At 47.4% G+C, this 72,089-nt stretch overlaps 1 protein-coding gene across 1 annotated transcript; it reads left to right on the forward strand.

Annotated features, from left to right (window-relative positions):
* The first annotated feature begins 23,327 nt into the window (after positions 1–23,327).
* On the forward strand, positions 23,328–24,263 carry LOC138452743 (olfactory receptor 2B6-like). Its single transcript, XM_069605092.1, has one exon. It carries the CDS (start codon positions 23,328–23,330, stop codon positions 24,261–24,263), a length of 936 nt encoding a protein of 311 aa, XP_069461193.1.
* The last annotated feature ends 47,826 nt before the right edge of the window (positions 24,264–72,089 follow it).

Below are 72,089 nucleotides of genomic sequence, written 5' to 3' on the forward strand. Positions count from 1 at the left end.
TGTTATAATCTATCTTGGTGGTGAGTCATTGAAATGGAATGTGTACGGTGTGAATGCACGCGCCTACAGAGCTACTTGGGTGACGTGTGTGAGTTCTAAGAAAGTCAGTTGGTGTAGCCCGCCGGGTGGGAAGCCGGTGTCTTTTCTCCTACTAGTAAACCTGTACTTGGAGATATTAAAGGCATATATTTAACTTACCTGCACGTCTGGACGTACGTTATTACACAGTTCCTGCATCAGACTCGATGAAACTAGCGTGGTTTCTCGCAGCTTCAAGAATGATCTCCAGAGCACTCGATTTCTTAATTAGTCGAGCCACATCTTGATCGGGCACAGTGGCGGTATTTCCATTTCCCGTGATTTGCTTTCCTCTCAGAATAAAGGTCTTGAAGGTACTTCTTTTCAGATCGGATCCATCGTAACGTTGACGCTTTACACGGATGAGCTTTTCCGTTGCTTTCTTTAATCCTTGACTTCCGTAAGACGTGAAGAAAACAGCTGCTACCAATTGGGACAACGCGCACGCAGCGCCGCCATTACTTTGGGAGACATCCGAACTAACGCTCACCAACTCCTGAGGTACAGTGATGACGTCATCACACTGAGCTCAGCTACGGTTTGAAAAAGGGCTCTTTAGACCAACCGTCACTCTCTGCCCATAGTACGATCAACTGTCATATACAGACAAAACTGTCCACGCCAGACGCTTCAGACAGCTCATGTTTATCTCTTTAGATAAGCGATTACTCTTAGGTTCAGTGCATATCTTCAAATTCCTGCTTGTAATGTCCGGTCTTTAACTACCGTGTCTATTAAACTGCTGCAGTCGTCGCTGCATTCGAGGTGACTCGGGCTCCCTGTCTCGAATCCAAACGGCTGGCAGTCACAATTATTCATACACAAATGCCCCGATCAATGAACGGTGCCTGGGGCGCCCGGCTACGTCCCCATTCGTACTGCCAATGTACGCTTTCATTCTGTAATTGACCTTTACAAGAGCGGGACCTCTGATTCTTCCAGCCTCTGCTCCTTCGGATTGGTAATGGACTCTGTTACCGTGGGCAGTTTCCCGCCCTCGATCGGGGCCCTGGGAGAGGGGCCTTACTGCCCATTATAGCACCCATCCATTCACAGAGACACTACAAAACATTATCATACACAGTATTTTTTCTAACATAAACAGAATTGTTCGATCCAGTGTGGTTCTTCACAAAAATCATCTGTAAGGAAGGTTGTTACAAAAAAAGGAGAAGCAGCAGGAAAAAGGGAAAGAGAGAGAGAGAAAGAGAAAGTAAAGAGTATGGGGAAGTGCAAGAGTTCACTTCCTGTGCGAATGTAATGCGTAGCAGCATTTTGGGCACTTTTTTAAAGATAACCGGGTTCTTATACTGAATTGTAAGATAGTTATTGGTAATCTCTAGGCTTGAACATGGACAAGTTAATGTTAAGTTTCTTACTCTGTTTGGGTTGCTTTGCGTAAAGCTGAGAAACGTACCCAGTAACAAAGTTCCTTCACTTTAACTGCGAGGGCACTGGCATAAAAAACCTGATATGGTCTGTTCTATCTGGGGTCTGACCACTGGCAAACACACTGTTTTACTCACCAGGGAACACCTGCAGAGGGGATGGCATTGCTGGCATGTATGTTGCCATGCCGGCCGTTTCCTCAATCAGGGGTGGCGCAATCTGGTGGTGGACGACTTATGGCCTTTGGATGGGCACACAGTCCTGTTTCCACCCATAAGGAGAAGGGACACACAACCACAATGAGGTAAGGGGATCAATTGCACCTTTCTCCCATGTCCGCATAATCAATGTGTAATTCGCAGAGTGACCCAGTAGGACAGGGCAAGATACCTCTGATAGTCCTTAATGTCAATCCTGTTTTGTAACTTTGGCATGTGGTGCAGTGTATAACCATGTTGGTCAAGCTTTCCTGGAGCTTGGGGACAAACCGGTCCTCCTGTATGTCTGCTGCAATGTGCTGTTTAGAAACGTGGGATGGGTGGTGCAACTGGTCAAATGCGAATAGTAATAGCTCATGTGGCATCACTGCTTTTCCAGAAGTTTCTTGCCTCCATAACCAATCTGTCGGCTGTTTACACCCTTTTTTGGTACAGAGCTCTTTCTCCTCTTGTGTTGAATGGCCCTGTAACTCAATAATTTGCGCGAGTGGCAGGGCAGTGTAAGGTAATGGTGACTGATGAGTGCTGGGTGTTAACACAGGGTATTCCGATATTTGGGGTACTGGGAGGTATGCTGCAATTTTTGCCACCGCATCACCAAGTGGGACCTTGTCTGCGTTGTTTCTATGGGCGGCGCATTTGATGATCTCCACTACCGACGGGTGTGTCAGTGCATGGATCTGTTTATCTAGCAGCGTGGCATGCTGTACGGGAGACCCGTTGTTACGCTCACCTGGCTCCCACATGGACGTCGGTCGGACCCGGACTGCTGCGGCCTCCACCCACGTGATGCGTAGTGCAGCGATGACTGACTGGATCTGCCCTCCTAATCTAGCACCCCCACTGTCCTCCCCACTAATCACCTCTGAAGCGCCCTCTCAGCAATCTCACCTTATATTCTTGAAGGATGAGCCCTCCATCCTGCGAAGCACGCAGGGGCGCGTTGATGACAAGTTACTTCACTGGCCTGAAGATATTGGAAGAGTTGTAGACGAATCCTGACTCCAAAAGATCCTGGCGAAGAGCCGTAAGTATATAGTTCGTAAGAGTTCAAAATGTCTGGAATTCACTCCTGTCCAATTCCTCTTTTATCTTGCAGCTTTGACCCAATAAGAAGATTGACAGCTGAAAGCGCTCCGGTAAAAGTCTGTGTTACCCAACACTGTCCGGTAAATAATGCCAAGGGTTAAACTTGCTGCTTTCTCCTTATCTTACAGGTGCGGCATAAGAAGATGTGGCGTGCTGATGAATTATGCCTCCGGCGGTAAAATCAGGTAACCATATGGCAGCTAAAGAGATTGTCTCTGTCTGTTCTCTCTGCTCACCTTGTTGTTTCTTGTCCCCCTTAGGTGCCGGGATTCGGTGATGTAAAGATGGAGACAGCGCCGGATTGAAGAGATGCTGCGTGGAACGGTGAGTTTGGCGCGGCACTGCTGCTGGTGATGCGACGCGTTTAAAACAAAGTCTTTCCTCTGGTTTGAAGATGCGATGAATCCGGAATCAGGTAAGAAATCAGGTAATACTCTTGTTCTAACCTTTGCTTCTTTCCTTCTTTCTAGGTGCTCCAGGTTCGAGGCGGGCGTGGCAGAAGGCTGGATAATGCTGCTGGCACGGTGAGCGTTACGCTGCTGGATGCAGCGTGTGCTGCTCTTCGGGCGTGGTTTAAAAAAGCTTCCAAAGTAGTCCCAGGTAGGTATTCCTCCCCGACCACACCCGAGTAACAAAATAGTCCCTAAGGTAAAGTAGTCCCTTCCAGGCCTCACATGGGCTTGGATCTTCTTGCAGCATGGTCTGCATCAGGTAAGTGTGCACCTATGAGCCTGGCGCCTATGGCGCCAGGACTGATGTCCCATATGAGCCTGGCGCCATAGGCGCCAGGACTGAACCCAGACAGCCCCTAGCAGGGGTTGCTGGGTTTTCTCAAGGCGACATGATGCCTGCTCCCGGGGCTGATGGACGTGATCTGGATGCCCAGGGGTATGCATCATGACACCCGTCAGCTCTCCTGAACCCTCTCCTCTTCCACCATGCAATTCCCCCCGTGTACTGTGGTGGTGATGTAAGCAGAGTCAGAATAGATGGTCACATGGTACCCCTGGGAAGATTGTAGCGCTTCAATCAGCGCTATGAGCTCTGAAGCTTGCGCTGAAAAATGCTTTTGTTACCTTTTCTGCACTAATGTTTCATACTCTGCATCCACTAAGCAGACCACTGCCGCACCAGTGTGTCGCAATCCCGTGTCCTGGTCAATTGTAGCTGACCCGTCAACAAAGAGGACCCCCTTCCCCACTCGAGTGGCATGTCATGTGCTTTTGAAATGTCATCTTCCTCTCCCTCTTAAGTTACACAGTCATGATTGGCCAAGTTCTCATCTGAGCACACCTCTGTCAGAAAAGTCGCTGGATTTACTGTTTTACATCGAACAATGTGAATGTTTGCGCTTGATAAAATTACTTCATAGGCAGATGTTCGCTGTGTGGTCAGAGTGGATTATGACCACTCTAGGATTGCAAAAACTGCATGCTCGACATAGCATCTCATGACAATAGTAGAACTCTTTCAAATGGCAAACGCAGCAGCAGGGAGTGACTGGTCGCATATAAACTGACCCTGCATCACAAAATGTTCCATACCACTGTACCAGGACAGTGGCTTGTGGCCCATAGTGCTTTTTCGTGTCAGAACTGCCGTCATTAGTTGTCCATTAGAGTGGAAAAATAAGTAGAACTGATGCGTGTAATCTGTGGTCGCTAGTACTGGCACTGTTGATATGACCTCCTTGAGACCATTAAAGTTTTTAAGCATGTCCTCTGTCCACACTATCCTGTTGTCCCCCTTCTGTGCTTCATTGAGGGCCTGGAGGAGGGGCGTGATGTATTCTGCATAATCAAGTATCCAAACCCTGCAATAGCTGCAGATACCCAGAAATGTCTGCATTTCTTTCATGTTGTGGGCAGCAGGGTTGTGCACACAGAGCCTGCGCGATCAGTGATGATTGTTTGCCATTCAGAGATCAGTGGTAATGTCTCACCTGGGGTAGCACGGCGCCTGGCTTGAGTGTTATTTGCACTGGGATCACTCCCTGTAGTAGTCCCATGTCATGGGCATTTGTTATCCAGAGCCTTTCAGGGTCTTGCTCTACATCTGTGACCGTGAAGGGGGCGGGGCTACAAGAGCGATCAAGGGGCATTGTACTTTTCGATACTGTACCATAATTTCACAAGGGATGGAAATTGCTAGCACAATCTCAACATCTTCTAGTCGGTCCTCAAACAAGTCTGAGTCAGTAACCTCTCTGAGTGCCACTGTAGGGTCAATACATAACACTGTGTGAAATTTGCACCCGTCTGAATCTGTTCCAATTACATCAACCCTCTCAGCTGACACCACCAAACCCTGTAATTCCAGAGGGAATATTGTTCCCCCTACCAATTCAGGAGTTACCAATAGCTGGAAAATGAAGTCAGATGGCACTCGCCAGCAGGTTTGACCAATTCGAGGCATGGCCTTAAGAAGCACTGTTATGTCATTCACGAACATGGCCGGGTCCATGGGAATAACGCAAACCACAGCCTCCCCTCCCAGTGCATGGATGATAATCATTGCTTATATGTCACACATACCTTGGGTGACACACACTACCCCATTATCTGTGAAGGAGATGGTCATGTCAGCAGGTCTTGCCCAAGCAAGTTCATGGGGGAGCTCTCAGAGTACAATAGGGGTGCATACATCAACTTCCCACCTATTTTGATATCCACTTCTTTTGTATAGGGCACCATCACGACAGTCCCAGAGAAGCCCTGCATGTCAAGAGTTTCACCTAATAGTGGGAAGCCTCCCTCTCTGATGCATGATTTAGTGGAACCTGTGTCAACTATGAAGATGAATTGCTTGTTACTTATCTCAGTGCCCACCAAGGGTTTCTTGTCAGGGTGGACTGTCATGGACAGGACTGGGCATGCAAGTATTCTCCGTGGGCTGTCCTAGTCAGGATATGTGTTTGTACCTGGCAATTTTAAAGGGTTGGTCCCCATCACGCTCACCCCAACAAAGAGTTCGGCACCGTCTTAGCTGTTGGCATGCTACTCCCACACATGGCATTCTGTTGGGGTTCTGTTGCATCAGTGGGTTGCATACTTGTGCGCCCGTGGGTTGCAGTGGAAGTTGGGTGTAAGCTTGGTGTATTTCATAGGGTATAGAGGTTGCCCGTCGGGTCTGCATCTGTTGCTGGTGCTGCGGCGGTGGGTGTCAATTGGTATAGGAAATGTACCCTGCTCCTTGCCTACTCATACATTCTCTCAAAAAATGTCCCTCCTACCCAAAGTTCCAACATTGTGAGGCACCCTTGCCTGTGCCCCGAGGCTGCATACCTACAAATCGTCCCCTTCCCCCCAGGAAAGTGCCCCTACCCCACTGTTGACATCCTTGATGCCACTCTGGGTAGGGGTACTGAGGTCCGCCTCCCTGCTTCCTCCTCACACTCTTTAATTCCCTTACAGTGGTGTATTATTATTGTTTGAATCTCTGCCCACCCCTTCACTTCAAATGCTCACTATTTTGTCAAGCGCCTTCTGCACTTCCTTCGGTAAGCCACTTTTAATGACAAAATAGAAAAGAGGAACCGATCTGTCCCAGTGGTTCCCCTTCTCTACCCGCCAGATCTCCTGAACCTTAATAATGCATTGCGTGGGGTCTACATCGTCCCCAATAGTAAAAGGCATGATAGACTGTAAATTTGGTGTAACTGGGTACGTTCGCCGCAGAGTGTCCCATACCTGCGCCCTGGTATTATTGAAAGGTGCACAATCATGTGCATCATCATCCAATTTCACTCCCGGATACCCTGCGTTCACCCACACATCTCCGGCCTGATGCCCCACAACTGCAACTAGTAAGATCTTCATGTCCCCCACTGTTAAGGGAATCCCTGCCATTTGCTTCTCAAATGTGTAAATCCATTTTCCGGCCCCAGAAGTAAGGGGCAGGAGCAACTTTATACATTTTTTTTTATCCATTTGCTCGCAAGGCACGTAATGTGTTCTCCCTAGCCCTCTGTGCAATAACAGCGTCTCAGTACCCATACTCTTTCCTTCCTTACATACTGCACTCCTTTTTTCCTTGCCACTGCCACTCAGCCATTTCTGTTTCTCATTCGCGGTCCTCACAAACTCTCCACCTGTTGTGGGACCTCTGGTGCTTGCTGCTGATCCTCTGCATGATCCTCCATCTCGTCAACTGTGTCCCACTCATCATCCCTCAGCTCCCTGTCTGTACCTCTGTCGGAACTCACTGTCCCATACCCTGCACTTTTCGCTCGCCCTTCACCACCTCCCTCCTTTTCAATATGCACATCTTTTATGGCCGTACTAGACAAAACAAGATTTCCCCTGCTCTCCATTCGTCCAACCCACCCCTATTTCTTCCCTCTTGACACTCTCAATTGAGTCAATTCTACCCATGTTTCTGAACCTTACAGTCTTAGGGCGAGATAGCACTTGGAGTCCATATGTAAGGTGGTGGGGCAGTCACTGGGTTGGGCACATACGTCGATTTTGTGTACCCCGTTGCTCGGCACGTGGTGAGTGAATAAAGCCCTGTGTGAGGTGGTCCAGTCCCATTCCCCTGTACGTCTGCTGCCAATGCATCTACTGTACTGTCTCCCCTGTTATGACATACCACCTATTGGTGGTTTACCGCCCGCCTGGCCCCATAGGCAATTTCCTTGAAGGTTTTCCCGATTTAATAGCTCAACTTCAATTGCAATATACCCATCTGATTGTTTTAGGCAATTTTAATATTAAATTTAACCAACCTAGGCCGCCTATATCCAACCAATTTTTTGATAGCCTGCACAATCTCGACCTTCACCAGTTTGTCAATATCCCTACACACAAATTAGGCACCATGCTTGATTTGATTTTTGCTAACAAAACACTTTTGACTCTACAGGCCATTGAACCCGTTTTCTGGTTTAATCACTTACTAGTGTCCTGTCTATTGGAAGCACCTGGGTGCCAACCAAAGATCTTTATTGCCAAAATTTGGAGGCGCTCATGGCGGTCCATTGATACTCAGAGCATGGCATCCTTAATCATGGCCAAATGCAGGGCGTTTCCTGCAGTCTCTCTTTCCTCTTTTTCCTAGGCCTTAATAGAAGTCGCTAATATGGTAGCTCCTCCGTGCCTGATCCAAGCGTGCAGTTTACTTTCAGAACCCTGGTTCTCTGATCACCTTAAATCCATACGACTCAAATTAAGACAGGCCGAAAGACAATGGCGCAAAGCCTATGACCCTACCCAAAGGAAGATATATAAAGCATGCTCTACTGAATACTCAGCTGCCATTAAAACAGCCAAAGCGGCATATATTGCCACAACAATCAAATCATCTCTTAGTCAATCTAAAGCTCTTTTTGCAGCAGTGAACTCGGTGGCCTCGACTGTAAAACGGACTTCTAAGGTCAACCCCACTCAGGAACTTTAAGGATCTATCTAAGTATTTTATCACAAAAATGAATACTATCTGTCAGAACATTGCTGGGTCACTTGCTACTTCCACGTCTACGGATAAACACGATCTCCCTGTTGAGAGCTCTGCTCATCTGTCAGGCTGGTCTGTTTTCCCTAAATTCTCAGAAGAATTTGTTATGAATGCTATCTCTAAAATTAAATCCTGTTCTCCTTCAGATGCTATCCCGCTTATGGTGATGAAACAGATTGCCCCAGCCCTTCTTATGGAAATTACGACAGCCATTAACAATTCTTGTCAATCTGGACTGGTCCCTCAAGAACTTAAGGCTGCTAGAGTGATCCCCATCTTAAAGAAACCCTCCCTTGACCCGGCTACCCTATCTAATTTCCGCCCTACTCCCTCCTCCCTTTTCTGTCTAAACTGTTCGAATCACTGGTGTGTCCCCTACTTTCTACTTTTCTTGAATCTTCTTGCCTGCTTGACTCTGGGTTCCGTCCAGGTAGGGGCACAGAGAGTGTTCTGGTCGCCATCCAGGACGACATGGCCAGGCTGGTGGACGCAGGTGGAGTGGGTGCTCTAATTCTGTTGCATCTATCTGCAACTTTCGACACTGTCGACCACCCATACTGCCGTCTCACCTTGGCCAGTTGGGAATATCTGGTCAGGTACTGGCCTGGTTTACCTCTTCCCTGGCGGATCGCACCCAGACTCTCTCTATGCCCCCTTTTTCCTCTGCCACCTTAACTGTGGAGTCCCGCAGGGCTCCTGCTTGTCACTGATTCTGTTTAACATCTATATTTGGGCCCTTGTGTGTCTCATTCGCTCGCTTGGTGTCAGGTGCTACTCGTACGCAGACGACACTCAGATCCTGATCCGTTTAGATCTTGATCATGCTGAGGTGTCATCGTGCCTGCGGCGGTGCCTGGCGGCCGTAGGAGAGTGGATGGACCATAATTGGCTCAAATTGAAGAACGACACGACGGAGGTTATGGTGGTAGGCTGCCCACCGAACTCCACACTCTGGGTGTCTTCCTTCTGGCCGCTTTCATTGGGTCCCCTTCCTACTCCGGTGGACAAGGTAAAAAACCTAGGGCTAGTCTTATATGCTTCTCTGTCTATGGAGAAGCAAGTGACTGTTGTGTGCCAAGCCGGTCACTTCCAATTGAAAACATTAAAAAAAGGTGCTCCTGATGATTCCTGCTCCCCTTTGCCCCCGGTGGTGGCAGGCATGGTGATCTTGCGGATAGACTACTGTAATTCCCTTTATCTGGCACATCCTAAGGGAATAATTTACCAGCTTCAAAGCTTTCAGAACCTAGCCGCTCGTGTGGCCACTGGCTCCTCTTATGGAGCCCATATAGCCCCAGTCCTAAGGTTCCCTGCATTGACTGCTGGTGACTCAACGAGTCAACTTCAAGGTACTGTGTATTGTCCATCGTGCCAAAGGGCAGAATATCTAAAGGTGAAATGCACGCCCTATACCCCTACTCGGTCACTGCGCTGCGCCTCCGCTGACATGCTGATAGTCCACAGATATAAACGTGTTCGGATTGGAGGGCGTGCCTTTTCGGTGGCAGCTGCAGGGCTGTGAAATAAACTCCCCCTGACCATCAAGAAAATCTCAAACCATCTAGCCTTTAGAAAGGCTGTTAAAACCTTTCTTTTTTAGACTACTGGCCTCTGACCTAGTTTTCCTCCCTTTAGCACCATGATGTCCTCGGGTGACCATGCGCTTTACAAATGTACCTAGCATAACATATGGGGCAGCCTTTTCAACATTCTGAGCACCGCCCCCATCAGGGTCTGCCACATCCTGTATCATCTTCCACAAGTCCAGTATCTCCGGTCTCTATTGCAATTGTTTGCCTTTATATGTAGCAGGTAAATTGTGGTCATGTGTTCTAATGTACCTCTATTGTGGGTGCCCTGCTATGGCCAGGAGCGGGGCATCCACTCTGGTGTCTATACCACCCACGGTTTGATATTTCTCGATTTTGCCCCTCTATAATAGCAATGCACTGTACATGTACTCTGAAGGCGTAACTCTTTTCATCTCAAAATTAGCACGCTCAAACCCCCCAACCTTTATAATTACATGCGGCCCACACTTTTGTCACCAAAGTCGCTACCGGTCCACTGTCCCCTCCTCCCCGTCGACCCTATCAACTTCCCCCCGTCCCCTATTTCCATACCCACACACACGCTGCCACACTACACGCTCTAGGAACACATTATCAACACTGGCCCACCTCTGGCCTCTGCCTCTTTTACAAAGAATCGTAATACACTAAAACAACAAACTAAAATAACCAGCTGAGGTAACAAACACTACTTCCACGGAGCCCACTAATTATATGGAACTCCTAATTATTCCTTTATCTCATTGTCACAAAGTAAATGGTGCCATCATCTTCCTTCACTCCGAAAGGTTCCCTACACTCCGAAAGGTTCCCTGTTCTGTCAAACAAAGGTAGGTCTGCATCTACTAAACATCCGTCCCGGTATAGTGTCTGCTGCAGAGAAGTTTTGTTTCCTGAACTTATATCATTGTTTCTTTTTATTGTTCAAGTATCTGCAACATTGATATTTGAACAAGTTATGTTTCTATGTTGGACCAGAAAAAATTTAAAAGATCAAAATACGTCAAGTACTTTTTGTAACATTGTGACATTGGTATAAGGACGCTGGACATAAATATTGTGAACACAATAAATAGTAATAGCTTGTAATATCGCTTAAATGTGAAAATGCCACAGGCCACTACAAGATGTCTGCCCTTCTAGATGGACGTGAGAGGTTAAAGATGGTGTTTAGAACATGTGACTAGTACGAAATAATCACATGTAATATAGACTATAAAAAGACTTCCCTAGAACAATGTTATACGTTCGGGAAACAAAACTTCTCTGCGGCAGACACTCTACCGGGACAGATGTTTAGTAGATGCAGACCTCGCTTTCTTTGACAGAAAGAAAAGCCTCCAGTAATTAAATGCATCTGAGATCCTAGGATTACGGGTCGGAGTAGGCTAACTGTATAGTAGTTGGGCCTGCTTTATCACCAGATGGAATTATTGATGCTGGAGTGTGCACTATCTAGCATATCTGTTCCAAGTTCAGTTTGTTGACTAAATAGAAAGAGGATAGTAACCCTTGGCATTTTTCCTTTCATAAAATCATGGGGCACTCAGAGCACAGCCTCTACTTTCCTCCCAACAGTGATTGCGTGAGAGGAAACGGAACAGTCACGCTAACGGGTCAGACGAACAAGCTTTCTTACTGGAATTATGAAAAGTAAGTTTAATCTTGCTGCCTGTGAAAATCTGGCAGAATAGAGAAGTAATTCTACCGCTAAGAAACAATTGAATAAAGAAATACATAACTGAATGGCCATCAAAGCGAGGATAAGTAAAACAATGTCCTTATCCATATGTCGGGAGTTTTTGTCTTTTCCCGCAAACCTTTTCTAACTAACCTAGTTTTTGCAAACTATCTTGTCTGGCTTGAGTGTGACCCGTGCTTGGTGTGTTTGTCACCCCTTCTCCTCTCACAGCTTAAAGAACAAAACCACTGTTTAAAAGGAAGTGTAACCTGTGTGCAACAAAACTGGGCCTTTTTTTAGATTTCCCTTAAGAATATCACGGAATCATTTAAGGTAACAATATGAGGAAAATGTACTATTTGTCTAAATATGGAACAACATTTCTTTTGAAGATCCAGGCAATTTATGGCCTACCAAATGAAATGGTGGTGGCAAAAACAGATTAAGTTTATTAATAATATAGAGGCTACAATAACCTCTGAAAACCTTAAAATGAATATAAAGGTTCAGATGTCCGTGTGTTATAGAAAAGTTTAGACTGGTGTTGCCATTGAGTGCATGTTATGGTAATATGTGCTGAAAAATAAATCACGCCATGAACCACAAAGTTGTGACATTTTGTTTTTACTGTTATTTGTAGTGCAATCAAACCTATACCCTAGGGGTATAGAAGACAAATGCAATAACACATGAAATAATTTTGTCCTGAAGAAGACCAGTCGAACAATCTGGAAAAAACTCTAGAGATATTTGTCTCATTAAAAAAATGTGGCCAAAACATGTCGACGATCTTGTAAGACTGGTATAAAAATGTCTTGTGTAGCTTGATGAAACAGGAATTGATGATGAGTTTTTGAGAAGGAAAGATGTATTTAACGGTGTTAGATTAAAACAACAGACAATGGCATTTTGTGGAAACTGTGGAAATAGAGAAAATTCACAACTTTTTCTGACTTTTTCTGTTTTTTTCTACCCCATTAAAAGGTTTTTTATCTTTTGATTGCCTTTTCTTAAACTGCGACCTTTTCTATAATTGTGATATTTGCTGTTTTTGTCAGATTTTTTATTATTGTTAATCAAACCCACACTTGTTTGTGTTGGTAAAAAATATAAAACATTATTTTATGTGAAAATAAAATGTAAATGTTTTGAATATATAAAATGGTTTCACTTATGCTTCATGGCGGAGAATTGTGGAAGAAAGTTGTTTGGCGAACCAGTTACCATAACATGGGCCGACAGAGGGGTATTCAGTTATTTTGTTTGTATGTATCAGTGAGGAAGGCGGTAAAGCAGTTGAGCAAGCTGCTTTAGAATATGATCCTGTGGTATAGGAAGTTTAGTCAGATGGTTTGGTAAATGGTTTTTAAAGTTGCAGAGAGGAGTCCGTCCTTTGTCAGTAATGTTTGGGAACCCACCCTGGAGGTGACGTGTTGCAGTCTCTGTGCTGTGACCTGATTAAATGGGCTCAGTCGGTTGTTTGTTGCGATGTGATGTTATTTTGGCGAGGCATGGCAGCATAGTGATTTGACAGTAGTATTCGGGGAGTTTGGGGTTCGGGATGTTTGTTTCTGAGTTATGTTTCGGCATCACATGTGCTGCTTTTCCAAAATGAACTAACAACACAAACATTTTTTTTCATTTTTTAAGAAAAGTTTACCTACCCATCCAGTGTAGTCCATCATCTCTACCTGTGGGTTAATAGATGTGATAATGTCTCAGAAACAAAAACAGTATATCTAGCCTTGATAGGAGGTTGGTGAGATTTTAGCAAATGTGCCACGTGTGACCCGTTTGTTTAGAAGACACTTTTTTTAAGCACACATGTTGCTTTTGAAATCTCCTGCATAAGCTCACACTTGCTAAATACATGTGTTAGGATGTTCAGTTAAGGTTAAATATGGTCAGTTAATGTGTACTGCCGGTGTGTCCAGGTGTCAAATTCAGAATCAGTTTTGAAAAGTGAGCTGACCAATAAGGTCTCACACTGAAATGTACAAGTTAAAAAAATTCAATCTCTATTTATGGAGGCTACATACATATAGGGGGACCCTCCATCTACACCACCAGTGGGTTCTGAGATGTACTAATGCTACCAGGAACACAAAAACTATGATTAGCCTTGACATGAGAATTATTGACATTTTGGCAAAATGCAATACATGACCCATTTGCCAAGTCACCTTTTTCAAAAAGTTACATTGGTTGCAAATCTCCTACATGAATTCACAGATGCTACATATATTAAATAATCCCTGATGGATTACCAGGTCAGGTATTGGCCCAGGGCACAGTTACAGGCCCGAGCAAATCCCATTCTTGGGTGTGTAAGAATCACATGTGATGGTCTCTGAAAGAATACACCCCCAATATTATTTTCTAAACAAAGTTGGGTTCAAATGAACGGGGGTCTCCTACACCATAAACAAAACGATACCTGTTGTGTGAAGCAGGGGAGCTAATAAGAGGGATTAGGATGAAGAAGAGGAAGCAGGATGAGGAAGTTTAACTTGAACAAAGAAGGGCGACTCTGATGAGGTAAGAGGAAGGGGAGAAGGACAAGGAAGGGAAATAAGGAATAGGAGAAGGGATTAGGATGAGGAAGGGAGCATGGGATGTGAATGGGGAAGAGGGACTAGTATGAAGGACTAGAGCGAGAGATTAGAAAAAGTAAGAGGGAAGAGGAAGACCAACTAGGACAAGGGTGAAAGAGTAGAATGGGGAAGAGTTACTAGAATGAGTAGGAGAGAGAGGAGAACAAGGAAGAAGAAGAGGTGGAAGAAACACTAGGGGGAGGAGAGGCTAGGAATAGGGACTGGAACAAGGAAGAGAACAGAGACTAGGAAGAGGAACAAGGGAAAGGTCTAGGGTGCAGGCCTTGGGCGAGGAGGAGGGATGAGGAAGAGGGACTAGGACAAGGAACTTGCAGTGGAAAAGGGATGAGAAGAGGGATTCGTGTAGGGAAGAGGGAATAGGAATGAGGGACTAGGTTGATGATGAAAAGAGGGATTCGTTTGAGAAAGAGAGATTTGAATGAGGGACTAGTATGTGGGATTTAGAAGAGGGACTAGGCTGAGGAAAAGGCACTGAAACAAGTAAGAGGGAATAGCACAAGGGACTGAAAGGAGGGACTAGTAGGAGAGACTAGAATAAGTAAGAGAAAGAGGAAGAATAACTACGATTATGGGCAAGGAAGGGGGACTATATTGAAGATGTGGGATGTGAAACAAAGACTGAAGAGGGGGAGGAATAGGACAATGGCTGGAACATATCAGAGGGATGAGGAAGAGGAAGAGTGAGTAGAAAGTGGGAGTAGAAAGTGGAATTATGAAGATGTACTAATATGAAGGATCAGGACAAAGGGCTAGTATGAGAAGGAGGGACTATGATACAGATGAGGAAGTGGGATTAGGAATTGGGATTATTTCTAGGAAGAGAAACTAGGACAAGGAAATAGAACTAGGAGACAAGAAGGGGGATGAGGATGGGGAAGAGGGACAAGACAGAGGAAGATGCATTAGAATGATGAAGCGAGAGAGGGCGATGAATTAGGGGGTACTAGGTTGAGGGATACAGAATAGAATGTGCGCCTATAATGAGGAAGGTAGAGGAGAATGAGGAAGAGGGAGTAGGAAGAAGAAAGAGCTACAACGGAAAAGGAAGTGGAAAAGCAACTACGTCAAGGGACTAGGTGGAGGAATTAGAATGGGAAAAAGGAACACAAATGAGCAAGAGTGACTAGGATAAGGCAGCTGGAAGAGGGACTAAGGAGAGGAAGACAGAATGGCCCTCATTACGACCCTGGCGGAAATTGACTGACCGGACCGCAACAGCGTAAATAGCGTTTCCGCCATAGCACGAAGGAGCAAAGTGCGGCCAATCACGACCCATCGGGCACGAGCATTACGCCATGGCGGAATCCGAAAGGCTGCGATGGCGGAAATGACCCCAAAACGGCCCTTACCGCCGCCGTACGCTGCACCAGGTGCAATACCGCCACCCATCTTAGCGGTCACCGTAATGAGCGGTCACCGTAACGAGCGTGCACCGCAAATTACGGCCACCGTAAATATACGGAAACGGAAGTAAAAGCATGTGGCCGGAACGGGAAACAGCACGCCGCACAACTATAAAATCCGAATCCCAACACAACCATAAAAAATCCGACCCTGACACACATCCCAACCCGTTAGCAACCCCAGTTAAAAAAATAAATATGGGAAAGGTAGCCAAGAAAGCGTGTGACCGCAAGCGGCAGGTACACTTCTCCCGAGAGGAACTGACCGTGCTCACCGAGACCCTACAGGAAAATTCCGCCGTCGTCTTCTCCAGTCAAATGACCAGGACGGCCCTTGCCAACAAGAAGGCCATATGGGTCCTGGTGGCACAGCGCGTAAGTGCGGTGGGGACAACACCCCGCACGCCACAGCAATGTCGCAAGCGGTGGGACGACCTGCGGATCCGCGTACGCAGCATACTTTCTGCGAACAGGAACATCGCCACAGCTACCGGGGGGGGTTCAGAGTCGCCCATCAAGTTGACCCCCTGGGAGGAAATCTGCGCCTCCACCATAGGAATGGAGAGCATAGAGGGAGTCGGAGGGATGGAGAAAGGAGTGCCGACATCCGGAGAATCAGGTAGGTTGGCCAAGAGAAACAATGCGAAATCCACAAACCACGAACATGTGCAGTACCATGTGACCCCATAGTGCAATACATACTTAGCCCTGACAGCGCCCTCTAAAAGTCAGAATGAACAAACAAATCAATCAAGAAGCCATAAACAACCCCTACATGTGCAGCATGCACCCCCTAACTGCAGGCAGCCAAATGAATGCATCCCCAATCCACACGAAAATGAGACCACCTCCAAGGCCCAGTCCCAAATCAGCCTCATGTACCACCCCAATGCATTTGATACGTTGCCATTCCAAATCCGACAGACCCATAACTAACGCTCGCCCCTCTTTACTCCACCACAGGGTCCGATACCAACGACGAGCTGCAGGACACCCCTACCAGCACGCCTGCAAAGAGGGCCAGGACCAACGTCCCAAGAGCCTCCACCTCAGGTGCAAGGATCAAGACACGGCAGCAGCAGGAATCAAGTGGCAGCACTCTGGAGGGGACTGCAACAGGCACCCCAGCAGCCAGCAAGTCCACAACCCCAGCACCACAGGTCCCCCCAAAGAACGTATCTGATGGCACTGCCTCTGGTGGTAGCAGCACCATAGGTGACACAGCTGTCATGCCAGCATGCTCCGACACGGAAAACAGTGCTGGCGACGTAGGTACCATCCATGACCTTTCCCAATCCCCCTGCATGTTCCATCCCCTACACCATGACGAAACCACGCAGGGGCACCCTGAAGACGACGACTGGCCAACCCCCACAAGTCCTGTGCCAAGGCAACATGTGTTGAGCAGCCCCCCTGTCACACCACCGCAAATGTCCATGGCCCAGCAGAGGCAACAGTCCCTCGACCTGCTGATCGAGCAACAGCAGGAAGCGTCCACGCTACTCAAGGACCATGCAAATGAATGCGGGGGTTCCAGGGCAGCCATGGAAACATCCACCGAGACACTCAGGGCACAAATAGAGAAAAGTAGTGAGAGCCTCAGGGGAGAAATGGAGAGAAGCACCGAGAGCCTGAGAGCACAAATGGAGAAAAGCACCGAGAGCCTGAGGGGGGAACTGCATGCGACGTCCAAAGACGTCTGTGCTGAACTTGCTGCTGTGCGCCGTGTGCTCTCGGAGCTCTCACAAACCCTCAGAGACATGCATGGACGCGAGCAGGCAGAGACCTCATCCGTGGCAAGTTCCGTCCAGGGCAGCCCCCAACGCAGATCTGGCAGGAACCTGCGCTCCACGGGCAGGGGTGCCCCTGATACCCGTAGAGGGGGCTTGCAATAGCGTCTACCCACGGACAGCATGCATATTTGGACACTGGTGTTGGGGGGGGAGGTAGTAGGGTGGAGGGGGTGTGTTGGGCTTCACTGGGTGGCGGGTCCATAGGGTGTATAAATCAAATCACATCAACAATACAGCACCTCATTATCATCCAATGACATGTGTGGACATTGATATTTGCGTACGAGGCCTTCATAGGCGTACAGTCCACAATGTGCCTGTACTACACACACACAGTGCCACAGGTCCCCTTTCCGTGTAATAGGCACCATGCGTGGTTGCTAGAAGCATGCATCTATGATGCTCTGTCGGATTGCACGTGCATCCTGTGCCTCATGGACTCCTTGAGGTGCCTCCACATCCCCACCCTCATCATCATCATCAACTTCAGGTGCATGCAGTACAGCGTCAGGGGGCATGGGCACATTCCTACGTATGCACATGTTGTGCAGCATGACACATGCCATGACCATCTTAGAAACCTTCTCATGGCTGTATATGAGTGCCCCGCCAGACCTGCTGAGGCTGCGGAAACGAGCCTTCAGTAGGCCGAATGCCTGTTCAATGACCACACGGGTACGTGAGTGGGCATGGTTGTAGTCCTCCTCATGCTCGTTCTGTGGGTTCCGGATTGGTGTAAGGAGCCATCTCTTCAGTGGATACCCGGCATCACCTGTATGAGACGAATAAAGGGTGTCAGTGGAATGATAGTGCTAAGTAGCCCCCCCCCCCCCTGCAAGGTCATTGACGCATCAAATGGGCCACGATGTCATGCATGGAATGAGACTCACCGAGTAGCCAGGATCTGTGCCCTGCGTGTCGCTCCATGTAGCGTGGTATTCTTGTGTTCCTCAGGACCATAGAATCATGGGTAGATCCTGGAAATCTGGCACAACAATGCGTAAATATCTTGTTGGAGTCACACACCATTTGCACATTGATTGAATGAAATTGTTTCCGGTTGCGGTACTGGACCTCCATGGCATGTGGGACAACCAATTCAACATGGGTGCAGTCGATGGCACCAATGCAACCCGGGATGCCGCCAAGTGCATGGAATCCCACTTTAGCGTTGGTAATCTCCTGGTACGTGCGTGGTAGTGTGATGTGGTCGTCGGCGTGCTTCAGGAGGGCATCGTGCACTTGGAAGAGTGTCCGTGAGAACAGTGGCTGTGAAATGCCATGCAACTGTCCCACTGTGTGCTGGTAGGTGCCTGTGGCCAGGAAGTGGAGTGCAGACACCACCTTCAGTAGGGGTGGGATGGCGGTTGGGCTATCTATCATGCTCACGAGGTCAGCATGTGTCATGTCCACAATGGCGATTATGGTGTCCCGGTCCAAACGGTAGAGGGTGTGGATCTGCTCAGCAGTGAGGTTGAACGGATCGGCTCGGAGGCGTGGGATTGCGGGCCGCCTGCGTGGTGGTAGTGGCAGTGCTTGTGGGCCTTGCTGACCCTGCCTTGCCCTCCTCCTCCTCCTCCTCCTCCTCCGTCTCCCCTGTGCGCCCGGTTGTTGTACCTGTTGTTGTTCGTCGTCTTCTTGTAGTTGTAGCACTTGCAGTGCTATCTGGTACCCCAGGCCCAACATCGCTAGTCCTGCCGGTAGCATTTTGGAGTGGGAGTGGTTGTGGGAGGGGTTTGGGTCTGCAATATATGTGCTGTCGGCCTGTATGGCCTCCACCTGTGCTGATTGAATGAATCTGTGGCAGATGCAATCCCTTCTGGTCGAGCACGGCCCGCACGTAAGGCTGCATTTGGCCGCATGGCATCTTGGGATTGGAATCATGTATCAAATCCCGATGGCAGTGTGATGTACTTTGACTGATTTTCATGCAATGCTCCCATTGTTACACATGCTATGATTGCAGCCGCTTACATACCTGTGAAGAGTCAGTGGTATGTAGGGCTCGATCGATGGCCGACCCTCATGCAGCACAGTAACGTACTTCACCGACGGGCGTGGCGTCCCATTTGTGATTGCAGCCAGTTAGCATCATGACACACAGCCGCACTACATTGATGTAATTGTGAATGCAAGCGTTCACAGAAGCCTTTTCGACGTAATGTTGCAAGTGAGGAATTCGAAGGCCAGCATTTTGGGTTTTGAAGTAGCGGCGAGGATACGCCCACAGGTCTGGCTGGAAATGTAACGTTCTATTGTAGAATGTCCTTGGGACATGGCCCATAACGAGCAGGCAATGAATGATATGAATTGAAGGGGATGCGCAATAGCGTAGTGGACGATGAGGCAGGACGTTCCCAAATCCATCTTGCTTCACAACACTACAGATCCGGCCAGGGGCACAGTGGTTTTTGCGGACTGCATTACGCACAGACGCGATGGAAGTTTCACATATTATGTGAGTGAATATTCATGCGTTTTCATTGCGGGATGAGGGAATGATGTGTGGATGCATGGACTGATGAATCCGTTTAGGGTCTGCCATGTACATGGGTTTTTTGGTTCACTCCCCTTCCCCTGCGTTATGTGATGCAAGGCTGCCATAGTGGGACATACGTCTCTCTGCCCTTGTCGGATCCTCCCTGTCTCGACGCGCCTTCATACACTTGTGTCTAGGCACGTTACTAATCCCATGTCATGGGTTCTATCTTGACGGACGCATGCACAGTAACCGACGTTGCCAATGGTGTATTTAGCTCGCTTGGTTTCGTTGTGATTCGATACTGGATTAGGGGTGTGTATATTCCTTTGGAGTGTGCTAGCATGCATATGGGTGTGGATTTGGTGTGTTGAATGAAGATTGTAATGCATCATGAGACCCGTAATGCAATCGGTTGATTTGTGTTTCTTTTGGGTGACAGGTATCTCCTGCCCTATTGCAGATGCCATCTCTACGCCACTCCTCCAGATGGTTTTTACTCTCGACTCCTGCAGCTTCGGGTGAATCAGTGGAGCACCATTTCGATCATATGGGACGATCGCCAATGGGCCACATGCCCTTACGCTGTACTGGTGGCTAGGTGCAACATTTCGGCCTTTCAGCTCGACTAGTGCCTGCCTCATGGGACGGACCTGCGGTTCTTGCCGCTTCCATGTTGCCTTTTGGAACGTTGATGTAAGCCCTGTGTGCCATGATGGTACAGGGCGTCACACAAGTGGAAGCCGGTCAATTATTGCAGATGCAGCCCTCGGTGATGATGGTTGTTTTGGTGGGATTTTGCAAATTGATGTGGGGCCTTTGTCATTTGGATGTGCATTTAAATTGTATTCCGATATTTGTCGTGTTGCGTTGTTCTTTGCAGGTGATGTGGCGATTTTCGCTTTGTGGCGGTATGTATTGCGTGATGATCTGCTTTGTGTTCCGCCTTCTGAGTTGAGTTGTGTGGTACAGTACTGGCCGCGTTTGCCTACGTAGCACAGTATGGTCACGGATAGAGGCTGCCATTGTGTCTGTTTACATGATGTGCTGTTCAGGGGCGGGGGATTGGCTTTTGGCCGACTGGTGCCTGTCAGCCAGGTCGATTGGTGGAATGATGGGTTGTTCAGAATGTGGCTGGTCACAGGTGACTGTGTTTGCGTGCGTTTGTTGGAGGGGGACTGGGGTCATGTCCATTGGAATAGCTTCTGTATTGATGCCATCTGTGCCCTGCAGCTCCCATCGGCCCCTCTTGGGATGAGCCTGGCTGCTCAGTCACTCTGCCAACTTGTGTGGTACATGCTTCTGCTGATGGTTGGTTTGTTTACTGGCATGAGTACAGGGCTGGTGCAATCCCCCTCAGGATGCTGTTGTGGATGTTGCCTTGCGCTGGTGGCAAGCGATGGGGGACTACTGTTGTTTTGTGTCATGTGTTCTTGATTTTCATTTTGATGTGTTGTACCTTCACATGCCTGTGCTGCGTCAGTACGGCTATGGTGACATGCCGTACATGGATGCCCACTCACGGGGCGCTTTGAGCCCCTGCATGCTTTTCTACGTTGGCATGCATGGGTGAATAGTGGATTTCACTGGTTGCATAGTGTGAGTACATTGCGCCTGCCAGGAGTTGTGCAATGAGGCCAGGGAGTGGAGTACAGGCACTCAGTGGGCCATTTACGGTTGGTTCGCGTTGCCGTATTTCTCGCCATGGCGGAATGGTACTTTACGACGTGCTTGATGGCGTTCAGTACATGTCCGCTAGGGTCAGAATTCGCGTACCGTTGCGCCATGGCGGTGATTCCGGTTTTGCAAGGCGCGCGTGCGCGTACTTGGTGCAGTTAGCGTTGCCGTTCACTGCGGTGTCGCTAATGGCATCGTACTTTACGGTGACGGGTCATGATCGCAACGAGCGGTGTTCGATGGCGGTATTGCATTTCCGCCATCATTTTTCCATTTCCGCAAGGGTCGTAATGAGGCCCAATGAGATGGGCAAGATGGAGAAGGACAAGGAACAGGAGGTAGGATGAGGAAGAGGAACAAGAGATGAAAAAGAATGAAGAATGAATAAGGAAGAGGAAGTGGAAGTTATACTAGGTCAAGTAACATGGATGAGGAACTAGGAAGAGGAACAGTATTCAGAAGATAGATAGGGGATTAGAAAGAAGGATGAAGAAGAGGGACCAGGGCAAGGCTGAGGGGCTAAAACAATGAAGAGCAATGAGGAAGATGACTAGGTTGAGGCACAGGGAAGAATAATGAGGGATTAAGATGATGGTGAAGGGAAAGAGCATCTAAGACAAGTAAGAGGAAGAGTAACCAGAATAGGAAAAGGGGACAAAAATGATAAAGATGGATTATGACATGGCTCTAGGAAAAGGGACTAGGATGAGGAAGCAAGACTGTGATGAAGAGGAGACAATAAAGATTGACTAGGATGATAAAGCGGGAATAGGACAATGGACTAGGATGAGGATGAGGGATTAGGATAAGTAACAAGGAAGAACAAAGAAGTGGGACTTGGATGAGGGACTAGGAACAGGAGCAAGGGTGAGAAATAGGAAGAATGACTAGAATGAGGAGCAAGGATGAGTAAGAGGAGGAGGGGCGAGGAAGAGCAAAGTGACTTGGACAATGAAGATTAAGAAGGATTAGGATGAGGAAATTGGACTAGACAGAGGCACTAGTTTGAGGAAGTGGTACCAGTAAGAGGAAGAGTGACTAACAAGACGAACTTGGATGAGGAAGAGAAAGGGAAACTAAGAAGATGAAAACAGAGTAGGATGAAGGAGAGGGAATAGGTTGAACGGCTAGGAAGGGGAACTAGGAAGAAAGACTAGAATGTTGAGAGGGACTTCAATGAAGAAGAGGAAGAGGGACGAAGAAGAGAGACAGTGACTAGGACTAGTAAAAGTAGGAGGGAGTAGGGCGAAAAAATGAATGTGGGAAGAGTAAGAGAAACCAGCAGTGGGAAAAGGAAGAGGGCATACAATGAAGAAGTGGAAGAGGTATTGAATTGGGAATTGGGGTGAGGAATTGGGACTTGGATGAGGGACTAGGAAATTGGACGATGAAGATAAAGTGTGATGTTGAAGAAGGACTTGAAAGAGGGATGAGGAAGAGGAGAGAGTAAAAGGGACTAGGTCCATGTCTCAGACTCGATTAAGTTAAGGGCTCTGCTGTTTTCTTCTATTTACTCTTTGTCTGTGCTGAGACATACCTTTAGAAGGAACAATGGTGAGTGACAGGACAGAAAAATAATGATCTGTGATGCATCTAATGCATGCCAAGAGCATTGCCCGGTGGAATGCCAACTACATATTTTGCTTCTTAAGTTTTCACTTCTCTGTACTCTCTCTCTGGCACAAGGTGGAGCTTAAGCATCACCATATGTGCTAACACCAATAACAAGAAAGCACATTGATATTATGGACCACGATTTTCTTCTCATGCTGACTCTGACCCACTAAATACTTAGCGTCAAATGCCTCTCCCTCCAACCCTTTATCAAATCTTATTAATGTCTTGTTTTTTCTTGATACAGATAGGAGGGAGAAGCCACAATGGAGAAATGGAACGGAAGTGTGGTGACTGAGTTCATTCTGTTGGGACTTTCGGACAAGCCACAGGTGAAGGTAGCTCTCTTTGCGATATTCCTGGTGATATACCTGGTCACTATCAGTGAAAACCTCCTCCTGATCACTGTATGCGTCCACGAGCCTCGTCTTCATTCTCCTATGTACTTCTTCCTCGTCAACCTTTCTGTGCTGGATATTCTGTATGCATCTGTTTTCCTCCCAAACATGTTGGTGCACCTCTTGATGGACAGGTGGATCATCAGCTTCTCTGGATGCGCAGTTCAGATCTTCACTTACTTGCTCCTGGCGATAACAGAGAATTTCCTCCTGTCAATCATTGCATTTGATCGCTATGTCGCCATTTGCTTCCCGTTGCATTATTCAAACTTAATGAATGCATCAACGTGCATCAAAATGGTGTCCACCTCTTGGTTGGCTGCCCTGCTGCTGCCCCTCCCACTGGTAGTTATGGCACTGCAATTGCCCTTATGTGGTCACAATGTCATTAACCATTTCTTTTGTGAAGCTACGACTCTTGTCAAATTGGCATGTGTGGACACCTTCGCCATAGAATTGATGATTATCTTATCTGCAATATTTGCGCTTCTGTTGCCCGTGATCGCCATTCTCATCTCCTACGTCTACATCCTTTCAGCTATCCTGAGAATCCGCTCCGCTGAGGGCAGATCCAAAGCCTTCTCCACTTGTGCCTCCCACCTGATCAATGTCTCCGTAATTTATGGGACTGCGATCTTCATTTATATGAAACCGGTGACAAAACACTCAGAAAATCAGGAGAAAATGGTTGCTGTGTTTTACACGGTGGGGCCCCCATTGTGGAACCCCATTATCTACAGTCTGAGAAACAAGGAGATGACGATCGGTCTTCAGAACCTCATGAAGAGGAGATTAGTTCATTAGTCAATAATAACGCAATGCACAGAATCACCCCACACAACAACACAATGCTCAGAATGAGGTGTGGGCCAGTTGCAGTGTGTAGCCCAAATCATATGGGTTGTGAAGAATGTTACTGCTACCGAGCAAAAGAGTTCATGACATGAGCCAACTCCACTCAGCGACGGTGTGTGTTGGGCCGGGACAACCATGATGCAGTTGTGCATATTTGTAGTGGGATATAATAATGACGGGATATAATGAATAATCTATGTAAATATGTGATATGTTAAGCACTTTGCAAAAACGCACTATATAAATAGCGAATTATTATAATAATTATTATAATGAGCATTCCAACCCGGAAACCAAGTTGAAGACACACAGGCCTCATCATGAGTTGGGCGTTAAGCCCTAAAAGTGGCTGCCAATACCACTCAAGCCGGTGCAAATTCCGCCGACTGTAAAACAGCCAGCGCTATTACAGCCCGCACTATTTCCGCCACCGCTAATAGCACCAGGGACGCGGCCGGTAGCGTATTAGCACCAATGTTTTGGCGGTGTGCCTTGCTACAGCGCAGTTTCCGCCGGGTGGCTATTGGAGTTACCGCCAGAGTGGGGCGCATGTTCAAGCCAAGTTGTGATTGGCTATCACGCCGCACAACCTGGCAGGAAACGCTAATTCCGCTTGCACAGAGAGGCGGCCGAACTATTGATGAGGCCTAAGAGTCTCTAGTATTAAAAAGTCAGGATAGGCTGCCATGTTGGGCTTCAAGAGTTTGAGGTCCTGAACATTCAGTAGTTCCAGGATTTCTCTATGGAAAATAGGTTCACGCTCCAAATACAAATCCCTCCAAAGGCGAGCGTCTGTCAAAAAGAAAAGAAACAGGCCCTCATTACGACCCTGGCGGATTTTTTCCGCCATCGACGGACTTTCCGGCCATGGCGCAAAGTCCCTTTACGCCATGGCGGATGGCGGACTTACCGCCCCATTCCGAGGTCGGCGGGGCGGTAAGTCCCCATTGACCCATTTACCCTTCCCCATTCCCATTTCGGCCCCATAGGGCTCAATGGGAGTGGGGAAGGAGTTAATTACGCCACCGTAAAATACGGTGGCGTAATTAACACCAAGGTCCCAGAGCGCCATGGATTTTTCCGCCCGCAAAAAGCGGGCGGAAAAATGACCATGGCGCTCCGGGAACTCGTAGTTGGCGGTAAGGGGTCCGCGCAGCTAACGCTGGCGCAGACCCCTTAGCGCCAGGGTCGTAATGAGGCCCACAGTGTTAACATGGCGACCACGTAAACCGAGAGAGATCTCTTTCTAAAGGAAAGGAAATGACTCCTTCTTCATAATACGGAGCCGAAGGAGGAAGAGCTGACAGTGGCCAGATGGGAAGCTCATTTAGTAACAGTTTGAATTCATTACAAGTAATGTCATTTTTTTGTACTATAATTTCCCATGTAACTTGTCATACTATGAGTAACTAAAAATGTCATACATGCCAACTTTTTGCCTCAGCAGGGATGAGGAGTTTGTCACAAAGATCAGGAGAATTACATTTTCCCATTGGATTGAATTGGGGTTAGAAATATTTTAGGAGGGAAAAAGTAAATTATATATCCGATTTAAAAAAATTAAATCGGGAGGGTTTGCATGTATGCCAATTTTGGGCACACTCTCTATGCAATTGGAGTAGAAAGAAAGTCAGTGAAGGAGATATGATAAAGGGCGGGAGGGAGAGGCATTTCACAGGATGTATTTGGTGGGTCGGAGTCAACATGAGAAGGAGGCCCTGGTCCATAATTCGGGTGATACACATAGTCCCAATAACATTAGGTCAATGACTTTCCATTCGGGGCCATAGAAGAAAATTGTGCTGAGGGTTCAAGTAACTGCTGAGGCATGTGTCCCTCGCTAAAAGGCCACTACTCTGTGTTTTTCTAAGATTCCTAAAAGTTAGTTAACTATGATATTGCTATGTGCGATATTAACTTGCAGTTTTATTTGAAATGGGTATGTTTACATGTAAACTGCATGGACATTCCCTTACTGTGTGGTTATTAAAAGTGTTTGCTGTATCTTTAAACCACCATACATTTTCTGAGATGCTGCCTTCACTGCTCAGCCACACTATCACTTGGAGAGTTAGACTAACTCTGAGGCAAAAGCCTGTAAAGCAAGCAAGGTGATATACCTGGGACTAGAAAGAAGTCATAATATAAATCCCCTCAACATCTGGTGGCCGCCATGGGATACAGGCTTGGGATACAGGCTTTTAGGACTCAGTGAGCACCTGTGATAAGTGCCATTAGGAGGCCTACATGAAATGTGTAATGTCATGAATCCAGTGATATAATGTATTTATTTATTTATTGATTATTTGTTAGCAGCCTTTACAACAGAATGGTGTTTCCGGGTGCCACCAGGCAAAGGTGGGGAAGGCAGCGGAGCAAGGGGTGTAGAAAGAAAAAAGCAGTAAAGAAATGATCGTGGGAAAATGTTCTTCCCATGGCCAGGGAAGGGCAGCCACTACCTAATCAAGACCCTGTGGGTGGCTGCCCGAGAGAGCATCATATGGGAGTAGAGGACCTTCACGAGAGGGAGAGAGACTGGTTGCAAGAAATACAGCACCCACCTTTCTATTGTGGGTATAATTCAACACCCCCAGGTTCACAAACTGTTATAGTTTATTGTGGTATTGAACCCATCCAGTCATCTTACACTGACACCAGGGTTCCTTCTGACAAATTATACCAAAGTACTGAGACAAGAAAGAAGACTGTAGCGATAAAGATTACTACAACCAGGAAAACTACACTGCCAGGAGATGCAGGAGACCAGGTGAAAAGCGGCAAAGGGGCGGAATGCTTTTCTGAGCTGCCGGCAAGCCACAGCAACCGTGGGGCGATTCGAAGAACACAAGAGCAGCCAAAACGAACCAGTGAGCCCAAAAGGGAAGAGGGGGCCTCCGGGGCTCTTCAGGGGGAATGATGCACACCGTGGGTTGAGATTAAGGAGTCTGCTAAAGTGGGCAGAAAGCCCTGTGATAAAGAATGAAAGTAACGAACGAGAAGGGCAGGGGTTACTGACCCAATTGATGAAAAGGGAATGGACAAGGATGTTGCCAAGTAAAGTGTGCAAGTCTCGAACCAATTTATGTTGTGAAAGGCAGTGTGAAAAGTCCTGGCAGGAGAATAAACAAGGCAATGCGAGTTTGGAACCTGCATCCAACTGTATATCTGGAACATTGTAAAGCCGGGTCTGGAGACCCACACCTGGAAGGTGAAGTAACTTGTTGTAAATTCCTGGCAGGAAAGTAAATCAGTTATGCAGAAAATTCCATAATACAGCTACCCAGCTCACACACACCTAGGTCGTAAGTATCCACATATCCAGGTATAGAGATATGCCTTAGATCATTTAGACTGGAGTACAAGGACCAGTACAAAAATACATATTTTATTCAATATACATACATAGTACTACAACAACATACTAAGATATATATAAAAAACAAGCATTTATCAGACTAGTACAACATTTATATCCAGTTCACAAATCTACCTTCATAAGTCATCTCTTACTTTTACCAAGGTGGGGTGAGGTTAATATTGAAAATGAGGGATACATTTCTATATGTTAACCCTCTCTATTTAGATTTCAATCTTGTCAACAGTTAGTTAGTGGTAAACCAGGCCAGACTAAATATGAATCAAATATTGTGAAGTCCTGGCAGGAGAACAAACCAGACCTAAGTGAACACTAGGCTGGAGCCCTGCATTTTAAGAGTGTGAAATCTAGAGGTGTCACCACCTCCACCTCACTTACCTGTCGGAGGGGGCGCGGTTATGGATTCCGACGCGCCCCATCCTGGCGCTGTTATCCCCGATACCGGTTGGGGGGTTCGCGGTTGTCCGCGACACCCGGCGCTTCCGGGGATTCTGTGTCCCGGGGCCTGCGCATGCGCGGAAGACCGCGTCTTGGTCTTCGCGCATGCGCAGTCCTCGAGACGCTTGGGAAGCCACAAGCTTGCTCCCCAAGCCTCGTTTCGGACGCGGCAGCACTCGGGGATAACACGGCTTGCGTTCCAAGCCTCCCGAGTGCTGCCGGTCTTATTTAAGGCGCATGATCCTGAAGCTCACCGCGTCTCAATGCGGTTTGTTTCACGGATCGTGTCTTCGCTCCTGAAGCCTCGCTGCTTCAGCTCCAGTCCTTGCCAGCTCCAGCCTGCTCTCCTGTCCTTGCCTGCCCTTCAGTCCTCACCTGCTACAGCCTGCCCTTCAGTCCTTGCCTGTTCAGCCAGTCCTTCAGTCCTCACCTGCTCCAGCCTGCCCTCCATTCCTTGCCTGCTACAGCCTGCCTTTCAGTCCTTGCCTGCTCCAGCCTCCTCCAGCCTTGTTCTACTGTTGTGCCCGCTACAGTCTTGCTCTACTGCCTCGCCTTCCAAGACTTGCCTGCCTCCTCCAGTTATTTGCATCCTCTGGGAACACCACGGCATTCCGTCAGCAATTCTATCTTGCTACACTGCTCCAACACCGCAAGAACCAAGAAGGTGCACTTTAGTGGCGTTGGGAGCTGGTCCACCTCTAACCCTGTTGACCCTAGGGGAAGGGGTGTGCTGGTTTCTCGCATCTCATATTCTTCAATCACCTGTCGGACAGTCTGGCGACCTCACCAAGAACAACTACCGGAAGCCCAGGTACTCAGCGCCCAAGAGACGCAATCTTTAACAGAGGGAGGGGAAACATACCCCCTGAGTGGAATAGTTGTAAAATATCTGTGCACTGAAAACAACTGTGTACTCTAAAGGACTGTGCTCCGTGGAGTAAGTAAAGGGGTGAGGAAGAACCCTTGATTGTGTGATGCTAGGGGAAGGGGATCTCACCCCCTTCATTGTAAAGTTGCCTTTGACCAAGGAAAATAACTGTGGTAGAGAGAGCTAAAGAGAAGTTGAGAACTCAAGGGAAGGAAAGACCTTCCTCCATTGTTCTGAGAGCTGTGAAACCTTTGGGAACTTTGATCATTTGTGCACCGTTTGGAACTTTGTGTTGGAACATTAAAGAAGACTACAGATGGTCAGTTGAAAGACTTTTTCCCTTTTCCCTTTTTATTAGGTTTAGCTTGTAAGGGTCAGGATAGGATTTTGTACACAGGGCGGAGAACTCTTTATATTTTTGGGCATTCTGACATTGACATCCTTTATTTTTATTAAGGCAGGTAACCCCCTCATAGTGTTTGGCAAGATAGATCTTTCTACAACCCTTCTTTTACTTTAATAAAAATCTATAACAACCACTACAATGGGCCTCATTACGAGTTTGGAGGTAGCCATGATGTTTTTTTTGGCATGGCTACCCCAAAACTCAGGTCCGGGTCCCGAAAAAATGGAATTACCAGGCCATTCTGACCTTTGCGGGCCCGGTAATTCCCATTTTCGGGACCTGGACCTGGTACGTCCCCATTCCCATTTGAGACTCCATGGGGATCAATGGGAATGGGGAGGATGGTGCTGCTGCTACCATCCTGGTCTGCTTGCGGGTGCCCCTCTGGACGCCTGGTCTGACCATGCGTCCAGAGTGGCACCCGCAAGCAAACTCGTAATGTTGCTAGGGGGTAACAACGGCGCCGTTGTTGCCTTACTTCAACACTTGTAATGAGGCCCAATGTCTCTGTGTCCGAGTCGTACGTCTGATTCATTACAGTAAGAAAGTAACTGCAATGTAACTACATAGAATTGAGCTCTACACGGATACCAGCATAGCCACCTCAAAGGCTGACAAGTTGTCAAGCCAGTGGGAATTGAGTCAGTTGGCATAATAAGAGCTGACTTGGTTGCAGCCATCAAGCAGTTTCTAAATGAGTTGATGGCCACTGTAGAGGAGGGCATACCATAAAAGTCTCATTAACACTTAATGGGAAACCCCTTGGCAATCTTAAGCACCACTACAATAATCGGGCATTAAGACGTATAGGGCCTCATTACGAGTTTGGCAGTAGCCATAGTGATATTAGCACCCTGGCTGCCGCCAAACCGGGCTCCTTTACCGGGTTCCCAGAATGGGGAATTACCGGGCCATTCCAAGTACGGAGGGCCCGGTAATTCCTCCCTCTGGGAACCCGGGTCCAGACCTTCCCCATTCCCATCTGAGCCCCCTGTTGTTAGCTCCCTCTACCCCTTGCGGGACCCGGTAACGAAGCCTAGTTTTACCAGGCGTCCTTACCGGGTCCCGCGAGGGGACCTCGTAATCAGGTGGAATGCTGTTAACGGGTCCGCACCCATTAGAGGAGCCCTTTAACCCATTCCGCCGGGGTCGTAATGAGGCCCATAAACTATAATATAGAAGAGCATGTTTACATTCTAAATATGAAACAATGGGCCTCATTATAAGTTGCGCGGTGTGCTGAACATGTGGCAGAAATACTGTTACTGCTGCATTACCGCACCACCCAGCTACAAGTTGGGAGTTAAGATGGAAGAAAAACCACCAGAAACAATCTGGAGGTAATTCCACCAATTTACAGTCCAAAATTGGCCAATTCAGCAGTATTACTGCAAGTGGTAATACCGCCAAAATCCCCCATGGAGTCCAAAGGACTCCGATTATTGGGGACTAACCCTGCCAATCACCACTTGTAATCCGGTAGTAAATAAGGCCAATGTTTGTTTGCTAATGGCATCATGGGCCTGGCACTGGACTGATTGACCTCAATCCTCTCTGACCGACCTTTCCAAGTTCAACTGCGCCCTTTTCTCTCCTCTATCACACTCTCCACCTGCGGCGTCCCTCAAGGCTCTATCCTCTTGCCGTGGTTCTTCAACATCTACCATGCCCCTCATGCCAAGCTGATCTCCTCTGTCTCTCCTCACTTCCAGTGTTATGCAGACGACACAGAGCTCTCCTTCAAGCTTCCGTCTGCTGCCTCCTCTTCCTCCTCTCTTGTCCCTGATTGTCTGACTGCTATTCATGCATGGAGTGCCACCAACTATCTGTCTTAATGCCAGTAAAACTGACATCCTTCTCATTGGGACCCCGGCTCCCTCCTCCTTCCCTCCTTCCCTTCTACCCTCTAGCCGCCCTCTATGGGCCTTCTCCCACCACCCTCATCTTTGACTCCACATATCTCTCCTTCTCTTCTCACATCGTAGACCTTGCAAAGAAGGCCCACTATCAGATGCACCTCTTCAGAGGCACTCTCCCTTTCCTCACCTTTCCCCAGAAACACAATGTCTCCAGAGCTCTGGTCCTCTGTAGGCTGGACTACTGCAACAGGCGCTTCCTCAATCTTCCTTTATCCTCCCTTTGCCCCCTTCAACTAATCCAGAATAGGACTGCAAGACTTATCCTTGGTCTCAAGCCCAGTGACCGCATCTATCCAGCCCTAAAACCTCTCCACTGGCTGCCGGTTGCTGCTAGGATCAGGTTCAAGACCCTCAGCATCATCCAGAAGGCTTTCTGGGGCCTGGAACACCGCTTCATCCAACTCTCTCTCCCTAAATACCTCCCTGCTAGAGCCCTTTCGTCTTCTAGCTCCAACCCTCTGGAAAGGTCTCCCTGCCCCTCTCAGGCTTCAGCCAGATCTCCTTAAGTTCCAGAAGCCCCTCAAGAACCTCCTTTTTTCTTCTTCCTTCCCACTCCCCCTCCCCTGCTAACACCTCCGTCTGCCGCAGTGAATGGCTGCCTTGATCCATCTGAGTTCTACAGAGAACCAGACTCCCCCCCCACGCCCAGTCCACCCTCCTCCTCGCATTTAGCATGGGGACCCTCTCCACCAACACCCCATGCAATTCCTGCCACTTGCCCTCCTGTCCGCCCCTTAGCACTTGCCTAGCCCCTCTTGGCCCTTCCCCCCTTCTCCACCTCCCCCTTTCACTTGCACCTCCTCTCTCCTCTCCACCCTGCACTTCCCTTCCCACCATAGCATTTCGCATTTCACGCAGACAGCACTTACCCCGATCTCCCTTGCACTTCTTGTTATTGCACTTGCACAATCTGAATGTCACAAGGCCTAGTAGGACCATTATTGTTATCGTTCTCTCTTGTTCCCCCCTTTTTTGTCTTGTGGTGCCTTGACACACCATTTTTTGTATATGCATCTCAGTAAAATCCCAAAAATAAATAATAGTGAAATGAAGTGGTGAATGTCAGTTTGATATCTACTATATATCTACACTTCGCCATAAACAGCTTGTTAACATTTTGTACATGATGTAATGTTTAATTATTCATGATAAACTGGAGCTCTTGATGTTAGTTTGATTTAGGATATTTATTCAAACAAATGTTATGGTTTACATTATATTAGAGGATGCACACAAAATGTTCTATTTACTTTACTTAGGATGAGATTGCTAAAATGTGATTGGACTTCTGTGAACTTTTCAAAGATGGCTGCTACCAGTTGCAAAAAGCCCTGTACTTGATATGAACGGGATGTGGACACTGTGTAAAGTAGCGACTGTAATTCAAGAAGTATATATTTTTTACATATTGATCTCCAGTAGATAATTTATGAAAGATTTTAAATAGCCCGTTTTACCATGTTGGGACTTAGAGCATGCAGTTAGAACACGTTATGATAGGTTATGTTCTCCAAACCCATAATAATTTGGCCGCCGCGAGTTTCCCGACGGTGCGCATGACATCACATCATGTGAACGGGCGGTTCACTTTAAAATATGAGCATGGGGCAGGGAGTGGCTTTTTCACACTCTCTGCTCCATTGCTCGCGACTTGAAGCATGACACATAAGAATATTGACTGTGTGAGTAAATGTGTTCATGTGACACAGAACATTAGATTGGTTGGATTGTCTGTGTTATTGATTACAATGATACGGTTCTTAGTAAGAACATCTTTACATTGAGTTTGGTAAGGCTTTTTTGTGATCTTTTATATTTTAACATCTTGGCTATATTGAGAAGATAGTGATTAATAGTATATTTCTTATTGGTTGGTTTCAGAGCTAGAAGGTTAAAGCTCATTTGTTAGCGCAGAAAGTGAGAGATTAGCAGGTTAGTGTTTGTGAGGCTATTTAAAAAGTTGTGATGATATTGTGTTTATATCTAGTTGAGGGCTAATCTATACTATGTTTGTGACTTCAGGAAGAAAGCTCTTATTCCCCTGAAGATTCATTTGAGATCCGAAATGCGTTGGGCATGATTAGGATTGAAGATTTGTCATCGTTTTGAAATTCTCCTTTCACCTGAAGAACTTTTGTATATGAGTACTGTTCAAGAATTGAAATTATTATAAATGTTTTTTTAACTTGTATTGAATTTGACATGTGAGTACAGAAACAGAGTAATGATGGGTACAGTACGGTGTGACCAGTTCCAAAGACAAGGGCCCCCCTACAGCATTCCCGGTCCGTTATAATGTAAAGAAGAAAACCCGGCTCAGGACCACCAACCCGTTTCCCCAGCATACAGTATCCACCAACATTCCCCCAGGGGACTGGGTGGACTCACCGAGAACAAATGTGCTGTATCAAAGGAGGCCTGGCCACAATCGCAGGGTAACTCTCTGTGAAGTCAATAAATGGAGCCTAGACGAGACATATTTGGCATAACGACCTTCACACAATGCTGGAATTTTGTCTGCAACCAAAATGCTCCAAATCTTGACCCACCATATTTGAGCAACTGGGCCCTCAGCAGTCTTCCAGGTTTGGGCAATTACCAATTTCGCTGCCGGTAGTAAGTTCCAATCAGGATGGCCATTGGACCAGTGAGTGGAAATATTCCAGCCCCCCTATAGCCCAATATTACCACACATGAGTCCATGGGCAGGGACAACCCTGTAACGTCCTTTATTCTGTAAAGTACCTCCTTCCAGAAGAGGCTCACCTTAGGGCACCACCACACCATGTGAAAGAGGGAACCCACAGCATGGCACCCCCACCAGCAAGTAGCAGGATATGTTCTGTCAATGTGGAGCAACCTTTCTGGAGTGAGATACCACCTATAACAAAACGTATAGGAACATTCCCTATGACGTACCTGGAGGACTTAAGCATCCTACCCCATATTATCAGCCATTTCTCACCCTCAATGGGTCCCCTCAGGTCCCGTCCCATTTAGCCATATATGGTAGGCATGTGACTGTGTTCCCTGTATCCAAATGTTTATATAGCTTCGAGATCCTACCCCTTGTCACCCCCTCCTGTAGGGATAGCTTCAAAGCAGACATCGTCCTGGTAGCCCCCTTCTATGTGTGCGGATGAGGAGCCCAATGTCGCAGTTGTGCGTAGCGGAAGCGTTCAGATTCTTGTAAAGTAAAGGTGTGCTTACATTCTTCAAACGTCATTGCACTGTTATCTTTATAGAGCTGCTGTAGGTTTGCTAGCCACCCGAAGCCCCCTCGCTAATGGCCAGGCTGAAAACACGGGTTATCCCATACAAGTGTGAGGGGCCCCAGCCCCATGGACAGTCACCATCTGTGAAGAGCCCTCCCCATCTAGTAGGGCATGCATTTGTTCGTTACAAGCAGAGAGAAACCCCATTCCTGCCCCAGATACCTCCTGTCTACGTAAGTTAACTGAGTCAAGTCAACTGCTGATTGAGCCTGTTCAATTAATTTCCACTTTGGCAGCAAAGTGGGCTTCCCCCAAGTAAAAGTATGAGAAAGCTGCATGGCAAGATTATAGGGAATAACATCGGGGACCCCTATACCTCCCACTCTTGCTGGCTTCAGCAGGACCTTCCTGGATATTCTAGCATGCTTGTTCCCCCATATAAACTCGAAGACCTCGAAGACCTTCCCCTGACGTGCATAGAGATCCGGGTCAGGTATTCTCACTGGCAGTGACGAGGACAGGTAAAGCAAGTGCAGGAGCAGATCAATTTCGACCGCCACGATTGGGCCAACTCAAGATATCTTCTGGCATCCCCACCTGCTCAAGTCCCTAGCCAGTTCCTGAACCAAGGGAAGAAAATTAGCTCAATATACCTCTGAGATCCTACTTGTAATGCGCACCCCCAGGTAGGGGACAGATTCCTGGATCCACTGTATTGAGGCGAGAACTCCAATCGTATTCCTCTCCTGGGGCCTAAGGGACACATCCAACCTGTGCGTTTTACCATAGTTCTCCTGGAATCCAGATACCCTCCCAAAACCTTCCAGCTGATGCAATAATGCAGTCAACAAGGATCAAGAGTTGATGAAGGTGAGCAGGACATTGTCTGCGTAAAGGAACACTGTGTAGTCTGTCTCCCCTACCCTGATACCCTCCACTGCCTCATTAGCTCTGATTCGATTGGCAAAAATCAGCGGGGATAATGGACAGCCCTGCCTTGTGCCTCTAGTGATTGTCAATCTAGCCGACGGTGCCCTATTAACTCTAAGATGTGTAGATTGATGTTGATAAATCGCCATGACCCAAATAATGAACCTGGGCCCAAACCCAAACTGTTCTAAAACACTCCAAATGTAACTCCAGTCCACCCTTTCAAAGGCTTTATGAGAGTCGAGTGCAGTAATAACCATGTCTAAGCCCAATCATCTCCCGACCTCTAGAAGGCCCAGTACCCACCGCACGTTGGCCTGTGCGCAACAACCGATTATGAAATCTGATGGATCACTGTCTAGAAGCCCTGGGAAGACCTCCATCATCCGACGGCCCAGAATGTTTGAGAAGAGCTTTGAGTCCACATTAGTAAGAGTGAGAAGGATTTGAGTCACACAGCAATGGGTCCTAACAAGGTTTGGGGAGCAGGACGGTTGTAGATGCACCCATAGATGGGGTAACCCTTTTAGTGGTCATGAACAAGTTAAATAAGTCCACCGGGGGGAACAAAGATGCTGCCAAACCTTTTATAAAAGGGATACGTGAAACTATCAGGACTTGGATCCTTGTTCTTCAGTATCTTAATAGCCCATTCTACTTCCTCAGGTGAAAGAGGCACCTCAAGAGACTCCCGACATTCGTAAGAAAGACAGGGCAAGTGTGCATCTCTCAAGCATTGTGCTTGGGCCTCTGTCACTGGAAGCTCACCCTTAAATAATGATTTAAAATGTGCCTCGAAGATTCCCATTTTATCAGCTTTGCCCCGCTGCACCACCCAGTGGCCTTCGTGCAAGTCTAGCACAGAGTTCACGGTTTGGAGCTTGCGCAGCTTGGCTACTAGTAGGCGATTAGCACAATTCCCACTGGCATAATAAAACTGCCTGGTTTTCAATATTGCCTGAGCTATCCTATCCACCATATGTGCCTCCAACGGCTTTCGTGCCACCCAGCAGTTGCATAATGCCCTGCGGGACCCCCGCCTTTTTTGCTCCTGCTCAGCCTGGGCAACCTCCTTTTCCAATCCCGCCTGAACCAACTTTCTCGCTCTAGTGTAGGCTGCTTATCTACTAATGAGTTCCCTCCTAATCGCGGCCTTCATAGCATTCCACACCATGTCCTGTGAGGGGCCTGAATTCTCATTTTCCTTGATGTAATTGGCGATTACCTCCCCAATCTCACCAGCCAAGACAGGATCTTTGAGTACTGGGTCATATGAGCTCCAGGGGCGCCTGGGCCTCTTGGGCCTATACAATATTGCCAGGGCCACCGAAACAAGGGTATGATCAGACATCATTCGTATACCCACTTCTGCACCTCGAACACACGGATATAGCACACTGGGGATAAGAACAAGGTCCAGCCTAGAGAATCCTCCATGGACATGCGAGTACAAAGAAAAGTCCCTGTCCTCCCGGTGCACCAGTCTCCATGTTTCAACTAACCCTAGTTCACAGAGAAAAAGACTGAATGCTGTGGAATGCTTGAAGTCTAGCTGAGTAGATGGGAGAGACTTGTCAACCAGGGGATTGGATACCAATTTGAAATCCCCACCCAGTAGGACCTTTCCCTCAGTGAAAGGTAGTACCTGAAGTAAAACACTTTCCAGAAATATATCCTGGCCAACATTTGGAGCGTACAGGGACACCATAATAAACATTAGTTCCCATAATAATCCCTTGACACACATATAACGTCCGTGTGGATCCCGTGTTTGAAAGCGCGGAAGGAGGGTGGGAACAAGGGGGAAAAACAAACGGTTTCTCAGAGCCCTTGACATTCTGAGACGAAAATAGTCTGCACAGGCAGAGTATGTGCATATAATACATTTAACAGATGAGAGACGGCAAATAGGCTTGAGATGCGATTCAGCAGTTTTACCATGTGCATTTTGGTGTGAAGACAAGGGAGAACCGACAGACGATCTTTAAGCGCAGTGCATTCAGATTGTGCAAGTGCACAGACATGCCCTATTTTTCTTGTGTTTTTCACCCTGTATGAGCAGGTACACGATAGAGAGGGACCTTCCCCTTAATTTGCTCAGAACTGATTTCCTTTTCACTGGGGAGTTTAGTCCTTGTACATACCACATGCCCATCAGCATGAGGTCCTCCCCCCGGCATCAACCACTACTTCAGCCAGTATTGCCCCACCAACCAAGACTTCCATCCCTCAGCAGCTTTGCTGGATTTCAGGGGTTCATTTTTTCCACCTGGTAAGAGTGTGAGACTTTTTCCCACTCTTACATGTATTTTGCCATGTGTATTTCTACTGTTTGTGTGATCTTGGGCTCTGCATCACACCACTCCATGAGCCCTACTTTTTGGGCGTGTTACACAGCACAGTGTTCAGTGCAGTGACACAGGGTTGTCTTTGAGACTTCCCACTGACTCCATTTTTCTGGGGCTGACTACTGTCCCCCAGAAACATGTAAAGTTGCCATTAACTTTATATAGTCACTTTAAAACTGTAGACCCAGTATCCCCTATCTTACATGGAGTACTGGAAAGGGTTAATTCCTACCCCTTTTTGTCTATGCCTCTCTGAGCTTTATTTTGCTCTCTTAACACTAAGACTTGGCTGGTGGCAGTGGTATCTACCCTAACTTTTCTACTGCGATTATACTACATAAACATGGTACTGTTTTAGGCTATTATATTAGCCTCAAACTTAAACCCCACTTGATCAAATACTTTTTATTTCGACTCCGGTTGGGTTTTGTCGCCATTTCTTTTTGTTAAAGTCCTTCTTGTGTTTTACTTTGTTTGCTGGCTTTTGGCGGGCTTCTGTCCAGAAGCTCTCCTTTAGCGTCTGGGTGTCTAGGTGGGCTGAATGTGAGGGAGGTGTGTAGTCACCCACTGCACAAGGTCTCCTTGGAGACCCAGGCCGCACTTTGTCCTGATTGGCCCCCCTGCTGAGTGATTGACAGCCAGGTTGTGTGAATGGGGGGATTTTGGCATAAACGGCAGGACTCTTGGGCTGGAAGTCAGAGTCGCCACTGGAACTGCAAGGAACCGAACAGAAGCAGATAAGAAGACGGCTGCTGCAACTCCCGAGTCTCGGTGAAGCCCTGCTGCAGTCCTGAGCTATCTACCCTTCAACGTCAAGAGAAGATCCAGTCCGGAGTCTTTTTCCCTTGAGCCTGGTGGGATCAACCAGCTCACCTTCCACAGCCAGAGAATCCTCTTCTTGGTGGAAATCGCTGCACACTGCTGTAGTGGTGCAGATAGCCATCTCAAGAGACTCTCCTATTTTAAATTATTCACAGTTGCTTTGCTGCTGCTGGCTTCATCCCTGGGTAGTGCAGATCACTCCAGACGGCCTCCTTCTTGTCCCCACGACTGAAGCTTCAGGAACCGTGAGTCTGCAGAACTCCCAGGAACAACTGCCATAGCACCAGCTCTTCTTCATACGAATAAGGTACTATGTCCGACTTCGAGGAACTAGGGTGAACCCTTTTCTCCTCACCCAAGGCTTTCTTCCCTCTTATAACTTTTGCTTGCCTTTTGAAAATATCTAAGCACTCCTGGCAATCTCGAATCGTGAACTGTTCTAACATTGTGATCCTCGACAACAAGACCCCTGTCCCATTGACACTGGCGCAGGCCCATTGACTTTTATCTACGTTTTAGAAAGTGTCTCTTGATTCTATCTGCCTTGACAAAAGTATTGCTTATGATTTTTGACCCCAACTCTCTTGTGTTAATTCATGTGTTAAGTGTGTTTGACTACCGTAACATTTCTCCTCGCGGGTACGCGTCTCTTTTGTAAGTCCGAACTGTCATTACTGTCAAAAAATGATCAGGTAACAACCCCCGGTAACGTCTTTTTTTCACAACACCGGTCTGTCAAAACCAAAGGTACTTACCTTGAATTGTTCTGCACAAAGTGAATTGGTTGTGTGTAGTGTATTTTACGTGTGGTTTTAATTTAATAGAAGTGAAGTGTTTTGTGAACAGATGGTCTAAAAATAAATGTAATTTTACTTTTTAACCAAAAACCTTGAGTCAGTGTTTGCTTGAGTCACAGTAATTGTAGTCCTTTGTGTAATCTCTACTACTGCTCATTTGCTCTTGAGGTAAGTCTGGCTGCTCCGCTACTGCTACCACTCTAACTGTGTAGTACATGCTTGTAACAAAGGTGAAATTGTACTACCACCTGTAGTATTAATATTGTGTAGTGGTCCCTAAGGGCACTGCCCAGGATTCTGCCTAACAACCTGCCCTCAGAACAGTAACATAGCACAGATGTCTGACCCACATACAACATTTTAAAACTCAATCCCACACCCTCCCTTCCCTCTCCCCAATCCATGCTCAAACGTGAGCGTCTTCCAAAAATGTGGAAACTTCATCAGTAGCCCGACTTGGAGGGCAGAAAAAGAACAACCACAGTCCAGGGGACACACCTTCCCATCCCCCCTCCTGGATTCCAAAACCAGCCCCCCTCCTGGTTTCATTCAACTCGATCCCCAAAGGCAACACAGCAGATTCAGCACCCGGGACTCCCCTTAGATATCAGCTACCCTCACACAACCATGCTGCATTTAAGTGTTTCTAACTGGACCCTTCACCTGCCTCCCTCTGCCCACCTTGCACCATTTCTGCGAGGGTCCTGGCTCAATTCCTCGGCCAGGAACCCGCTCACTCTCTGGGTCTCCCCTGCCTGTCCCCTCTGGATTCAACAGACTCTCCACCTCCGTTAGTGAACACACCACCAAATGCCGCTCCTGATGAGTGAAATGGAGGGCAGTAGGAAAGCCCCACATGTATGGCACTTCCTTTGCACGTAACCACTCAGTCAGCGGATGCAGTGCTTTGCGTTTCACCAAGGCCGTTGACGCTAGGTGCTGATACAGGGAGTTGACATGTTGCGGAAGGTAATGGAAGACAAAGGTCTAGCTTCTGCCATTATGCGCTCCTTAAGCTTGAAGAAGTGGACCCGGGATAATACGTCTGCAGGTCTGTCCTGGGGCAGGGGGTTGCGAGACCTAGCACAGTAAATCCTGTCAAGTTCAATCTCATGGTCTGCAGGCAATTCGAGGATTGAGTAAGAAAGGTCAGCCATGAAGTTGGGTAGGTCCTCGTCCTACACCGTGGAAGAAATGGAAAAAATCTGGATGTTATTTCTGAGGGAGAGATTCTCACCATCTTCCTGTTTATCCTCCAGAGCATTGCAGCGAGCCTCCAGGGACTCCAGTCGACTGGAGCATTCTCCCACCTCGTACGACTGCTCCCAGAGAGTATCCTCCACCTCAGACACCCTGTGTCCCGCCTCTGAGACTCTTTTGCCCAGTGCCAGGATCTTGTGCGAGAGTTCCTCCATGCTTTGGTGGATCTCTTTGCTAATTTCGACCAGCAGATCCTGCAAGTCAGATTTTGTGGACATCTGTGTGAACATAGCTGGGTGAGGGTCGGCCCCATGTGCTTGGCCCGTTACAACCTCAGTGCGCTTGCTCTTGTCTGTAGTCTGCAGCATTGTGGAGATAATCCCCTGCTTTCCTATTTTCGGGGTTTTAGCCCTGATAAAGACAGAATGCAGCAGCTGATCCAGCCCGCTTTTTCCACAGGCTCACCCCGCTACAGGACCAGAGGTATGCTACCAGGGCAGCGTCAGACCAAGCGAGACCCTCACTTAACAGGCACTGAGCTGACCAGCATCACTCCCAGGGCTAAGCCCCAAGTAGAAAGGAGCCCACCGGGGTGACCACCTAGTGGCGGGGATGGCAGGGGCCAAGGTGGACTTGGTACGGCAGATTGGTGCTGACAATATCATCATAGATTCACTGTGTCACCTGCGGTGCGGTCACAGAAAGCTGTTTAAGTCTCATGTGCTGCAAAAACAGGGTAGCGTTCCCTGGGTGCTGTACTCTGCAGTGGGTGGCTTCCCATGTCACCTGGCGTCCCTGTGCACCCAGGTTCCTCTTCTCCATGCTCCCCCAGGCCGTCTCTTCATGCTGCCCACATTGCTTGCCTGCATGTGAGGATTCCCATCTGGGGAGATATTGGCTCGTGGAGGAGCCATCGCAGGCGAGCTGGCTACACCCACAGCTCAGGCACTCCCGGAGAGCGGCCAGCGTGGTCTGAATCAGCCAGAAGGGGCCGCGTGCTAAGTAGATGCTTCTGGGGGCTACTTCCCAAACCTGACTCATCGGGTCCTCTCCAGGTGCATGATCACCGGGGACTCCTCCAACACCGGCCACAGTCCCTGCCTCACACCTCCACCAGCCGTATGAGACCCTGCCGAGGGCTATGCCACTGCCGCCTTTGAGCTGGCAACACTCCCCCTGTTTCAGAACTCATGTGAGCTTGCTCTGACACCACTCGCCACTCGGGGCTGCCTGCCAAGTGCACTGTCTCCTCTCACAGCTGGTCCCAGCCCGGGGCCGCCATCTTATCGGTCGTCCTGCGGTGCACCATCAGAGAAGATGCTCAACGCCTAAGCGATCGCGTGGCACCAAAACAAACAGGAGTGTTACTGTAGGGCTCCGGATCAAACTCCCACCTCAGTCGTGTGAATCAGTAAACTCACCATACGAAAGAATTTGTATTTGTTTTTAAGAGTTTTCATGGACAGCATGTCCGATTAGATTGGCAACAGATTTCTCATTAGGTGTTAATGATAATTTTTTTTGTATGTAGTATTTAGGTCCTATGGTCAAGGACTAATCCACAGCACCTGAAATATAAAGACATTTTTTTTTAACTTGCTGAGAGTACAACTTTTTAATGTTTATTGAAGTCTTGCAGTCCATCCCGACCCATATCATTTGTTGTTAACTGATTTGCACTTCTTTGGGTTTGCACACATAGGAATCTTCTCTTTGAGCACAGGAATGCCTTTTTCTAAAATTGATCTAATGACCACAAAACAAACCAAAACATTAGGTTTCTTTGAGAAGGAAACAGTTAGAATTTTAGATTTAATTAAAGTAACCGAAACTGAGGTAACTAGCACCAGTAGACCTAATGAATCTATTCATAGCTTCAGAAATTAATTTGTAGGGAAATTAGTGAAACGTTACACACTGTGAAGCACCTGGGTTCTTCATAGCTGGATCCGAGGACGTGAAGAATCAATGTTTTACTTTGTCTGGAGATCCAGAGCTCAGTCAGGTCATATGTGTAATGCGGAGAACAACCCCCTAGCTCCCCTCCCTGTGCAGTAAACAGAAAAACGTGCCTAGTTGCTGGTTCCCTATGCCACACAACGTCTCCCCAGATTTTATGTGGCTGTTTTTCCGATGTCTAACCTTGTCTTCTGTTTTTCCTTGCAGGCGCTGCTGTCGACGATAGAGCGTGTCATGCTGTGGTGCCAAGATGAAGATTCCGGCGTTCCGGAAAGTGTAAAGATGAATACTTGGTTCGCCGAAGAGATGTACAGGTAAGAACAGCTTCCCCCAGTTGGTAAGTATGCTGGCAGGAAGCAGGATCTTCAAAGGTAAGTCTGAGCTCAGGCGACGGTGAGCGTTACGCTGCTTGCAAGTGTAGAATAATGCAAAGTGTCTGTCTTGAGGATTGGGGCAGCTTATTTAGCTGAGATCATGGGCACGCCCATTAGGGCTGGCTTACCAGCCACACCATACCACTCCTAGAGAGTGAGCATGTGCAAAGGCAATCCATTAGCAGCCACACCCAAGAATACACTTTGGGCTGCTTAATGGATGGAATGTTCAAAGTCAATTCATCCTGCTTAATAGATGGAATGTTCAAGGTTAATGCATCTTAAGTGCTATGTCCATAATAAAAGCTTTTTGGTGCTAAATGGATGTTCTTGTTCACTTTTTTTCATGAGCCTGGTGCCAAAGGCGCCAGGACAGTGTCCACCCAGGTCTCCTGTGCATGTGACCCCTGCAGGCCTGTGCCCCTGACTTCATGACCATGACAGGACCACGATGTGCCTTGCACCCCATTGCTATCCGGCACTACGCCAGGATGTATGCTAAATCTCTCTGTTTACTAGAATGTCTGGCTTGCTGTGGTCTCGCAAAAATTCCTAACAAGCACGCCTTGGTGGGACTAAGTCTGGTGCCATCCCAACCCTAGTTAGCGTCCTATCCACTTCTTCCCAGAATTGGCGTATTTCCGCACAGGCCCAGAACATATGGATCAGGCCACATTTTGGACAAGCTTGCACTGTTGCGTTACCAAATTTCGCAATTTTCTTCAGAGTTAAATATGCCCTATGAGTGACATATAGTTGGATCACATGTAATTACGCATTTCGGGACACTTTCTTGTGGTACCCGTTGATTCTACCCCAAGTTGCATCTGACAGCTGCTCCTGCATATCTGCCTCCCACTGTTTCTGAGTCTGTATTAAATTGCTTTCCGGTCTCGCCGTCAGTACCTCATATAGTCGTGATACTGCGTGTCCTTCTTCGGAAAAATCATAGTGTTTCTATCGTTTCATCTTCTACCAATCCTCCCTCTGACCCTGTCCATTTCAATGTTATACTGTGGAGAAGTGAGGCATAGGTTATGTGTTGTTCATCCCGCATCCCTGATTATTTAACCACTTCACCAAAGATCATCGGTCGACCCTCTTTCAGTAAATCCCCCAGTGTCACCACTCCTCTATTCTCCCAGTACTTCCTTATGTTAAGCCTGAACTGCGCATCTGCTCTTTTTAATGTTACCAGTGGGATCTGGGGTGAGTAGGGTACATCTTTGCACAGAAAGCGGAAGGCTCTTTGCCATATTGTCATGCCTAGTGACAGCAACAGGGGGGACTTAGGGTCCTGTGGACGTGTGGTCCACACCATTTCTTTCAAAAAGAATGGGGTGCATGCCGGTTGTAGTAACCCGTTGTCTTGGGTCTGTTCATCCATCAGCCAGCATGTGACAAACTGTAATTGGCACGGCACGATGTACCCCTCAAAGTCTGGCACTTTTATCCCTCCTTGCTCGTATGGTCTCTGCAATTTCTCCGACATCCTGCACCTCGAGTTGTGCCATAGGAAGCTCCGACAAGTAGTATTCAATGTCTCAAATAAGGCTTTAGGAATGTTAAATGGAACATTTGTAAAATAATGTAGCAGCCTCGGAAGCACTACCATTTTCAACAGTGCGGCCCTTCCCTTTAATGAAAGCAGCACCTTGGCCCAAAACTTCATGGAATTCTCTATTTGATTCACTGCCTTTAGTGTGTTCTGCGCATGTTCTACTTTAGGGTTATGGAAGATATCTACTCCGAGGTATCTGAATGTGTCAATTCCCCATTTAATCAATAACTCTGGTAATCTGCTACTGGTTTTCTTCTTGTACCCCGCGAGGGGGAACAAACATGATTTCTGTGTATTTAAGGTGATCGCAGAAAGGTCAGCATAGGGCTCAAACACCTCTAATATGTATTCTAAATTGGTCTCCAGTTGATGGAGGTAAACGAGCATACCATCCGCATACACGGAGATCAGATACATGCTGCCTAGTATTCTGATACCTGCCTCGTGATATTCTTTCTGTCGTTATACCACCAATGGCTCCAAGGCCAGTATAAATAACATCGGGGACCAGGGGCAGCCCTGCCTCGTGCCTTTACCTAGCTGCCATTGCTCTAATATAATGGAACCTGTTTTGACCCTCGCCACCGGGTTGCTGTATAGTAATTTTACCTATCTGATACATATGGGACTCATTCCAAAACCTTTTAACACTGCCAGTAGCCAAGGCCACCTGACAGAGTCAAGCTCCTTGACTGCATCAAGCGAGGTTACTGCCATAAGCCGAGTGCTGTCTTGCGGTTGATCTATAACATGGTGCAACGTCTTAGATTGCATGTTATATTTCTATTTGGGACGTAACCTGATTGCTCTGAATATGAGTTTGTGTATTACTGGTTTTAACCTGTTAGCCATCAGAGCTGTCAGTATCTTCCCATGAGTAGTGAGAGGGGTCTGTAAGAGCCACACTCAGTGTCTGGATTATTAGGCTTTAGGAAGGGGACTATAATGGACTCTCTTAATGACAGCAGCAGAATGCCCTTATCTAATGCTTCATTTAGCAGAGCCAACAGTGCGGGTGTGATCTCTGCCATGAATTCTTTGGAGAACTCACTTGGTAGACCGTCCACCCCTGGAGCCATCCTGACGGCAACCCCCTTATGGTATGTTCCAACTGCTCTATAGTTTTGGGGGCTTCGAGCTTGCCCGCCACTTCTGCATCTAACTTTGGTAGATCTATCAACTCTAGGGCCTCCTTTTTATCTCCGATTGTGCGTTTCCGATGTCTCTTCATATAGTGTCTTATAAAAATTATAAGAGCATTTGTTTATGTCCTTTCGTATCTCACTGATCTCCCCATTCTTTGCTGTGACTGCCTGAATCGCGTTACGCTCTGTTTCACTTTTGTACAACCAGGCTAGCAGGTGTCCCAGTTTGTTCCCTTTGGCGTGTTGCCTCTCCTCATATTTTCTATAACTCAGTTTGCCTAATCTGTCCCAGTGTACAAAACACTCCTGCTGGAAGGTGTTAGGGAGAATTCTCAAGAATGTGCTAATTCCCCTTACCTTTTGAGACCCCCAGCAACTTTGCTGGATTTCTAGGATTTGATTTTTTACCTGGGAAGAGTGTGAGCTTTTTTTTCCCATTCTTCCATGTATTTTGATGTGTGTTTTACTTTTGTATTCTTTGGTTATGGAGTTTTAAAACAACTGCATAGACATCATCTTTTTCTTGTGTGTCACACAGCACCTTCAGAGCAGTGGCACAGGGATGTCTTTCAGACTCCCCAGGTTTAAAAACCTTCTCTGGGACTGACTACTGTCTCCCAGAGCATGTAAAGTTAAATTGACTTTACTAGTCTCTTTAAATGTACAGACCCAGCACACACTATCTTCCTACAGAGTGCGGGAGGGGTTGCCTAGTTTCCCCTGAGTCAAAACACTAATTTAACAATCAAATGTTACCCTTTCCTACTTTAAATGGCTGGTGGCAGTGGTTTAGATCAAACTACCATGATTTTTCCTGACCGCGAACAACGGTAGCTAAGAATCGGGTCACCCATGTTTTTTAATATGGCGCCCAAGGCCTATCTTTAAAAACAGACTCCGGTCGTCTTTTTTCGCCATATGCTTTAGGAAAGGTCCTTCTTGTGTTTGTCTCTGCGTGTCAAACCAGGTTTGGTCCCTTTGTTCCTTGGCCTCTGGCGGACTTCAGTGCTGAAGCCCTCCTCTGGCGCCAGGGTGTCTGGGGTGGACACGATGTGAGGGAGATGCCCAAAGCTCCCTGTGCTTAGTCTCCTAGGAGACCTGAATGCACTCTGGTGTGATTGGCCGGCTGGCTGTCCGGCAAGGATAGCCACCCTGATGTGTGAGTGACAGCCAGGCTAGAATGAATGGGGGAAAACTGGTATAAAGCAGGTCTCTGGGACTTGGAAAGCAGAGTCGACCACTGTAACGAAAGAACCGAAGACCAGCTGAAGGAAGAGGACTGCTGCAACTCCTGCACGACCGGTGAAGCCCTGCTGCAGGTCCGAATTGCCTGAAACTCCATCGACAGAGAAGCCTTCAAGCTTAACTTCTTCCCTTGAGTTCGGTGGGAACAACCAACTCGTAAGCCGCCTGGACACCGTCCCCTCCTGGTTGAATTTTCTGCAGAGTGCTGTGGAAAACCAGATAGCTGGTGTGAAGGATACCAGTTTGTGGTCTTTAAGGCACTCGCACCTTAAACCGACGTTTTGCCAAGCTTGTGGCCTCATCCCTGGGCAGTGCAGGAACCTCCTGATGTCCTCCTTCTTGTCCTCACGACTGAAGCTCAGGAACAGAGAGATCTGCTCGAACTGCCAGGAACAACTGCCTCAGCTACAGCTCTTCTTCACTTTTAAGGTACTGTGCAAAAGCAGTCCGAAAATCTTTTTGGCCATTGTGAAATTGCGTGAAACTTTCCTCAACTTTGAAGGCTTGTCCTTCCCTAAACATTCGTCAAACTTTTCGCCTAGCCAAATTCTTCTAAACTCTGTGGCATAGACTTAACCATTAACTACCAGAACTGTGCTATCCTATACAAAGACTCTGAACCATTGACTTTGGCCCAGGCCTATGAACTGAATTGCTGGTAGTAGTTCACTATGAAACTATTTCTGCTATTGATTCTTATAACCTTGTCTTTTTACCCCTTTTAAAAGTATCTGAAGTGCCATTTTGCTCCCACTTCAGGGGAGCTGATCTTGTTCAGTAACGTATTGGTTGTGTATTTGTAGTATATTCGTTTGTGATATTGAGTTACTCTTGCTAGTGTACAGTTTTCAAACTGACTGTGTAAATAAATATATATTCTTTAAAAGAAATAAGACAGTCATATGTAAACTGGAACAAATCTCACATCCACATAATGTTACAAAAAGACGCTGAGGCAATAATAGAAACCTACAAAACGCACAATTTACAGGAGCTTTGGAATTTACCAAATAACAATGCCAAGAAACAACAAGACATGACAGCTAACGTTAATGAACAACAATGGAATACGAAAACAAGACCTAATAGAGATGATAACAAAATTGAACACCTCACGTGCCCCGGGACCTAATGGTCTTTCAAACGAAATAATCAGAAAAGAGCCTGAGCTATGGGCAAGTATAATGGACTCGATCCTCATAGCGATAAACACAACAAACCAAATTCCACAGTCCTGGAAACAAGCAACAATAATACCACTATACAAACAAAGTCCAAGGGAGGACCCTCGGAACGTCAGACCAATAGCACTATTGGATCCCTGGGCAAACTACTTGCATCACTTCTGGAAAAAAAAAAGAATTCTGGGCAACAGAGAATAACCGCTTTGCGACTAGGCAAACAGGTTTCACCGCAAATATAGGTACAAATGTGAACCTATTATTGCTTAACTTAATTAAACAGGAAGCAATACAAACTAAAAACAATGTACACACAGCCTTTGTTGACCTGCACATGGTGTTCGACTCAATACCTAGACAAAAATTATGGAGGAAATTAAGAACATGGAACTGCCCAGTTGAATTACTAGAAGCAATCAAACAACTTTAAACAAATACCACGATAACAGTACGAATGACAAAACATGGCAATGCTACTCCAAATATTGAAACTACTAACGGTTTGAAACAAGGGTGCCCACTGGCAGCTACACTCTACAATTTATACAATGCAGACATAGAAGAAGAAATGAATCATTGAATCTGCCAAAAATAAACTCAATTCCAGTTCCAATAATGATGTAAGTGGACAAAACTTTATATTGATGGATAAGACACCGGCTGGATTACAGGAAAGTTTACAACTACTAAGTGTGTACATGGAAAAAAATGAACTGAAGATAAAGAACAATAAAACCAAAGTGATGTCCTTGGCAAAACTGCCATTCCACACTGCAAAACCTCTGAAATTATCAATCAATGTAGACTTGACGAAGTCACAACTTATAAATACTTAGGAATAACCATAAACCAGTCGTCAACTGAGAAAGAATGGATTGTACATTTGGAGGCAAAGACACAATCCCTAGCAAGACAAGGGTGTGTAATATATCGAAAATATGGAAAGTTTTCAATGAAACCAATACTCGCATATTACAAACAAAAGGTTCTACCAACGATCACATATGGAAGCGAGTCAATGTTACATATACAAGAAATTACGTGGCTAAGATTAGAAGGCGCCTTCTGGGGAAAGATCCTGCAGTTACCAGCCTCATACCCGATGGTCAGAATACGCCACGAAATTGCAACTCAATCCATGGCTTCCGTAGTAAAATGGAAACAACTTGATATTCTACGTAAAATGCTTTCAAAAGACAGAATACCTGCAATAGACATTCTAAGAGAACAAGAACCAGCTATGAATAACTCCGTTTTAAAGTCGTCGAAAAAAAGTTTATTCCAACTAATGGAAATTGAAGACATCACAACAGAAACACTCATAAAAAGACCCCAACACGCAAAAAAACTAATAATGAGAAATGATTGGATAAGGACGTGTAGTGGTATTACAGATATTCAAGAAACATCACTAGCCCTACGGATATCAGAGCAATTAACAAAATGCTGATGTACCTTATATATTTTCCAGACTCATCAATAAGAGCAACATACAGAATCAGATTCAATATTATCCCGACCAGACAAAAAAACTGGACCCAAATGAAGCAACTTGCCGGTTTTGTAAAACAAATGAACATGAAACAATCTACCACTTGACAATGATATGTCTGGAACTAAATGAAAAAAGACAGAGATTTGGAGAATTGTTTAAGATCTCAGCAATTGAAATGGATACAGAAACGAGATGGGCAAAATCATGAATGGACACGGCAAGAAACTTATCTTCACAATTGTGCAATTCCTATGAAATTAACGCAATGATTTGAAATTTAATTTAATTAATTTAAAGCATGAATTTAAGATTAATCGATAAATGAAGTTTCTAAGAAACTATATCATTTTAATTAAAAAGAAATGTATATTCTTTTACCAAGAAACCTTGAGTAAGTTAATATTTGAATCACTGCATTTTTTGGTCCTTTGTGTAACTTGTTCTACTGCTCACTCAACTCTTGAGATAAGTCTGGCTGCTCAGCCACTGCTACCACATAACTGTGTAGTACAGGCTTGTACGAAAGGTGAAATTGTACTGACCCTTGTAGTCTTAATTGCATGTAGTGTTCCCAAAGGGTACTGCATGTGATTCTGCCTAACAGAAGGTACCAGCCTCTTTGGCACTCCCATTGGGTAAATCGCCCTGACCATTAATGGCTTTTAGTTTTAATTCTGCTTTACGTAGCTTATTCTCTATTGCCGCTTGAACCCAGTTTTCTTAAGCGATTGCGGTACCCCTGATCACTACTTTAAAGGCCTCCCATAAAGTACTTGCTGATTCCACACTTCCAGTGTTATGCGAAAAGTATTCCTGCACCTCTTCCCTCAAATGTTCCCGGAATGCTTCATCCTGCAGAGACTCACTCCTGAGTCTTCATATCGGTATACGTGCTCTCGGTGGAGAAACCCGCCATGTAACCAGCAATGGAGCGTGGTCTGACAGCACCTGTGCTTTATATTTTGCTTCCACAAATTCCCACAGAGTGTGGTCACTGGTGAAAATATAATCCAACCTGGTATACAGTTCTTGGTGCGTGGTGTAGTGTGAGTATCCTCGGGTCTGTGGGCGACAAGTCTGCCATATGTCTGTGAGTTTAAATGCTTGCAACAATGTGGACAGGGCTTTAGCAGAGGGGCGAGGTGCTTGAATTTGTCATCTGATCTGTGTAGACAGGGATTTAGCGTACAATTAAAGTCTCCGCTCCATATCAATGTGCCATCCCTGTGTGGACTTATTAGTGCGTATAACATGCAGAAATAAGCCGCTGTATCTTTGTTTGGGGTGTACGTGTTAATAATGCAGAATTTTCTATGTTCAACCTGCCCACTCACTATCAACTTCCTACCCTCCTTATCTCGGCAAGTCTCCAACCCCATCAGAGGTACCAACAGAGCCACCCATATTATTACTCCTCTAGCGTAAGCAGAGGTATGACACTTGGCTCATCATACTCTAGCGTAAGCCGAGTATGATGAGCCAAGTGTCATACCTCGCCATTTATTAGCAAGCGCGCTCTGTTTCTCGTTTGTAAGTTGAGTTTCTTGCAGGAGCGCAATGTCGATTTTCTGCTGCCTTAAGTAAGTCATAAACATATTATGTTTAATATAGCTATTGAGGCTCCTGACATTCCAGGATAGATGCATCAGAGATTCAGTGTTCAAATATAGCTTATACTGTGTGGATGTATAGGCTAACTCCCCACTATCTACCCCAACTACCTTACTCTCCCCTTCCCAACAACTGCCCAGCTTAAGTCCTTGCGCTCAGGCATCCCGTCTTCTCGCCTTCGTTCCAGGGACTTGTCCTGGTACGTGGTGTGCTGAGGGCTGATACCGTACTGTAGTATCTGAACAACACATACCCTTTTAGATTGTGAGGTTGCATGGGTGGGGTTTCCGGTTGGGAGCGCAGTTTAAGTGCATGCCTCCAAGGTTAGCTGCTTCCCTTTACCTTTTTGAGTTTTCAATGTCATAGTCCGTTGTCGCTTCCTTCCACAGCCCCTTTGCTGCTTGGTGCGTCGCTGGATGGTGCCTCACTGCTCGTCGGTCAGTTCTTTCAAGCGAGCGTTGCCTATATCACATCAATCACGTACTGGAGTGTACCGCTGTATCTGATGGGTGTTGGTCACTTTGTCTTCTCCTTGGGGGCTTCGACCTTGCTGAGTGGGTATGCACCATGTTGTTCCTCTATCCTGTAGCTTAGCAGTTCTTTCACTGGGGATATTGCCGATTCTCAGAGTTCCACACCAGTTTTACTGTGGTCTGTCCAGTCCTCTTTTGGTGGACTGACCGTCCGGTAATTCCATCGGTTCCTTGGTATCTGGTATGACTTGCGCAGGGCTATATGCTATATGTACGCTCACATTTATTGGGCTGCACATCTGCTATCAGTAGATCCAAGTTGTTACTTTCTAGGGTCTTTGAGACAGGGGAAGTGTAGGCATCAATTTTATGTTGCTCTCGTTTATAGACCGTGCCTTGGGGCGTGTCTCCAAACTCTGCATCCATCCCGTGCTGCAGGTGGTCGTCGGGCCCTTGGTTGCGCTTCTTTCTGTGATGAAAAGAGCCGGTTTGGGTTGTGTTATCGCTACTCGTCTAGCCCCCTACTGCCGGGCTCTCTTTGGTGACTAATCCATGCATTGTTGCACTCTTGGTCAGGCCTCAGCGCATACTGGGCCTATAAATCATTACTGTGCCTGATTTATGGGATGATAGACTCTCCCCTCCAGAATAGTGTTCCTGGGTTTATTGTTTCTGTTTTATTGCTTTTTTAAATTAGAAACCTCATGTATATACTCCATCCGTGACTGCCCAGCCGTGTCAGCTTTAAATCTTTGGTTGCTTAATTGGTGCAAAGTCACTGGTTACATTTGTGGTTCACAGCTTCCTTTTCATTATAGTTATGCAGTCTGCAGTCCGTTCGGTCCTATTTTGTGCTATTCAGGTCAGACTACACTTTGGTCTGGCTTCTCGTTACCACCTGGGCCCGCTTATTCCACAGTCCACAGTCCGCCTTTGAATTTCACGTTGTTTCCTTTGTAGTCCGTTAGCATCCATAATTTGCTATTCTAGCCTGTTTCCACTTTGGTCTGCCGCCGTGTAGTGAACTAGGCCTGCTCCCTCTCTGGTTTGCCCTTGCTCCGCAGCCGGGGCTAGCCTCAGCTGCAGTCCGCTCCCCCTAGTGGGGACAGGTAATGTTATGTGTGCCCTTTTGGCGTCGTTCAATGTTACAGGGGGACGGGTGTCTTCACAGAGCATTAACGCGCTCCTAATTTGTTTCTTCTCTGCCCCCGCCTCCTTATTGTGGGCCCATGTCAGCCTTTTGCAGCTGTATTCCTCCGGACAAGCAAGGGCAGTCACTCAGCCATTGGTTGCAGTCTGGGCCCTCCCCAGGGGGGCTGTTTGCCTCCTGTGCCCTGGTGGGTGTGTGAATCTGGTTATTTCTAATGCCGTCTTCCGTGATACGTTTAGGTCCACATCCACTTTCAAGCCATCCCTGCACTTCCTCGTGTACGTCGGCTCCTTTTTGAGCCGTGAAGAGGGGCAACTCTGCTATGCTCTCATCTGGGCATATTTCCTCACCCCAGGTGATACCGCATTTGCGGTGCTAGGGGCCGTTCTGATCTATGGAAGGCTGGATCAGCTGGCCACTCGTTCCGGCTCTACAGTACTGCACCCTCTGAATTATTGGCCTCCGATTTCGGCTCGCACCATCTGCACACCATCTCCTGTAGATCCTGACTAGGCAGTCACAGGGCTCCTTCATCCCTCACAGCTGCCGACTCTCGTCATAGCTCATTTCGCACACCCAGTCCTTTGTTCCTAGGATGCCGCCATCTTGTTCCCGTGTTTGCGGTCCGGTACGGGAACTTTGGTCGGTCAGATCTTTCTCGCAGTTGTCTCCGCAATGCTGAAATAGGCGCCAGGCTGTTCACAACCCTCTTATATCTTCTGTGTTGTTTCAGCTGGCACCTACACTCATCATAGCCACCATTATATCCAGGATCAAATCCTGATCGGCAGGAGCAGCAGGAAATGCGACCTACTGCATGGCTGCCTAGCCACCCCCCCTTCCTGGTTCGTAGCTTAGTGTCTAGTCCCTAGTTTCTATTTTCTTGTTCCCTTATCCCTAATTTTCGACTTCCTGGATTCCCTTTCTGTCGTCCTCTGTTTTTGCAGTAAGCTTTCCTTTTCCTGTGCAGCCCAGTTTGAATATGTTCTATATTCCTTTGACTTTGTCCTATTCGGCAGTGTAACCTTGATCCTTTGGATATCCCTCATTTATAGATTTACTATTGTGTACAATGTTTTACTTCCCTGGACAGGGAGCAGGGAGGTTTTGCACTAGTAATTTGTTTTTCCTGTTCCTTTTATTTCTCTTGGAGCCTGTTCCTGGTTTTCCCTTTCACCTCTCTCTTTGATCCTTATTGATTGTTTGGTGCGATGTGATGTTGTATCCGACTCCTGTGTAAATGCCTATGTTTTCCTCACTATTCTGTAAGCACTTTTCATACTTGCCCCTTGTCAGGAGTCTTGTGTATTAAGTTATAGCCTTTCTGTGTCCCTGTTTGATCAGCAGGGTTCGGGGGCTTTGCTGGCATTCCAGGTGGTGTTTCTCATACTAGTTACCATTGTCTTTAAGTCACCTTATAGAATACCATCACGGGTGTTAGCTCATGGATCCTGTTATTGCTTTTCCTGTATGTGGGCTTACTGCTGACAGTGTCTGTAACAGCAATTGTGGGTGAGAAGCTTGCAAACTTTCTTTGTACTCATAAGGCGCTTCTAAGCACTTACCCCACTCCCTGGTCGAACTTGGCTTGAATACAGCTGTTTCGAAATAATGCATTGTAGGATACTGAACCAGTATTCTAGAACCTTTTGCTTCGGAGGGATGTTTGGGTATCACATGTGCTGCTTTCCTGAAATGGGTCGTCTCACATTTACTGGCCAAATTATTAGTTTTCCCTGTTGTGAATAACCTAAGGGTGTTTCACAACCTAGTCCCCGGGGATCCTTTATTCAGGTGGCCAAGGAAGGGCCATCTCTTTTGGATGATGACACTGGGGGACGACAAGCGAGGGAGGATCACCTGGATGGGGGGGTTCCTTGGGGAGTGGGGACGGAACACCTGAGGGTGAGACATGGCATCCCTCTGTCCCTGTAGGAAACCTACCCCATATCCTCTCTGCTTTTGTGGGATACTACAGGTCCCATGATTCGCCTTCTTGCTAATCAAGCCCAACTACTGAGACAAGGAAGAGGAAGATTGGGACTGTAAAGATTACCACCAGTGATAGTCAATGGACCTGTCTCACTAACAGGGCCAGGCAGAGTCGGGCACTTAGTCCCAATAACACACACCTGAAATATATTGACGACTATTCTAACTAAGAAAGGTGGAGCACCAGGAGTGCGGACAGGTGAGACTGAGGAAAGAAAGCTGAATGGCAGAACGGAGCGGAGGAGCAGCGGAGTGGGAGCTGGTAACCAGGCCACAGAGAACAGGATGCTAAGACATTGACAGGCTGCGAGTTGATGCAACAAGGTATGTGGTGAGGGGGCACTGTCTCCAAGGAGCCAAAGAGTTTGACAGAAGGGTGCAGAGTGGCATGCTCAACCCTTCCCTCTGGAGGCCAGAGAAGTGCTTGTTATAACCCTGAGGCTGCGGGACTGCCTGGGAGCGTCTGAGGGGCAGCTGGGCAAGACCCTTACCTCAATGAGGCTGGAAACGAAGAGCGATCCAACGTTTTTACAGCCGGTAAGTGCTAAGCAGGGAAGAAACCAGTTTTTGAAACGCGATATTGAAAAGAAGTTAGTGTTGCATACAAAACTACAAGAGGGAATGAAATTGTTTGAACTAAAAGGCTTGAATTGTGATAGCCGGCGAGGGAGCCGACGGGAAAGAAAGTAATGGTGCGGGTGCCGGGATAGAAGGCACGTTGTGAACTGCTTCAGCAAGATAAATTGTGAACTGTTAAGTAGCACGGATATTTCAGGGAAAAGGCACAAAGTGAAAGAAGACATGCAGTGATCCTGAAGGCTATATATTGCAAGCAAAATGTGTTTGCTGTTTTGATTAAGTGGCAGAGGGCCCGCCTGAGTGAACTAGAAATGAAAATTATGAATAAACCCTTTTGTCGGAATGGGCACATACAGGGGTGATAATACTGTGTGGTTGCGGAGGTCTCTGGCAAGGCGATACTTTAAACATTTAAAGAACCCTGCTGTTGGAGTGGTCACGTATAGGGGTGAAAATACTATGCAGTTGCGAAGATCTCTAACAGGTAAACATTGTAAGGTACAAAGGTTGGTGAAGGGAAGTTTCCCCGAGCTCTAAGAGGTGGAGCTGTGTTTTTTAAATTTGTGAAATAAAGATGAGCTATGTTTTTGAACATCAGGAAGTATAGATTCAGGCAAGGGTCGCCTGAGCGAGCATTTGGAAATTAACTTTTTGATACAAACTATTTGTTGAGAAAGTGCAATATTGGGCGAGGGAAACCCGGAAGAAGCCAGTTAAAGAATAACCGTGAAAGATATTGAACTGCTAGTTAACATAGGCAAGAGAAGCCTATGGAACTTGACAGAAGCTTGTGAACTGTGTGTAGTACCCACCATGAAGAACTTATAAACAAACTGTGAACTGAACTTGGGGAAGAGAGTGTTGTGCCACTTGGTGTCCAGTCAACTCGTCGAAAAAAAACTGGTCGACTGCAATTTGGTCGACGCAATTTGGTCGAAAACCATTTCGTCGAAAAAATTTTTTTATTTATATATTTATTTTTTGGGTTTTCGTTTTGTTAAAAAATGGGTTTTTAGAGAAAAAAAGGGGGTGGGGGGGGACCCCCCCCCAAAAAAAAAAAAAAAAGGGTTAAAATAGAAAAAAAAAAAAATTCGACGAAATGGTTTTCGACCAATTTGATTCGACCATTTGTCTGGTCGACCAATTTTTTTCGACGAATTGACTGGCAACCGTGCCACTTCCATAAACATTCTGACATTCTTTTGACGCACTCTCTTTTTTGCATACAGTTTCCCACACTTAGTTATTGTGGTGCGTTAGGGCAAGTATAGTTTTGACACACACTTTTATTTTGGTTTGACTGACTGACTTAGACTATTTGGTTTACTTTGATGGTCAACACTGCTCGCATTATAAAGTCCGCAAAAGGTACAAGTTTCAAAAACCTTTATTAAACTTGTACCTTTTGTGGCTATGATACCATGCCTGTTGTACTGTGCACTTTTTTATATTTAAAGATATGCATTCCATGCAGCTTGTTCCAAAGTCCCTGAATTCAGTCTTTCTTTTGCATTTAGTCAATTTTTCAAAAATGTTATCAAGTTTTTCGCACTTTGCATGAATGGGGATACAGTGCAAAATATGGAAGGAAAGGATGCACTTAGAGTGCTGAAAATTCACGTGAGAGCTCCCCATTAGCATGACGTAACAGCCATTTAAATTAAATTCAAGAAACATGTAAAACATGCTTTGAGGCTCCAACCTGGAAAAACTCAAAAAACATTCCTGATACAGTTCAAAAGACACCATATGTTTGAACAGAATGGGACCTGCTCACCCTGGTAAGCAGCTTCAAGGCCTGCCGCATGCTCACTGTTTTAATATTTTCTCTGTGGAAGTCCTCTGGCTTGGTTTCAGAAACCAGTGACATTCCAACATATCCGAGGCATACAGTAGACCTCATGGACATTGCTGAATCTCTGTTAGGAGTTGTAGGTAGTAAGTGGGCTTTTCTGCCAGGCTGAGACAGAGCCAAATGAGATGCCCTTTCCTATTTTAAACAGACAGACATGCAAGACCCTTACTTTCTCCAGCATTGGATCTTTCATAGATTCAGATGCTTGAATATTCCCTGTCGGCGATAAATAATTATTAAATCTTTGTTTTATATACATACATTGCTACATAGAAATGCATGTACATAGACCATTATGGCCTAAGAGCCATTCCATTGTGTAGACCCTCCACCTCACTTTGGTCCTTTATGGCCACAACCAATGAGGAGGCAGGGCTTAAGCTCCGCCCCAGTCAGCCATCATCAGATTTTTCACTGCATTCTAACTGACACAGGGAATCCTCAAGCTCTCTGAGCTTTTTCGATTGTGTTCTTCATTTTCCACAGTAGTTTATATTTTTAAATATACTCTACTACATTCCCCTGGCTAGGGGCTATCTCCTCTGATTTTGGGGCTTCAGGAAACTTTATTTTGACCCTGAATTCGTCGAGTGAACTTTCTATTCAGATGGCTGAACTCCAGGCTACCAAGAAGCCTTCCCTGTTCAGGGATTGCACGAGGTGCAGGAGAAAGGTGGTTTACATGGAAGACCCCCATGAGCACTGCATATACTGTCTATATCCTCATGACATCCAGCAATGTCATATTTGCAAGTCTTTTTCGACCAAGACCCTTCAATACAGGCATAGAAGACTTCTTATGCATTTGGAAGCCAAAGGGCTTACCTCTGACTAGGAATCTGCAAAGACAGCCACTGTTCACTCCAGCAAAGCATCTGAGAGGCAAACTTCTAAATGAAGGGCCTCTTCAGTGGAAAGGAGTTCCTCTTCCACTCCCAAGAGTAAGAGGAAGCTGGAAATTATACCTTTCCTACCTCCCCTGGACTCTACAAGCCATAAGATAAAGCTTTCTACAGCAAAAACTACCTCCAAAGGTAAGGAGGAGTTTGCAAAAAACCTGTGGGCTGGGGGCAGTCGTCCACGGAGAAGCCATCTACGAGCAGCAGTAAAGATAGAGGCCTGTCGTCCACCAAGCCGTCGACGAAACCCTCATCGACGACCACCACGCGGCAAACCACATCATCCACGACCAAGTCCTCGTCAGAGAGTTTGTCATCCACAAAGCAGTCGTCGATGAAGGAAGCTCATCACTCGTCCACGAAGCACTCATCCTCGAGACATTCGTCCACAAAGCACTCGTCGACGGATAAGGGCAAGCTACCATTTACGGAATCTTCATCTACGGAACCACTGTCGACGAGGCAGTCGTCGATGAAATCTTCGACCACGGCTCTGTCGACGGCACTGCAAGCTTCTTTACTGTCAGAAGAAAGAGGGCCCAGAACGCCCCTCGCTGATGCCACTGTTAAGCCATCCAATCAAGACAGTCTTCCTGAGTCTATGGAAGCACTGCCTCGGTCTGTAGAACTCTTGAACCACAGGGAACACAATGATCTCCCTTAGGAGAAATGCCAGAGCTTCCTGACGTCATCTTACAGTAGGAGTTTTCAGACACTGAGTTTATTGAAGAACAGCATTGTCTTACACCTAAGGAACACAGCCCTCCTTGGCAGCCTACTACAGAGGTGCCTGCTGATCCTTATGACCCTGTGCTCATGTTATCAATGCAAAGGATCATGGAGGAGTTCAACAGATGGCAAAATGAAAAGAACAAGTCAAATGTACTGAGGAAGCCAAGCGTCCCGCAGAGGGATCTTTCACCTCAACAAAGCACGCCAAGACATTCTCCTTCCAGGAGTAGGCCACAGAAGAGACTGCGTTCGCCTGAGCCACCGCGCAGGTCTAGGAGCAGGACATTCAGTGCTTCACTGACAAGGGTCCTTTCTCCAGTTTCTTCACATACGACAAGGTCTCCAGCTAGAGATCCAACTATTGTACCATCCTCTGTTTCGGTCTCAGACTGGCAAGAAGATCTTTTCAGAGAATTTTCGGAACCGGAAGAAGGCGAAATCATGCAAGAGCCTGATACTAGCGAGTGGGATGATTACATTGTCGAGAAGCCCAGGAAGAAAGATTTGCCAGGTGGCTCGTCACCACCGGATGATCTAGTATCATTTCATACTATTATCGGCAAAGCCGCTGAATTGTTCCAGTTACAGGTCACATCAGAGGAGAAGAAGTCAGTGTTTATGAGCACAGGGACAAACGTAGGAGAACCATTACTACCATTTCTCTCCTTGACACCATTTGTGAGTCCGGATCCAAAATATTGGCCACACCTTTATCCACTCTGGCTCTAGTTCCCAGGCCAGAGAAAACATACAAGGCTCCCGAGTCTGCACCTCTTTGTCGACGAGGTCATAAAAAACCGCACTCAGTTATCACTGTAGCAGCTAGGAAAAAGTTGGCCAATCCAGCATCACCTCTATCAGCCCCACCGGACAAGGACGGTAGCAAGCTAGAAGCTATGGGCAGGAAAGTGTCCACATCAGCATTGCTTACCATTAGAGCGTGCAATGCGCTGCCTATGACGGCGAGATTTGACCGCAAGCTTTGGCTCCGCATGTCCAATTTAACCAAACAGCTACCTGTAGAACTCCAGGAGGAAGCCAGGTCGATTATCGCCGACGGGGAAGTGTCATGCCACTCACCTGGGGTATGGGGCACGGTGCGTGACGCATCTGCAGGTCCCGGTGCTTCCCATCCTGGCGCATCTACCCCCGATATAGGTTGGGGGGCCCTCGGTCATTTGCGGCTCATGCCGCTTCTGGGTTTTCCCGTTTGCATGGTTCGCGCAGGCGCGGCAGGCCGTCTTTCGCCCTCCGCGCATGCGCAGTCCACAGAGCGCTTGGGAAGTTGCAGGCTTGCTTCCCAAGCCTCGTTCTGGGTGCGTCAGCACCCGGGGACGGCGCAGATTGCGTTCCAAGCCTCCCGGGTGCTGCCTGCCCTATATTAAGGGCCAGTTTGTTGGAACAAACCGCGTCTCAACGCGGTTTGTTTACGGATCGCGTCCTCGCCCGTGTTACTCTTTAGTAACACCTTGTCCAGCCTTCTAGTCCTTGCTCCTCGTCCTTCCCTGTTAGTTTCCTTCCTGTTCCTGTTGGTCCCCCGGTTCCTTGTCCTGCCCCAGGGGTCCAAATCCTTCCAGCCCCCTTTTGCCTGTCTGCTCCTCTCCTTGTTCAGCTTCTGGAGCCTGATCCTTCCTTTTCCCTTGCTTGTTAGTTCGGTTTCTTGCCTCCTGCCTTCCTGTGTTCTCCGCCTCTTCCACCTGCTTCCTCCCCTGCCATTTTCATCCATCGGACTACTGCTACTACTGGAGCATTGCTTTTTCTACTATCCGTGGATCCATCCAGTCAAGACCCGCCTTCCCTGTCAGTGCTTGCACTGTCCCGACGCCACGCAAATCAGGGAAGTGCGCATCCGTGGCGTTGGGAGCCGGCACACCGCTAACCTTGTTTGATTTCAGGGTTGGTGTTGCGCTGGTTCCTCGCGTCACACATTCAGCAACCATCAGTCGGACAGCCTGGCTACTTCACCACGACCATCAACTGGAAGTTCAGGTACTCAGCGCCCACGAGACGCTTTCCTTAACAGATTGAGACGCCTGCCTTCTGATTTTGAGATGGATGAATCCCAGGAACTCAGGGAAGAGATGCGGGCCCTTCGAGCCGAGATGACTGCACTCCATCAAGAGAACATTGGTCTGAGACAGTTGGTGGCACAAGGTACTGGGACTACACCTCAGGGTGAAGGTGCAATGGCTCATACTGCACCAATCAAATTCGATGGTGATTCAAGACGTGTGGTCGAGTTTTGTAATCATTGTAGGATACACTTCCTCTTCAGGTCCACTTACTTCAACTCTGACAAGGCCAAGATCGGGTATATTCTGGGTAATTTGACTGGGAACGCACTTGCTTGGGCAACACCTTTGGTGGCTGCCAATAGTCCCATTCTCAACGATTTTGCAGCATTTGAAAAAGCATTTCTAGAGGTTTTTCAATCACCCAATCTGGCCTCCGCGGCACAGAATCAACTGATGGACCTCAAGCAGGGAGCTATGGACATAATAGCTTATATTGGCCGCTTTCGGCAATTGGCCACCGATTCCCAGTGGCCTGAAGTAACCCAAAAGACTCTGTTTCGTCGGGGATTGAGAGAAGAATATAAAGACGAATTATTACACATTCCTGAGCCCGACACCCTTCAACAACTTGTGGAACAAGTTTTGCGGATCGATCACAGACTAGCAGAACGAAGAGGAGAGAGACGTCGAACCGAGAGGTTGTTTTCCAGACCCACAAACACGTCTACTGGGATTCCTGGGTCTTCGGAATCCGGTCCAGAACCCATGCAGTTGGGGGCTGTTAGGGGTCCGTTATCCGAAGCAGAACGGAAACGCCGAAGGTCTCTAAGACTATGTTTGTACTGTGGAGCCGCTGGGCATTACTTGGGTACCTGCCCTTCACGCCCTCAAAGGAAGTCGGAAAACTAAAAGACCTGTCGTCTATTGGAAAGGCAACGACAGGTCTCTCTTCGCCTCCAGTCCTTTCCGGCCTCTGCTCCTTGCTTCAGCCCATGCAACCTGCTGTTTTATTAGTTCTGGAGATCAAATTGTCATGGTTAAACAAAGAGGTGAAAGTTCTCGGCTTATTGGACTGTGGAGCTTCTGGTAATTACATCGATGAAAACTTCGCAGCAAGGCATGGTATACCTTTGTTTTCCCGGAAGAATGTTCTGCCAGTGGAGGTGATTGATGGGACTCCTTTATCTTCGGGGCCTATACGTCAACATACCATGGGTCTATTTGTCCAGATTAAGGAACATGGTGAGAGAATCGCCCTGGACGTCATCAAATCACCATCATATTCAGTAGTTTTGGGTTTACCGTGACTGCTATGCCACAATCCCACCATCGATTGGGAAACACGCACTTTGGTTTTTGCTTCCGCTCATTGCCTTCAGAATTGTTGTTTGCCTGGCAGGTCTCAGAACATCGTCATCTCCACGCCTCTTGCTAGAAGCAGTAGTCCACCTGGTCTTTGCTCATTGCTGCCCATTCCTCAAGTGTACGATGACTTCAGGATGGTCTTTTCCGAGCCTGGGGATATACCTCTACCTCCTCACAGAACATTTGATTGTTCTATTGATTTGATACCAGGTTCGGTAATACCTCATGGGAAGATTTACGCCTTGTCCTTAAACGAGAAACAAGTCTTACAGGAATATCTGGATGACTGCATCAAAAAAGGATACATAGCACCTTCGAAATCTCCTGCTGGTTTTCCTTTATTCTTTGTGAAGAAGAAAGAAGGTACTTTACGTCCTTGTATTGACTACCGCCAATTGAATGATATTACGCGAAAAGACAGATACCCACTGCCATTGATCCGGAATATCATGGAATCGCTTCGAACAGCTAAAGTCTTCACCAAGTTAGATCTCCGTGGAGCTTATCATCTGATCCGGATAAAGGAAGGCGATGAATGGAAGACGGCCTTTAAAACACCATCCGGGCATTACGAATACCGGGTAATGCCATTCGGTTTATGTAATGCCCCGGCGGTCTTCCAGCGCTTTATGGACCACGTATTTAGTGACCTGATTGGCATCTCAGTTTGGGTATACCTGGATGATATCCTCGTTTTCTCTGTTTCCCAAGAACAACACGTGGAACACGTACGAGAGGTCCTTCGACGGTTGTCCCAGAATCAACTGTACGCAAAAGCAGAGAAGTGCTCTTTTCACAAGGGAAGCATGGAGTTCTTGGGCTATGTAATCAGTGGATCAGGCGTCTTCATGGATCCCGCTAAGATACGATCCATTCAGGAATGGAACCAACCTCTCGATCTGAAATCTCTGCAACGATTTTTAGGGTTCGCCAACTTTTATCGACAGTTCATACCCCATTTCTCACAGCTTACGACTTCTTTAACTCGATTAACCAGCAGCAAAGTACCTTTCCTTTGGGATTTGCAGGCTACCATGGCCTTTGACACCTTGAAAAAATCCTTCAGCACAGCACCCATTCTGTGTCATCCCAATGACGAGAAACCATACATCGTAGAAGCAGACGCTTCCGATTTCGCTATTGGTGCTGTTCTCCTGCAGAAGCAATCCGAATCTGGCATTGAACATCCTGTGGCATATTTCTCCCGTAAACTCACTCCCAGTGAACGGAACTATGCCGTGATAGAGAAGGAGCTGTTAGCCATAAAAGCAGCATTTGAAGAATGGAGGCATCATCTCCTCGGAGGACGACATACGGTGGAAGTTCGTACCGACCATCGCAATTTACAGTATTTACGTTCTCTTCAGTGCCGTACCTCTCGCCAAGCCCGATGGGCCTTCTTTTTCTCTCACTATGACTTCCACATAACCTACATTCCTTGTGCTCAGAACTTGAAGGCAGATGCCTTATCCCGTTCCATGGAAGGAGACGTTAAGAGCGACTGTAATAACAAGCCATTGATCTCTCCGAAGCATTTTCTACTTACGCTCACCCCTCATCTCCAGACAATAGTACAAGACACCCAAATAGATCCAGCTCGGTCGAGTCTCTTGAAACGACCACAGATCACCGAACGCAATGGGTTGCTTTTTTATCGGAACAGATTATACATACCCACTGTCTCTCTTCGGACTCTTGTACTTCACGGGTTCCATGGTTCCCGAGTGGGTGGACATCGTGGCATAAAAGCCACTCAAGAACTAATATCCAGGCAATTCTGGTGGCCAGGCTGGGCCGAAGAAATCGAGCGGTATGTCAAGAGTTGTCCTATGTGTGCCCAGACCAAGGTTCCAAGAAAAAAGCCATTGGGGTTACTTCATCCCACAGAGATACCTCCATACCCATGGCATACCATTGCCGCAGATTTCATCGTGGACCTTCCTCCGTCTGATGGATATACCTGCATTATGGTGGTAGTAGACTGCTTTACCAAGACTGCCCATTTTGTCCCATTCCCCAGGATACCCACGGCGTCCCAGATGGCTTTAGCGTTCTTCCAAGAAATTTATAGGTTACATGGACTACCAGAGAAAATCATATCCGACCGTGGATCCCAGTTTCTGTCCTCTTTCTGGAGTCAGTTGTGCAATCATCTAGGCATTCACAGAGCCTTGAGTTCGGGTTATCATCCACACACCAACGGCCAGACTGAGAGAACTAATCAAACATTGGAACACTACCTTCGGTGCTTTGCTAATGCCACTCAGACCAATTGGAAAACACATCTGGTTCTTGCCGAAGCCTCTTATAACAATACAAAACATTCCGCTACCGGATTTAGTCAGTTTTTCTGTTCTTTTGGTCAGCATCCTAAATTGGTGCCTTTTCATCCTGTACCACCCAGTGCAGTTCCATCTGCTGATCATCTGGTTGTTACTCTCCAGAAGCAACATTCGTTGGCACGCAGAACTCTTGCAGAGGCACAGGAACGCATGAAACAACAAGCTGATAGGCGACGCACTCCTGAACCCATACTCCATGTGGGTGATTTAGTATGGTTGTCCTCCAAAAATCTACCAGTGCGTAATCTTCCTACCAAATTGGCTCCCCGTTATTTTGGCCCATTCAAGGTTACCAAGCGTTTGTCCTCTGTAGCATATCGCCTACAATTGCCCCAGGCCTGGCGGGTTCATCCTGTCTTTCATGTCTCCCTTTTGAAGCCTTACGTGGTTGACACTTTCCAGCGATCCTTTTCCCGTCCTGCCTCTGTTGATGTCAGCGGAGTACCTGAATTTGAAGTACAAGAGATCTGTGATTCGCGCATACGACGGGGTGTACTTCAGTACTTGGTAGACTGGAAGGGTTACCCTGCCTGTGATCGCACCTGGGAACCTTTCAGTCATGTGCATGCACCCCGTCTAGTGCGTGAGATCCACCTCCGATTCCCTTGGAAACCTGGGTCCCCTGGCCTTTCTGGGAGGGGACATAGTGTCATGCCACTCACCTGGGGTATGGGGCACGGTGCGGGACGCATCTGCAGGTCCCGGCGCTTCCCATCCTGGCACATCTACCCCCGATATAGGTTGGGGGGCCCTCGGTCATTTGCGGCTCATGCCGCTTCTGGGTTTTCCCGTTTGCATGGTTCGCGCAGGCGCGGCAGGCCGTCTTTCGCCCTCCGCGCATGCGCAGTCCACAGAGCGCTTGGGAAGTTGCAGGCTTGCTTCCCAAGCCTCGTTCTGGGCGCGTCAGCACCCGGGGACGGCGCAGATTGCGTTCCAAGCCTCCCGGGTGCTGCCTGCCCTATATTAAGGGCCAGTTTGTTGGAACAAACCGCGTCTCAACGCGGTTTGTTTACGGATCGCGTCCTCGCCCGTGTTACTCTTTAGTAACACCTTGTCCAGCCTTCTAGTCCTTGCTCCTCGTCCTTCCCTGTTAGTTTCCTTCCTGTTCCTGTTGGTCCCCCGGTTCCTTGTCCTGCCCCAGGGGTCCAAATCCTTCCAGCCCCCTTTTGCCTGTCTGCTCCTCTCCTTGTTCAGCTTCTGGAGCCTGATCCTTCCTTTTCCCTTGCTTGTTAGTTCGGTTTCTTGCCTCCTGCCTTCCTGTGTTCTCCGCCTCTTCCACCTGCTTCCTCCCCTGCCATTTTCATCCATCGGACTACTGCTACTACTGGAGCATTGCTTTTTCTACTATCCGTGGATCCATCCAGTCAAGACCCGCCTTCCCTGTCAGTGCTTGCACTGTCCCGACGCCACGCAAATCAGGGAAGTGCGCATCCGTGGCGTTGGGAGCCGGCACACCGCTAACCTTGTTTGATTTCAGGGTTGGTGTTGCGCTGGTTCCTCGCGTCACACATTCAGCAACCATCAGTCGGACAGCCTGGCTACTTCACCACGACCATCAACTGGAAGTTCAGGTACTCAGCGCCCACGAGACGCTTTCCTTAACAGGAAGCAACTTCGGATCACATGATTGACACAGCAGTTGATGTGGCGGAGTCAGGTTTCAGGCAGATGGCCCACGGCACAGTATTGAGAAGACTGGTCTGGATGAAGGCTACCAATTTCAGGCCGGAAGTCCAGGCTCAGATATTGGACATGCCCTTCGATGGTCAAGAACTCTTTGGGAAAAAGATTGATGACCACCTCAAGGGAATCAAGACAGACACAGCGCATGCCATCAGCTAGATAAAAATAAAGATGGCCGGTCTTTTCGTCCTTTTCGAGGTTCAGCCTCGAAGTACAGAGGTTTTAACCAGTCCTCCTATGGTCAGAAGTCGCAAGGTAATTCATACCAGGACACCAAGTACCAGTCTTCCAACAGGTACGCCCAGAGAGGAAGGGGAGGCGGGGCTCCGCTCAAGGGAAGTCGCAGAACAAACAAAACTGACAGTCCAGCTCCTCCCCTCAAAGTCACAAACCTCAACACTGGCAGTCAATAACATCAGACAAATGGGTGTTACAGTTGGTCCGCGAGGGACACACCTTGGAATTTCTAGACCAGCCCCCTTCCCTGCCCCCGACTCCGCACAGGGTGCATATGTTAAAACAAGTCATGTCTGAAATCCAAAAGCTGTTGCACAAAGCAGCAACAGAGGCAGTACCTTACTCTCTAAGGGGAAAGGGTTTCTACTCCCGTTTCTTCCTCATCAAAAAGAAGAATGGTCAATGGCAACCCATCTTGGACCTGAGAGCGCTGAACAAGTATATCAAACGCATCAAATTCAAGATGATAACCTTGCAAGGAGTGCTCCCCTGGCTAAACATGCACAATTTTTTAGCCACTCTAGACTTGGAGGATGTGTACTTCCACATACTGATCCACCCAGCACACAGAAAATTCCACAGGTTCATGGTAGGCGATCTTCATTTTCTATTTCGAGTGCTCCCGTTCGGTCTGAGATCAGCACCGATGGTGTTTACAAAATACCTGGCACCAGTAGCTGCAAAACTTAGGAGAACAGGGACAGAAGTCTTCCCATATCTGGACAACTGGTTGATAAGGGCAAGTTCCGCCTCAAGCGCTCGCTTGGCAGTTTCAAAGATGACAAATCATCTAAAATGGTTAGGTTTCTCCATAAACAGCACAAAGTCCTGCCCAGTTCCTAGCAAGACAGTTTCTTTCCTGGGAGCCGAACTCGATACCAACATTTCCAGGGTGAGACCGTCAGCAGAAATAGCAGCATCAATTCTCCACTTGACCTCGTGGTTCTTAGGGAGAACGATAACATCTGTGCCCTCTTACAAATCCATCCTGGGCATGATGTCCTCATGTATATTCCTCATACCAAATTGCAGGCTTTGCATGAGGCCTGTCCAGGAGGCACTGGACCACCAATGGAAACAGGCTCTTGGCTCTTGGGAGGATATCGTCCAGATTCCAATGACGCTGCACAAAGCTCTTCGATGGTGGAACGCCCCGCAGAACCTTTTACAAGGGATGCCATTTCAGGCACCAAGGTCGACCCTTCTCTTGAGGACGGATGCATATTTCGGGCTGGGGCGTTCATCTTGCGGACCTACAGACCAAGGGCTCTTGGTCAACCCAGAGGTCCCAACTCCACATCAATGTATTGGAACTCAGGGCCATACGGTGGGCACTGAAAGCTTTCCTCCCTGTAGTAGCGGGGCAGGTACTCACTGTCCAGACAGACAACACGACCTCCATGCACTACACAAACAAGCAAGGAGGCACGAGGTCAGAGATCTTGTCTTAAGAAGCCCAACTACTATGGGCATGGGCCTTGCATCATGGAGTCCAAATCAAGGTGGAACACCTTCCGGGAGTGGACGAAGAGGTAGTCTCACGAGTGGGAGCTGGACGAAGAGGAAGCCCAACGGATCTTTGCCTTATCCACATCCACATCTCAATCTTTTTGCCAACCGGACCAACAAGAAAAGCAGAATGTTTGCTTCCAGCTACCCAGAGAGTCAGTCAGTAGGAAACGCTTTCTCAATGGATTGGACAGGGACATTTCTATATGCCTTTCCTCCCTTTCCCCTCATTTCCAGAATACTACGCAGACTGAAAGAGCAGAAGTGTTCAATTATCCTGATTGCACCGGACTGGGCACGACAGGTCTGGTACTCGACCCTACAGCACTTATCCAGATGGCTCCCGATTCACCTCAAAGCGCATCAGTATCTATTGATGCAACAGAACCGCAAGGTCCTCCACCACGACCCGGCAACCCTGTCTCTCAAGACCTGGTTCCTGAGCAGCGTAAGCTGATGAATCTCAATATGCCTGCGGAATGCTGGGATATAATCAGAGCATCAAGGGCTCCTTCTACACGCATCACCTACACTAGGAAATTGCCTTGTTTTTCCAAGTGGTGTGAAACGTATGCTATTGATCCTCTCACCGCTTCGGTTGAGCAAGTACTTCCTTACTTATTACACCTAGCCAAAGCAGGACTTTCACTGTCTTCGATCAAGGTCCACCAATCAGCCATTACGGCATACACGACAGAACCGGAGACGCAGTCCTTGCTCTCCCTGCCCACTGTCAAGGTCTTCTTGAAAGGTCTTTTGCGTACATACCCACCTACTATCACACTGGTTCCAACGTGGAACTTGAACACTGTGCTAACAGCCCTCAAGGAGCCTCCTTACAAGCCCATCCACAGGTGCGACATAAAATTCTTGTCTTGGAAAATGGCTTTCTTGATAGCCATCACTTCGGCCAGGATGATCAGTGAGTTACAATCTTTATCTTCTGAACCTCCCTTCAACTTGTTCCACAAGGACCGTGTCATTTTAAGACCACACCCTAAGTTTCTTCCGAAGGTAGTATTAGAAATGACTCAGTTGTCCTACCAACTTTTTTTTTTTTTAAACTTTTATTTTTGGCGGCAGAGGTATACATTAGGCACACACATCAATCCAGCAGTACAGTCGCATTATAACTTGGTACAAAAGTCAAACAAATCACAGTGGTCACAACAAATCAACTGAGCTTCACATGGGAGAAATGAAAAGATGAGTTCACGGTGCAGGAGTAGATTTCGATGGGGAGTAGGGGACGAGCCCGACCCGGACAAGCCATCACATTGGCTGCTGAGGTACGCATTAAATTCAACCCAAATGTTTTTGGGGCGTGAATGGCCCGGGAGCATGGTCAGATATTCCTCTTCGCAGTTTCGTGATCAGGTGAGCAAACGCAGCCAAGTCTGGAAGACCGGAGGAGAGGAGCTCCTCCAACCCTGGAGTACACATTTCTTGGCTACCATACAGCCTATGTTCCGAAATTTAGCCAAGCTCCCAGTGCAGACCCCCCCCACACCCCAAACAGGACTGCCAAGGGATCAGGGTCAATCACCGTGTCCGCTATTGCAGCAAGTGTTTCTAGGATGCGCTTCCAGAATTCTGACAATATATCGCAGGACCAAAACATATGTAAATGATCAGCTTTTTCGGCCCCGCAACGTGGGCAGGAGTGCACAGTGGCACGGGTGAACCTCGAGGTGCGATGTGGAGTATAGTATAGCCTGTTTAAAAGCTTGTATTGCATGGCACGATACCGAAAGTTTAGAGAGACTCTTTGAGTGTGAAGACACATTCCCTCCCAAATCTCATCGGTAATCTCCAGACCCAATTCGTCTGCCCATTCATCACGTGCCCTAAGAGCCAGATTCGGGGTAGTGTCCTGCAGGATCCTATACAGAGAGGATACGACGCCGCCGGCGCCACCAGAATTAGCGATGTATGCAATCGCCGGAGCATCCGGGGGCTCGTCTGGGAATGAGGGCCACATGGCACGAAACGCTGCCCGGAGTCTATAGTATTGAAGAGTTTCTACTGCGGAACCAGTGTGCCCCGGTTTCCACGTCTGGGGTTCAATAAATCTGCCCTCAGGGTAAAAGTCGGATAAAGCCTGATAACCCAATGAACTCCAGTGTCGGACCAAGGCAGTGCCATGTGTGGGTTCCAGCCCGGGTAAGGACCATGCAGGAAGCCATTTGTAATATGGAGAGGACTCAGGCGTCGGGTAGAGCAGGCGCGTCCAGGCACGGAGGGTCACATCGATTGGATCAATAGGGGAGTCGGGTGTGTAATGTTGGTGCAGAATGAGGGACATTATGTTGACACCAGCGGCTGCTAGCCGCTCCAGCTTGACATGCGGGCGCACTGGAGAACCTGGGTACCAATGAGTGGCGTGAGTTGTCCTACCAACTTTCTTCCAGAATCGTTCTTCGGAAGCAGAACGAACATTGCATTCTCTGGACATAGCTAGACTATTGAAGTTTTATTTGCAAAGAAATAAGGAGTTCCGTTCTTCGAATAGACTGTACATAGATTTCTCGGGCCACACAACGTGCCAGCATATTTCCAAACCAGGTCTGGCACGCTGGGTTTCTTCTTGCATCACCCACAGCCATCAAATGAAAGGCAACCCCTTCCCAAACAACCCTCCGAGCACTCAACCAGAGGAAGAGCGGCGTCAACAGCATTCCACGCAGGGGTAGCCTTGAAGGACATATGCAGAGCCGCCACATGGACACTCTGCACACGTTCGCTAAACACTACTGCCTGGCTGAAGATACCAACAAAGAAACTGCCACCTCTTTGCATAAGGTAGGAACAGCAAAGGAGGCTATGTCTGTTTCATACACACATTTCCTACATAGCACGATCAACTTGAGTCTCAATACTGTCCGCCAGAAGTAGCCTTCCAATTTCTCCCATACCCTCCAAGATAAATGTAGGTGACCAAGAGGAAGGTAAAGACAATTGAACTGCCGCAGAGCCCAAGCGTTCTAGTACCTTAAAGGGTCCAAAAAACTTTGGAGATAGTTTGGAAGGAACCAGATGTTTGGAGAGGAAGCGAGAGGCCAACCATACCCTGTCTCCTTGGTTCAAAACTGGAGCTTCTTGGCAGTGTTGATCTGCGTTCTTCTTGGCGCGATCTTGTGCAGCTTGTAGGGCCATACGTGCCGTTCAGTTTCCCTCGAGAATTTCCGCCATTAGACCGTCCACTCCGGGAAATCGTGAAGAGGTAGAGGAGACAGACTGTATGAAAGAGGGATGGTATCCATAAGAGCAATAGAAGGGACTTGTCTTCAATTCGGTATGCTTGGCATTGTTGTACGCGAACTCTGCAAATGGTAGAAGATCCACCCAGTTGTCTTGAGCGGCCGACACGAAGCAGCGTAGGTAGCCTTCTAAGGACTGATTTAGATGTTCGGTCTGCCCGTTGGTCTGGGGCTGATACCCTGAGATCAGTGCTCTCTTGATATTTAAGACTTGGCAAACCCTCTTCCAGTAACCGGACGTATACTGAGGACCTCGGTCAGAGATGATGGTATCTGGTAGACCATGTCTTGAGAAGATTTCTGCAATGAATATCTTAGCCATCTGAGCGGTTCCCGGATCTTTAGGTAACAGAGTGAAGTGGGCCAATTTGGTGAAGTAGTCGATAGTGACCATAATAGTGGTGTTATGAGACGAGAGGGGAAGAGCTACAAAGAAATCTGTGATGATCTGCCATGGTCTCTCTGGTATGGGCATGCGGGCCAGTAGACCGAAGGGAGGAGTACATAATGCTTTTGATTGAATACAAACACTGCAAACCTTGCTACCAGAAGTGCCTCTTTATCAAGTCGAGAGTTGTCTGGATGCCTCTATGTCCCGCTGCCCGAGTGTCATGGCACATTCGAAGGACCTCCAATTGTACAGATGGTGTAGGAACCAAAACTTGGTCTTTATGGAAATACAGCTCCTGGTCTCTGGTAAAATGGTGACCTCTAGCTATCTCTTCACATAGATGATGCTGAATTAAGGTCTCTGATTTAAGAGTCTGGAGAAAATCGGAGATGACGGAGATAAA

The sequence above is a fragment of the Ambystoma mexicanum genome, chromosome 4p, assembly GCF_040938575.1.
Source record: "Ambystoma mexicanum isolate Mex_15411 chromosome 4p, UKY_AmexF1_1, whole genome shotgun sequence".
NCBI classification, from domain to species: Eukaryota; Metazoa; Chordata; class Amphibia; order Caudata; family Ambystomatidae; genus Ambystoma; species Ambystoma mexicanum.

Coding starts and splice junctions, on each gene's coding strand:
- LOC138452743 (XM_069605092.1), top strand. CDS start 23,328: ATGGAGAAATGGAACGGAAGTGTGGTGACTGAGTTCATTCTGTTGGGA.